This window comes from Oncorhynchus nerka, linkage group LG14 (genome assembly GCF_034236695.1).
Source record: "Oncorhynchus nerka isolate Pitt River linkage group LG14, Oner_Uvic_2.0, whole genome shotgun sequence".
Taxonomy (NCBI): domain Eukaryota; kingdom Metazoa; phylum Chordata; class Actinopteri; order Salmoniformes; family Salmonidae; genus Oncorhynchus; species Oncorhynchus nerka.
The window spans coordinates 64,945,148-65,017,236 of record NC_088409.1 but is presented as its reverse complement, the minus strand read 5'-3'; the positions used below and the strand labels follow the sequence as shown (position 1 = coordinate 65,017,236).

The window sequence follows — 72,089 nt, the reverse complement described above, 5'->3', positions numbered from 1 at the left end:
AATGTTAATTTCTGGAAATTCTTTCCTTGCTACTATGAAGAATCTAAAATATATTTTGATTTGGTTAATACTTGTTTTGTTATTACATGATTCCATATTTATTATTTCACAAACTCAGCAAAAAAAGAAACGTCCTCTCACTGTCAACTGCGTTTATTTTCAGCAAACTTAACGTGTAAATATTTGTATGAACATAACAAGATTCAACAACTGAGACATAAACTGAAATAGAAATAGAATAATATGTCCCTGAACAACGGGGGGATCAAAATCAAAAGTAACAGTCAGTATTTTGTATGGCCACCAGCTGCATTAAGTACTGCAGTGCATCTCCTTCTCATGGACTACACCAGATTTGCCAGTTTTTGCTGTGAGATGTTACCCCACTCTTCCAACCAGGCACCTGCAAGTTTCTGGACATTTCTGGGGGGGAATGGCCCTAGCCCTCACCCTCCGATCCAACAGTTCCCAGATGTGCTCAATGGGATTGAGATCCCGGCTCTTCGCTGGCCATGTCAGAACACTGACATTCCTGTCTTGCAGGAAATCATGCACAGAACGAGCAGTATGGCTGGTGGCATTGTCATGCTGGAGGGTCATGTCAGGATGAGTCTGCAGGAAGGGTACCACATGAGGGAGGAGGATGTCTTCCCTGTAACACACAGCATTGAGATTGCCTCCAATGACAACAAGCTCAGTCCGATTATGCTGTTACACACCGCCTCAGACCATGACGGACCCTCCACCTCCAAATCAATCCCGCTCAAGAGTACAGGCCTCGGTGTAACGCTCATTCCTTCGACAATAAACGCAAATCCGACCTTTCCCCCCTAGTGAGACAAAACCGCGACTCGCCAGTGAAGAGCACTTTTTGCCAGTCCTGTCACCCCTGACGGTGGGTTTGTGCCCATAGGCGACATTGTTGCCGGGGATGTCTGGTGAGGACTATTGCAGACAGTCTGAGCACTGATGGAGGGATTGTGCGTTCCTGGTGTAACTCGGGCAGTTGTTGTTGCCATCCTGTACCTGTCCCGCATGTGTGATGTTCGGATGTACCAATCCTGTGCAGGTGTTGTTACACGTGGTTTGCCACTGCGAGGATGATCAGCTGTCCATCCTGTCTCCCTGTAGCGCTGTCTTAGGCATCTCACAGCACGGACATTGCAATTTATTGCCCTGGCTACATCTGCAGTCCTCATGCCTCCTTGCAGCATGCCTAAGGCACGTTCACGCAGATGAGCAGGGACCCTGTTATGCGGTGGAGCACACGGTGTATCCAGTGTGCGTTCACAGCCCGGTGCGCTACCTTCCAGCTCCCCGAATCGGCCGGGCTAGAGTGGGCATCCAGCCAGGTCGGAGGGTGTCGGCTCAGCGCATCTGGCCGCCAGTACGTCTCTACGGCCCAGGATATCCTGCACCGGCTCTGTGCACTGTGTCTCCAGTGTGTTCTGTGCCTGCGCCCCGCACGTGCCGGGCCAAAGTAACCATCCAGCCAGGACGGGTTGTGCAGGCTCTACACTCGAGACCTCCAGTGCGCCTACACGGCCCAGTGTATCCTGTGCCCGCTCCCAGAACCAGGCCTCCTGTATGTCTTCCTAGCCTGGTGAGTCCTGTGCCTGCTCCCAGAGCCAGGCCTTCTGTGTGTCCCTCCAGTCCGAAGCCTCCAGTGATGATCCATGGCACGAAGCCTCCAGTGAAGATCCATGGCACTAAGCCTCCAGTGATGATCCATGGCACAAAGCCTCCAGTGATGATCCATGGCAAGAAGCCTCCAGTGATAATCCATGGCACGAAGCCTCCAGTGGTGATCCATGGCACGAAGCCTCCAGTGATGATTCATGGCAAGAAGCCTCCAGCGACGGCCTCCAGTCCGGAGCCTCCAGCGACGGCCTCCAGTCCGGAGCCTCCAGCGACGGTCTCCAGTCCGGAGCCTCCAGTGACGGTCTCCAGTCCGGAGCCTGCAGCGACGGTCCCCAGTCCGGAGTCTCCAGCGACGGTCCCCAGTCCGGAGTCTCCAGCGACGGTCCCCAGTCCGGAGTCTCCAGCGACGGTCCCCAGTCCGGAGTCTCCAGCGACGGTCCCCAGTCCGGAGTCTCCAGCGACGGTCCCCAGTCCGGGGCCCGCAACGAGGGTCCCCAGTCCAGGGTCGGCGACGAGGGTCCCCGCACCAGAGGTGCCACCAAAGTGGGGTGAGCCAGAGATGGAGCGGCGTCTGCGTACCACACCTGAGCCGCCACTGCGGCTAGATGCCCACCCAGACCCTCCCCTATAGGTTCAGGTTTTGCGGCCGGAGTCCGCATCTTTGATGGGGGGTGGGGGTACTGTCACGCCCTGACCTTAGAGAGCCTTTTTATGTCTCTATTTGGTTTGGTCCGTGTGTGATTTGGGGTGGGCATTCTACGTTTTGTTTTCTATGTTTCTTGTTGTTTTGGCCGGGTATGGTTCTCAATCAGGGACAGCTGTCTATCGTTGTCTCTGATTGGGAACCATACTTAGGTAGCACTTTCCCTCCTTTCAGTGTGGGAAGTTATCTTTGTTAGTGGCACTATAGCACTGTAAACTTCACGGTTGTTTCTTTAGTTTTTTTTTTTTAAAGGAAAATGTACACTCACCACGCTGCACCTTGGTCTTCTTCCAGCATCGGCCGTGACAGTTCATTAACCTCTTAGTCCGCCCCATCCCGCATGCGGTATCGTTACTACAGCCTCAACTCATTAGCATAACGCAACGTTAGCGATTTTTAAAAATCGCAAATGAAACGAAATAAATATGCCTGTTCTCAAGCTTATCCTTTTCTTAACAATCCTGTCGTCTCAGATTTTCAAAATATGCTTTAGAACCAGAGAAAATCACTAATTTGTGTAAGAGTGGTGATAGCTAGCTTAGCGTTAGCATTAGCATTTAGCACGCAACATATTCACAAAAACCAGCCAAGGAATCAAATAAAATAATTTACCTTTGAAGAACTTCAGATGTTTCAATGAGGAGACTCTCAGTTACATAGCAGATGTCCAGTTTTTCCTGAAAGATTCTTGTGTAGGACACATCGTTCCCTTTTGTTACTATGCATATGGCTACCGAAACTAACCGAAAATTCAGTCACCTACATGTCGAACTTTTTTCCGAATTAACTCCATAATATCGACTGAAACATGGAAAACGTTGTTTGAATCAATCCTGAAGGTGGTTTGTCATATTTCTCTCCATTGAAAGCACCGTCCTTGTAGCCTGGTTTGTTCTGAGATTTGAATGGAAAAATACCGGGACCTGACTTTTGTGCACCAATTGCCACGCAGACACCTAGCGGGACACCTGGTAAATGTAGTCTCTTATGGTCAATCTTCCAATGATATGCCTACAAATACGTCACAATGCTGCAGAGACCTTGGGGAAACAAGAGAAAGAGTCCGTTCATTCCTGTCGCATTCACAGCCATATAAGGCGATCATGAAAAACGTAGCCTCAGAAATCCTGTGCATTTCCTGGTCGGTCATACATCTGGGTTTTGCCCGAAACATTTGTTCTAAGGGACTCACAGTGAAAATCTTTGCATTTCTGGAAACGTAAGACTGTCTTCTTTCCAAAGCTATCAATTCCAAGCATATTCGAGCATCTTTTCGTGACAAAATATTGCGCTTAAAACGGGCACGTCTTTTTATCCAAAAATGAAATACTGCCCCTATAGGACTAACAGGTTAATTGTTTATGGTTCATTGAACAAGCATGGTAAACAGTGTTCAAACCCTTTACAATGAAGATCTGTGAAGTTATTTGGATTTTTACGAATTAGCTTTGAAAGAAAGGGTCCTGAAAAAGGGACAGTTTAGTTTTGATGTCGTCTTCACTACTATTCTACAATGTAGAAGATGTCAAAATAAAGAAACACCCTGGAATGAGTAGGTGTGTCCAAACCTTTGACTGGTACTGTATATATTATTTCAAATTCATTCCATTGCGAGTACTATGTACACTGTTTCAAACTGACGGGTGGTTTTGGTCTCACCCCTGTCAAGTACGTTAAAACATGGTCATCTTTAGTATCAACACAATCCACTATAAGTGAACTCCTTAGCTTTGAAGACGTTTTCACTATTATTGTAATGTAGAAAATTGTAAAATAAAATCAGTAAAAACAAATCCAAACGTTTGACTGGTACTCCACGTCAACAACCTAGACCATCTGTTGTGTAGATCCAGCTAAATGCCTCAATCCCAAATGAATGGAAAAGATAAGCACCATCTAATTCTCTGGTTTTATTCAGTGCCTATCTTTTCCACTCACTTAGGGTGGAGGCATATAGGTGGATCAACACTCAGCCAATGTTGTGGGAAATGGTTTCGTCTTGACATTAGACTACTTTGTCAGACGTTTTCAGACCTCCAAACTTTGATTTGAAAGTGTAATGTCCCTTTAAGAGAATGTAACATAAACAGTGCTTTATCACATGACTTGTTATAGTGTGCATGTGTAAGCCTGACATTTCTAATAGCCCCCACACAGGTATAAATGTCATGCAAAGAGAACGTATGTATCTTCATATGAAATAATGTCTTTATATGAATTTAACAAGTGGAGAAAAAAGAAAAGCATGACAAAGTCCAACATGCATCTAGCGAGGTAATTCAATCAGCAGACAGATTTGATTACAGGGATTCTCCTGATTTATGAGCTTGTTGTGCGTGCAGCACTGGTCTGCAGCTTCCTAGCTTACCCACCCAGAAACAGGAAGAGAAGTGTTGTGGAAAAGAGGAACATGTTCCCGACGCCCCAGTGTTGCTCTGTGGGAGATAAAACACACTGGTTCTGAATTACAACTCGAGCCTCACCTCTAGGAACTTTCTGTAGATCTGAACTCTGAAACAATTGAATAGGTCTGAACATTTCCACCCATCACAACGTTGAAAACAAATTGAAGCTATCCCCATAATCCTGACTATAATGAATAACTATGAATATCTATCGTTTACATTTTAGTCATTTAGCAGACGCTATTATCCAGAGTGACTTACAGTGCATTCATCTTAAGATTGTTAGGTGGGACAACAACAAATCACAGGCATAGAAAGTACTTTTTTTTTTAGCTATCAGTAGAGTTAGAACTAGAAGGGGGAGGGGTGGGGTGAGGAGAATTATTTAAGATACTGTTTGAAGAGGTAGGGTTTCAGATGTTTTTGAAAGATGGGCAGAGACTCTGCTGTCCTAGCTTCAGGGGGAAGCTGGTTCCAACATCGGGGTGACAGGACAGAGAAGAGCTTGGACTGGGCTGAGCGGGATCTGCCCTCCTTTAGGGGTGGGAGGGCCAAGATACCTGAGGTGGCAGAACGGAGTGCTTGGGTTGGAATGAAGGGTTTGAGCATAGCCTGAAGGGAGGGACAGTTTCTCTTTCTGTTCCATAGGTAAGCACCATGGTCTTGTAGTGGATGTGATTCACTGACTTGAATCCAGTGGAGTGTGCAGAGGAGCGGGGTGGCATGAGAGAACTTGGGAAGGTTGTTGCATTGGTTTGATGGCACAAGAGGGGAACCCAGCCAACAGTGAGTTGCAGTAGACCAGACGGGTAGTCCACAGGTGATTGAGTGTCCCTCATGAGCCTACATGGTGGTTGGGTCAACAATGCATTACCGTATCCAACATTGACTACAGCTGTCCTAGTCTTACAAATCTTCTCAATCGCGTACAAATCATTTTTGGATCTCTGTTGAAATGTATCTATAGCAGAACAGCAATGTATGATATTTTACAATATTGCGGACATGCAGAGAATGAAGTTGGGTTACTTCTGCATAACTTTTGGTTACTCCTAGGTTATACTCTCCAACATTGTGACCTTCCATTATTTGAGTGTAGATTGAGGCATATACGTTTCTCCATTGTATTCACCTTAGTGGAGGCTACTGAGGAGAGAACAGCTCATAATAATGGCTGGAACGGTGCAGATGAAATTATATCAAACCATGTGTTTGATGTATTTGACACCACTCCAGCCATGACCACAAGACCGTCCTCCCCAATTAAGGTGCCACCAATCTACTGGGATTCACCTTTCCTATTTCTTTTGTGGATTGTGTTTTTGTGCGCAAATTGAAAGTCTACAAAGCTATGAACAAACCAGGCTATGTACTGAATACATGGAATTGTATTGTGATGATACCAATGAATGAATCCTGCACACAATGTGCTTATTTTTATTAATCAGGAATAATATGAGATTTTTTATTTCAGCTTTATTTAACTAGGCAAGTCAGTTAAGAACAAATTCTGCCTTGTTCAGGGGCAGAACAACAGATTTTTACCTTGTCAGCTCAGGGATTTGATCTTGCAACCTTTCGGTTACTAGTCCTGAAATTGTTTGGTGAAATATGCATAAAAGGAGAGTAACTGCCCATAATTCTGAACTTTTGGATAGTTTAAGTCCCAATTTTTGATCATCACGATTTAGTGACTGCCAAGAAAATATATTGATCTACATGGATCTTTAAAGACAGACTAACTTTCTGTTTTGTCTGCGCCGAGATAAGTATGGTTGCATTAATCTTTTTGCAGGCAGTTGTGTTCTTTTGATGAATGTATTAGCAATTTTGACGGTATAATAATTTCGATTAATGTATTTGTGTTTTGAGAAGGGAACTATGTTTTGAAAACACACTTATTGTTTTGCAAGAGGCAACAGTGTTCCTTTCTTTTGAAAATCGACATCATTGTTCCAAAATAACTTTTGGTTAGAATACAGTTGATTTCCTTTTACCCTTAAAAACAGTAACCACTGAATTGGGTGTGATATTCTTATCCATTGGTCTTCAATCATTCAATAATTCCTGCCATTGTTTATCTAATCGGGATTAAATAGACAGGAAGTCAAAAGGCACTAGAAACTGTAAAATATGTTGTTAAAAAAATGACCAGAGCTGGGAAGCTTGTTAACAGGGAAGCTTGTTACCATCTCCATGTCTTTGCCCATTTGAGTATTTTAAAATTGAAATAGATATAGATATCCATGAGTTGTATTTATTACTTCTACAGCATCTCTGAAAAGCATGTTTTCCATAGTATTATGATCCCAAAGAGTACATGCCAACATTTTGTATTGTTTAGAATATGGCTGGAGTGTTTCCAAGATAGTTCCTCCATTCAACAGGTTTATTTCCATGCAATATTTCAAGAGGGAAATGTCTTATCTTACCGTTGTCACTGTTGACTGTATTTCAGGGTTGTCTTCGATGTTGCTTCAGCAATGGCAATATAAGAGCACAGAAATCTGAGAATCACTGTTGTAGGCTGGGCAGGGCACAAATGAAGAGAGCAGGAGGAAAAATAAGAGGAGTTGGGAGGGGGGAGGGGGGGGTTTAAAGAGCTACTGTCCAATCAAGTGGGCATGAGTTGCATCTTCTCTGAGCAAAAAACAGGATGTATTGTATTGACATCTAAAGTGGAGTGTGATTGAATACTCTTTCTTGATATCAGCTCAGCAGGTACACTTGTTAACCCATAACAAGGACGTTTTTAATTTCCCCATTGTTAGGTCATGAAGAGTCTTGCTGCTCTTCAAAAGTACTGTTTTTCACAGTGTACTCATATGTCCATAATTCTCAGTATAAGTTTTGATATGTTTCGTGAGCTGTGTTGTCAACAACAGGGCTCTATAATATCTGTTTTGTGGGTGTATATGTTTGTGTTCTCGATTGTTCTGTTACTCTTTCTCTAAATGGATTTGTGTTTTCGACTACATCTTTCCATGCCTTGTCCACACCATTAGCTCAATAAATTATTAGGATAAATTCATAATGGAGATTATAGCCAGGACTCATTATGGGTTTGATCAGTACAGGACACATCCCCTTGTTGATGGAATTTAGAGTGAGTGGATTTCCTGGATCCCATTCCCTGATGAGAAATAAAAGAGAACCACGCCTTTATTATTACTACAGGGGTCCACGATGATAACAGATGGAGGAAGAAAAAAGATGAGAACTACAGGGGGCCATGATGATTACAGATGGAGAAAGAAAAAAGATGAGAACTACAGGGGGTCCATGATGATTACAGATGGATGAAGAAAAAAGATGAGAACTACAGGGGGCCATGATGATTACAGATGGAGGAAGAAAAAAGATGAGAACCTGCAAAATTGAGAAAGAGCATTGGCCCACACACCTTTGTATATTTGGCAACACCGATTAACAGCACATTGTATTTGTTAAGATTCAGAGCTGCAATAATTTGTTTCAGAAGGGATAGTTTTTTTACCCTTTGTTGTGGTCTAGCACAGTGGTTCTCAACCTTTTTTGTTTACTGTACCCCCAATCACATATTGCACTGCCCATGAGTTTTCCCAAGTACCCCCTGTGGATAGGCCAGGTACCCCCATGGGTACTAGTACCCCAGGATGAGACCCACTGTCTTACACAATGCCTTTTACTATTCACCTTGTCTCCTGAGCCTGCACTCTTTTGGACAGGAATTCCAGGTGAAGCTGGTTAAGAGAATGCCAAGTGTGTGCAAAACTGTCAAGGCAAAGGGTGGCTACTTTGAAGAATCAAAAAAATATTTTGTTAAACACATTTTTGGTTGCTACATGTTTTCATGTGCTATTTCGTAGTTTTGATGTCAGATGGGATGCCGTATCGCTGCATAATGCTGTGGTAGCCATGCTAGTTAAGTGTGCCTTGAATTCTAAATAAATCAGACAGTGTCACAAGCAAAGTACCCCCTTACCATCACACCTCCTCCTCCATGCTTCACGGTGGGAACCACACATGCAGAGATCATCCATTCACCTACTCTGCGTCTCACAAAGACATGGCGGTTGGAAACAAAAATCTCAAATTTGGACTCATCAGACCAAAGGACAGATTTCCACGGGTCTAATATCCATTGCTGGTGTTTCTTGGCTCAAGCAAGTCTCTTCTTAGTGGTGTCCTTTACTAGTGGTTTCTTTGCAGCAATTCAACCATGAAGGACTGATTCACAGTCTCCTCTGAACTGTTATCAAGGCAAAGGGTGGCTACATTGAAGAATCTCAAATTTGTTTTTTTGGTTACCACATTATTCCATATGTGTTATTTCATAGTTTTGATGTCTTCACTATTATTCTACAATGTAGAAAATGTAAAAATAAAGAAAAACCCTGGAATGAGTAGGTGTGTCCAAACCTTTGACTGGTACTGTATATATTATTTCAAATTAATTCCATTGCGAGTACTATGTACACTGTTTCAAACTGACGGGTGGTTTTGGTCTCACCCCTGTCAAGTATGTTACAACATGGTCATCTTTAGTATCAACACGATCCACTAGAAGTGAACTCCTCAGCTTTGAAGACAAGCCGTTCACTGATTATTCATATTGCATGGACAAAAACGTTCAGTTTCAGAAAGGTTCACAGATGAAAGAGGCAAAAGCTACATGGAAAAGGTCACAGGTAACACCATAAACGTATGTTATCAAAATAAAACTCACAGTCTCTGTGTCTGGAGCAAACCCAGACAGCATTTTCAAATCCACTATAATCATATTGGTTGGTCAGCTCCTTTCCATGATATCTGTGAAAGAAAAGAGGCCCCTGACATCAAGGTTAGATTTTGACAAGAGCTTGTAATAATCAAATGAATGGATACTTTGATAATTTTCGCCATAAAAAGACCAGATCTGTTTTATTACTGATCCAAGCCTAGCTACAAATTAGAAGTGAAATAATCTACAGAGGCATAATGAAGCCAAGTGATTTGGGTCAAGTCCATTCTGTTAGACATGTTCCATAATAACACTTTGTAGTGACATAAATAAACGTATGGAAAGAATGCTTCTGTAAATGTGTCATTCATTCTTACTGAGACTCGAGGTTCAGCGTGACTCTGGGTCTCAAAGAGTTGCTGTTGCAGTCCACCTCTGTCTTCACCTGGATGCTGAGCGTTGTGCTGTCAGTAGGAGTAGGGATGTTGTAGTGGAGCGCCACCTGGGAAAGAGGGAAGAAGTAGTCAGGGGAACAAGGTTGCCTAAAAATAACCATTTTATAAGATAGAAAAACAATAACCATTTCATAAACTAGAAATCAAGCCAGAAAATATCTTTATGTTTGAAATTCACAGTAATATATACACAACTGGATTGGGAGGAGAGATGTGTTTTCATTGATGTGCACTGAGGCACAAGCACTGCCCTTCACTTCCATTCTGTGTCCTGCAGCGCCCTTTCTTGGTAAAGAAGCTTGTTGTTTTGGTTCACATTGAAGAGGTGCTGTCCCCCACTGGGAGACTGTACTGTCACTGTGCTGGTGCCCTCTCTACTGAACACCCTGGTGTAGTAGAGAGCCAGGGCCTGGAGGGCTACACTCCAACAGATCACAGGTAAATCAGTTCAAAATGAAAGAAAATACCCCATTTACAGAAAGGGTAGATGTTTACATTGATCAGTTACTAGAGTGACTAGCCCAGGTCAGTGGCAATAACAGAGGGGAGGCACTGAGGGAAGCTAGCAGAACGTAGGAGCTGATCTCCACTGCCAGGGAGGCTGAGGTCTCTGAGGAGGTCTGAGTCCAGTGCAGGAGACCCCCTGACCCCCCGGAGCACACACAAAGACAGAAATCGGGAACCATGGACAGCCACATCATATTTACCTTAATATTTACCTTACGTTGATTGGACTAAATCGCTTTTTGGTTTATTTGATTGGTCATTGTATGAGATTAAGCAGAGGTGATTTGATGATGTTGAAGTGGTGCTGGAATAGTGGAGGCAGCTCCTGTTTTCTTTGTGACTTGCTGTAACTCTGATTCTAAATCAATAGTTGTTTAGTAGTCCGAAAATGTCAGAAACATTAAGTTGCTTGATCATTCAACTGTTTGTTACATGCAATATGCTTTGTGGACTTCACTGGACAGAGGGTGCTCTCCAGTTTTGTGATCAAACGAAGGTGTGGTTGAATTGATTTCTTATTGTCTCGGCCTATCACAGTGTCAAGGCATACGAACTAACTGCTTATAGAGCTAACAACGCAATTATCACAACATATAAAAGTGGAGGCTTTCTCCTTCAGGAAACCTACGGGAGAAATACAACAAGAGCAAATTTTCCATAACCTGTAGGTCGGTAGGAGCGCCTCCTCTGGGTGAGTAGTTTCCTGTTTGCTTTTTTCCTTATATAGCTGGCTGAGTGCGGTCTTAGTGCCAGCATCTGTCTGTGATGGTAAATAAACAGCCATGAAAAGTGTAGCTGAAAACTCTCTAGGCAGGTAGTGTGGCCTGCAATTTATCACAATATACTCCACTTCAGGCAAGCAAAATCTAGACTTCCTTAGATTTCGTGCACCAGCTGTTGTTTACAAATATGAACAAACCGCCACCCCTCCCATCTTACGGAGTGTGCTGTTCTATCTTGCCGGTGCAGCGTATATCCCGCTACTTGAATATCCATGTCGTCATTCAGCCACGATTCCGTGAAACATAGGATATTACAGTTTATGATGTCCCGTTGGTAGGACATTCGTGATCGTACCTCGTCTAATTTATTGTCCAATGATTGCACTTTGGCGAGTAATATTGACGGTAACTGCAGCTTTCCCACTCGCCTCCTGCGGGTCCTCACGAGGGATCCCGCTCTGTGTCCTCTATACCTGCGTCTCCTCCTCTTGCAAATAACGGGGATGTTGGCCTTGTCAGATGTTTGGAGAATGTCCTGTGCTTCCTGCTTGTTGAAGAAAAAATCTTTGTCTAATCCGAGGTGAGTGATCGCTGTCCTGATATCCAGAAGCTCTTTTTTTGCCGTAAGATACGGTAGCAGGCTAGGAAACCTACGGGAGAAATACAACAAGAGCAAATATTCCATAACCTGTAGGTCGGTAGGACTGGGGTCTGAACAGATAGGTTATAGTGAAGAGCAGAAGCTCTGAACTATAACCTGTAGGGAACACAATTATATGGTAGGTTTCTCACTTAAGGGTGGCAGGGTAAATGCTAATTAAATTCTGTGGTATAAAAACTGTTGTGTTTTTGTGGACATTACTGTAGTATTTACTACATAACACATTTACTACATATAATACTACCCTATTCTACATTAGGACTACGTGCTCAATGAACGAGCGGTAGGGAATTGGTTGGTTCTCCCAGGCTTCTTTTGCTAAATCCAAAATGCCTCTGCATGGTCGCCCGTACAACAACTCGAAGGGGGAGAACCTGGTAGAGGCTTGAGGAACTTGGCGCAGGGCAAACATAAGGTGGGGCAACAGCATGTCCCAATTTTTCCCATCCTTATCCACAACACATCTTAACATGCTCATGGTGTTTTATTCCGCCTCTCGCACAGTCCGTCTGTCTGGGGGTGATAAACACTCATTCTAATCTGCTATACACTGTATAGCTTACATACAGTTGAAGTCAGAAGTTTACAAACACTTAGGTTGGAGTCATTAAAACTCGTTTTTCAACCACTCCACGAATTTCTTGTCAACAAACTATAGTTTTGGCAAGTTGGTTAGGACATCTACTTTGTGCATGACACAAGTAATTTTTCCAACAAATGTTTACAGACAGATTATTTCACTTCTAATTCACTGTATCACAATTCCAGTGGGTCGGAAGTCTACATACACTAAGTTGACAGTGCCTTTAAACAGCTTGGAAAATTCCAGAAAATGATGTCATGGCTTTAGAAGCTTCTGATAGGCTAATTGACAACATTTGTGTCAATTGGAGGTGTACCTGTGGATGTATTTCAAGGCCTACCTTCAATCTCAGTGTCTCTTTGCTTGACATCATGGGGAAATAAAAATAAATCAGCCAAGACCCCCGAAAACAGATTGTAGACCTCCACAAGTCTGGTTCTTCCTTGGGAGCAATTTCCAAACACCTGAAGGTACCAAGTTCATCTGTACAATCAATAGCACGCAAGTATAAACACCATGGGAACACGCAGCCGTCATACTGCTCAGGAAGGAGACTCGTTCTGTCTCCTAGAGATGAACGTACTTTGGTGCGAAAAGTGCAAATCAATCCCAGAACAACAGCAAAGTACCTTGTGAAGATGCTGGAGGAAACGCGTACAAAAGTATCTATATCCACTATCTATATCCACTATTGGTATATCGACATAACCTGAAAGGCCACTCAGCAAGGAAGAAGCCACTGGTCCAAAACAGCCATAATAAAACCAGACTAAGGTTTGCAACTGCACATGGGGACAAAGATTGTACTTTTTGGAGAAATGTCCTCTGGTCTGAATAAATGAAAATATAACTGTTTGGCCATAATGACCATTGTTATGTTTGGAGGAAAAAGGGGGAGGCTTGCAAGCCGAAGAACACCATCCCAACCGTGAAGCACAGGCGTGGCAGCATCATGTTATGGGGGTGCTTTGCTACAGGACGGACTGGTGCACTTCACAAAATAGATGGCAACATGAGGAATATATTGAAGCAACACCTCAAGACATCAGTCAGGAAGTTAAAGCTTGATCGCAAATGGGTCTTCCAAATGGACAATGACCCCAAGCATCCTTCCAAAGTTGTGGCAAAATGGCTTAAGGACTACAAAGTCAAGGTATTGGAGTTGCTATCACAAAGCCCTGACCTCAATATTATAGAAAATTTGTGGGCAGAACTGAAAAAGCATGTGTGCGCAAGGAGGCCTAAAATGTGATGGGAATGTGATGAAAGAAATAAAAGCTGAAATAAATTATTCTCTCTACCATTATTCTGACATTTCACATTCTTAAAATAAAGTGGTGATCCTAACTGACCTAAGACAGGGAATTTTTACGTGGATTAAATGTCAGGAATTGTGAGAAACTGAGTTTAAATGTATTTGGCTCAGTGTATATAAACTTCCGACTTCAACTGTAGGTCATTCATGAGCCGGGACATGAAGGGAGTGCCTTGATCTGTTAAAATAGTTGAGGGTAATCCTACTCGCAAAAACATAACCAGCTCCTTGGCTATGCCTTTTGTCGCCATGGTGCGTAATGGAATAGCCTCGGGATATTTGGTCGCGTAGTCCACTACTACATTTAAGTTAACATTTAACTTTATTACTTATTACATTACTTATTATTATTATTATTTATTACTTTATTACATTACTACGAGGATGTATTGTGTCCTCTGGCTGACCGTGGCAGTGGCCCCACTAGGTCCATGGCAATAGCTTTGAATGGGGTTTCTATAATGGGAAGAGATACCAGGGGATTGCGAAAATGGGCCCTGGGGGCCATACATTGACACCTGTCGCATGACCTGCAATATTTGGCTAAGTCTCTGGTCACCCCCGGCCAGTAGAACAGGGTGAGTACCCGCTCAGCCGTTTTCTCCCATCCTAAATGTCCCCCAAGACATGGGAGAGGGCCAAGTGCAGCACAGTGTCTTGATATGACCTCCGTACTACCAATAGTTCAAACTCCCCCTCCCTTCTCCTACATACCCAATATAATAGGCCGTTATGTATGGCAAAATATGGGAAACGTAACTCACCCTCATCCTGTAGCCTCTTCCGATCAATAACTGCCACTTTGTCCACAAGCCTTTGCACCTCCTGTTGCCCTAGTAGACCGTCTAGTCGCCCCATGTGGTTTACTTTTTCCCCCCGGAGTTTATGGCGGGAAACCAGGTTATGTGCCAGGCCCATGCGGTGCTGTGAGCTCCTCTTCTCTTGTCGCCCCTCTCATGCTTCTCCGTATTGGTCCACAACCCATGGAAGAGTGGGCAGTCATGACCAAGGAGGACGGGAACTGACAAGTTCGGTGACGTTTTCCATGGGTGTGGTCTTCTTTACTCGAAAGCTGCAGAATGATGCCACTGGATTAAGTACTGACCCACTGTCCAATCCTGTTCTGATGCACATTCTGTTTATTCATAGAACAAGAGACACATTGAGCAGGGCACAACCTTGTGGACTGTTCAGATACTGTAACGGCGTTCTTCGTTTGTAGAAAGAGAGGACAGAAATGCAGCGTGGTGGTTACTCATGTTTCTTTAATGAAGACGAAAACAACAAACGGAACATAAAACTTATTACAGCCTATCTGGTGAACACTACACTGAGACAGGAACAATCACCCACAAAATACAAAGTGAAACCCAGGCTACCTAAATACGGTTCCCAATCCGAGACAATGAGAATCACCTGACTCTGATTGAGAACCGCCTCAGGCAGCCAAGCCTAACAAGACACACCCCTAATCATACGCAATCCCAAATCCTATAAAACCCCAATACGAAACACAACACAAAACCCATGTCACACCCTGGCCTGACCAAATATATAACGAAAACACAAAACACTATGACCAAGGCGTGACAGAACCACCCCCCCCCCCCTAAGGTGCGGACTCCCGGACGCACCTCAAAACCATAGGGAGGGTCCGGGTGGGCGTCTGTCCATGGTGGCGGCTCCGGCTCGGGACGTGGACCCCACTTCCTTAATGTCCTAGTTCCTCCCCTTCACGTCCTGGGATAATCCACCCTCGCCGCCGACCATGGCCTAATAGTCCTCACCCAGAATCCCACAGAACTGAGGAGAAGCTCGGGACTGAGGGACAGCTCGGGACTGAGGGGCAGCTCGGGACTGAGGGGCAGCTCGGGACTGAGGGGCAGCTCGGGACTGAAGGGCAGCTCGGGACTGAGGGGCAGCTCGGCACTGAGGGGCAGCTCGGGACTGAGGGGCAGCTCGGGACTGAGGGGAAGCCCAGTACTGAGAGAAAGCCCAGTACTGAGAGGAAGCCCAGTACTGAGATGAAGCTCAGGTAGGTAGTAGGCTCCGGTAGATCCTGGCTGGCTGGCGGATCTGGAAGATTCAGGTTGACTAGCAGATCTGGAAGATTCTGGTTGACTAGCAGATCTGGAAGATTCTGGTTGACTAGCAGATCTGGAAGATTCTGGTTGACTAGCAGATCTGGAAGATTCTGGTTGACTAGCAGATCTGGAAGATTCTGGTTGACTAGCAGATCTGGAAGGTTCTGGTTGACTGGCAGATCTGGAAGAGACTGGTTGACTGGCAGATCTAGAAGATCATGGCTGACTGGCGGATCTAGCTGCTCTATGCAGACTGACAGCTCTGACTGCTCCATGCAGGCTAACAGCTCCTTGCAGACTGGCAGCTCCTTGCAGACTGGCAGCTCTTTGCAGACTGGCAGCTCTGGCTGCTTCATGCAGACTGACAGCTCCTTGCAGACTGACGGCTCCTTTCAGACTGGCAGCTCTTTGCAGACTGACAGCTCTGGCTGCTTCATGCAGACTGACAGCTCCTTGCAGACTGACAGCTCCCTGCAGACTGGCAGCTCTTTGCAGACTGACAGCTCTCTGCAGACTGGCAGCTCTTTGCAGACTGACTGCTCTGGCTGCTTCATGCAGACTGACAGCCCTTTGCAGACTGACAGCTCTCTGCAGACTGGCAGCTCAGGCTGCTCCGAACAGGCAGGAGGCTCCTGCAGCGTTGCAGAGGAGGAAAGCTCTAGAAGCGCTGAACAGGCGGGAGACTCCGGCAGCGCAGGAGAGGAGACAGTCTCCGGCTGCGCTGAACTGGCGGGAGGCTCCGGCAGCGCTGTAGAGGAGGAAGGCTCTGGCTGCGCTAAACAGGCGAGGCGCACTGAAGGCCTGGTGCGTGGTGCTGGAACTGGTGGTACTGGATCGAGGACACGCACAGGAAGCCTGGTGCGGGGAGCTGCCACCGGAGGACTGGTGTGTGAAGGTGGCACAGGATGGACTGGACCGTGAAGGTGTACTGGAGAGCCTGAGAGCAGGACTGGCACAGGACGTGCAAGGCTAGGTAGGTACACAGGAGGCCTAGTGCGTGAGGCTGGCACAATTCTCACCAGCCGACTAACACGCACCTCAGGACGAGTATGGAGCGCTGCCCCAGGTGCCATCAAATCCCCGACTCGCTCCGTCGGACGAATTTTGTACCTATAGCACCAAGCTAGCAACTCCCTCATTACTCTCCACTCCACTTTCCCCATTAACTCCTTCACAGTCTCTGCTTCGCTCACCTCTAACACCGGCTCTGGTTCTGGTCTCCTCCTTGGCTCCTGACGATTAACAAGGTGAGTTGGCTCAGGTCTGACTCCTGACTCAGCCACTCTCCCTCTGAGCCTCCCCCCAATACATTTTTGGGGCTGCTTTTCGGGCTTCCCTCTGCGCCGTCGTGATTGTTTCTCCAACTCCATTCTCCTATAACCCTCTTCGCACTGCTCCAGCGAATCCCAGGCGGGCTCCGGTACTCTCTCTGGGTCGACCGCCCACCTGTCTATTTCTTCCCACGTCGTATAGTCCCGATATTCTCCCGGCTGATCCCAGGGTCCTTCTCCGAATAATTCATCCTCCTTTCGCTGCTCATTCTGTCGCTGCCTGTTACCACGCCACTCGGTCCGTGTGTGGTGGGTGATTCTGTAACGGCGTTCTTCGTTTGTAGAAAGAGAGGACCGAACTGCAGCGTGGTGGTTACTCATGTTTCTTTAATGAAGACGAAAACAACAAACGGAACGTAAAACTTATTACAGCCTATCTGGTGAACACTACACTGAGACAGGAACAATCACCCACAAAATACAAAGTGAAACCCAGGCTACCTAAATACGGTTCCCAATCCGAGACAACGAGAATCACCTGACTCTGATTGAGAACTGCCTCAGGCAGCCAAGCCTAACTAGACACACCCCTAATCATACGCAATCCCAAATCCTATAAAACCCCAATACGAAACACAACACAAAACCCATGTCACACCCTGGCCTGACCAAATATATAACGAAAACACAAAACACTATGACCAAGGCGTGACAGAAACAAACATGTTATGTAGGCCAAACATGCCTGTCTGACATGTAGAATAAGGAGTCACGTCAGTTCAATTCATGACAATTCTATCTGCAATGTTCTGAAGTTTGCTTACTGAAGGTGGCCCAGATGTGTTCACATAAAGCTGATATGGAGGCTTCTGGTAACTGCCATGTGGAAATGAATGATGACCTACCTAGCTGGTGGAGTCATCGTCTTATCGTGTTGTATTATTTAGTGACAATCATCATAAATTGACAGACTAATAAGGGTCTTACATCACGTTACACAATGTTGTACTGTGAAGGGCAAGACAAAAGATTGGCTAATGTTTAATGAATAACTCTCATATTCCCAAAAATCAACAGAAAGGGAAAGGGGGACACCTAGTCAGTTGTACAACTGAATGCCTTCAACTGAAATGTGTATTCCGCATTTAGCAAATGTATACAACTATATGAACTAGGCAGGTGATTGTCTTTGTCTCTTCAACATCACAAGTAGCACTGGGACTTTAATGTCAATTCAGTAGATTAATAACTCAATCTCAGGAAAAACATTCTCATACATTCCAATCTGACCTGTATGAATGAAAAACCCCATGTCCTGTGGTACATTTTTGAGGACCTTCAAATCAGCCCATACAGGTTTACTTACCTCTGCAGACATGCAGAGTATGTTTGCATTGAGTGCTATGTCTCAACTGTTTGTGTAGCCTTATCAAACAGATAACATGAGCTAAAGATGTGGATTTTGTCCAATAGTTGTTCAAAACATTTCCCATTCCCAAAGCCTTATTGGTCATGAAATACAAATGGGATGTATAAGAACCCCCACGCTTCCATTCTCAGGGTGGACACTTTAACCATAAGGGGGCCACTGTAACCATTTGGTTGAACAACACTGTACATAGTTTTACATAATAGCTGATTGCCATGTCTATCGCACAGTATTATGATGTTGTGATCCTCGTGTCTCTCTTTTTGTTCGAAATAGTGGAGATACTGTTGTAAAGGAAGACCAAATAAATCAATGTTTTCAATATTTCACATTTTCAACACCCCACCAGCTGATTGACAGGGCTAAAACTGGAATCCAAGGTGATCACTCTAAACTGCACTGTAAAAACACAAAGACAAGCGCTCAATGAGAGTTTTAGAAACATCATTTTTTTCACCTTTGGTACTAAGACCCCAATTCAGATAAGGGAAAACTGCACTGCGTTTTTTCTGAAAATATTTACACTATCAATATCCAATGATAATGTCCAGGAGAGGAACAGCTTGTAACATGGGGTATGTTGGTACAATCTCCAGTCTACATATTCTGAGTGAACCTGCAGTGGATTTCTTTGTTATCTGCACCTTTACTGTCCTGTTTCAAATGTCTTTTAGGAGCAACATGTGATGACAGAGCAAACCAGTCCAGCAGACTGTGTACTGGCTCTGTGTCAAATTACCTGTTTGTCCTGGGTTGTAGATTGGTTTATCCGTTTGGATGAATGTCATCGGACTGTAGGGTTTGATCATGACCTTTCTCTCTGTCGATAGAAATGTTTCACCTCGAACCTCCACCTTAAAGTTTTGCACTTCGTCACTCTCCACCTGAGGGGCCTGTCAGTGAGACAATGAACCAATAACATATCATCCAGTGTGGCTTAGTTGGTAAGAACGTGCTGCAACAATGTCAAGGTTGTGAAGATTCAATCACTTCTCCTTTCATCAGTGTGTTTTAAAAATGCTTTTTCTTTAGTAGTTAATAATGTAGTAGTTCATCTTTTTTATGTCAAATTTCAGCTTGAATCCCAGAAAAGTTTTGGTAGGCCACCACATTGATATTTCCCATCAAATAAGATAGCATTGCACTAATATGAAGAGATGCATCACAAAGCTAAGAAGTACTGTATACTCTTATTGGAATGGTTCTGGATGTCGACCAGTGCTGGCTGACCTGAAACTGGAAGCAGCGGTGAAACTCTTGGTCAGAACTCTCTTGGAGAAGAATTTTGCTCTGCTCATCAACAATCAGAGATATGGTCATGACCAGGGTCTCGTTGGGCTGCAGAAGACTGGCACAAAGCTTGGCCTCTGAGCCTGCCTGGATCACTGCAGGAATGGCTACCATGTAAACCCTAGAGAGACCGTACACACACAGGAAAATCTGTACAAAATGATAGGGCACCTCTAAACAAGAAACTACAGATGTATTGTAGGATCCAGTATTGTCATAGAAAAATGATCCTGTAGCAACAGGATTTGACCGTTTAGTCCATAATGTTGGTTGATCTGTGGTTCCGTTACGAGAAAAAAAAACATGAAATTCACGTGATCACATCAATGAGAATACTTTACTTTAAAATGCATAATTTACATTAATTCAATTTAAACAGTCATGGTCCACTGCAACTTTTTTGCTGTTCCAGGTTTGTTCCAGGGACGTTCCCAAGAATGTTTTTAGGACGTTCTTAGAACGTTATGTCATGGTCCTCTTGATGTTTTTGTCTAGTTCAAATCAAATCAAATGCTATTAGTCACATGCACCAAATACAACAGGTGTAGACCTTACAGTGAAATGCTGAATACAACAGGTGTAGACCTTACAGTGAAATGCTGAATACAACAGGTGTAGACCCCGAACCGAGAGTGCAGTTTAAAAAAATACAGATAAGAATAAGAGATAAAAGTAACAAGTAATTAAAGAGCAGCAGTGAAATAACAATAGCGAGACTATGTACAGGGGGTACTGATACAGAGTCAATGTGCGGGGGCATAGGTTATTTGAGGTAGTATGTACATGCAGGTAGAGTTATTAAAGTGACTATGCATAGAAGACAACAGAGAGTAGCAGTGGTGTAAAGAGGGTGTGTGTGAGGGGGGGGGGGACACTGCAAATAGTCTGGATGGCCATTTGACTAGATGTTCAGGAGTCTTATGGCTTGGGGGTAGAAGCTGTTTAGAAGCCTCTTGGACCTAGACTTTGCACTCCGGTACCGTTTGCCGTGCGGTAGCAGAGAGTACAATCTATGACTAGGGTGGCTGGAGTCTTTGAGAATTTTTAGGGCCTTCCTCTGACACCGCCTGCTATAGAGGTCCTGGATGGCAGGAAACTTGACCCCAGTGATGTACTGGGCCGTTCACACTACCCCCTGTAGTGCCTTGAGGTCAGAGACCGAGCAGTTGCCATACCAGGCAGTGATTCAACCAGTCAGGATGCTCTCGATGGTGCAGCTGAAGAACCTTTTGAGGATCTGAGGACCCATGCCAAATATTTTCAGTCTCCTGAGGGGGAATAGGTTTTGTCGTGCCCTCTTCACAACTGTCTTGGTGTGCTTGGATCATGTTAGTTTGTTGGTGGTTTGAACACCAAGGAACCTGAAGCTCTCAACCTGCTCCACTGCAGCCCCGTCGATGAGAATGGGGGCGTGCTTGGTCCTCTTTTTCCTGTAGTCCACAATCATCTCCTTTGTCGTGATCACGTTGAGGGAAAGGTTGTTGTCCTGGCACCACACGGCCAGGTCTCTGACCTCCTCCCTATAGGCTGTCTCGTCGTTGATCAGGCCTACATCTGATCAATGACGTGTTCCTTTTGTCCAGGTGGGAAAGGGCAGTGTGGAGTGCAATCAAGATTGCATCATCTGTGGATCTGTTTGGGCAGGATCTGTTTGGGCAGTATGCAACTTGGAGTGGGTCTATGGTTTCTGGGATAATGATGTTGATGTGAGCCATTACCAGCCTTTCAAAGCACTTCATGGCTACGGACGTGAGTGCTACGGGTCTGTAGTCATTTAGGCAGGTTGCTTTTGTGTTCTTGGGCACAGGGACTATGGTGGTCTGCTTGAAACATGTTGGTTTTACAGACTCAATCAGGGACATGTTGAAAATGTCAGTGAAGACACCTGCCAGTCAGCACATGCCCGGAACACACATCCTGGTAATCCGTCTGGCCTCACAGCCTTGTGTAAATTGACCTGTTTAAAGGTCTTAATCATGTCGGCTACAGAGAGCGTGATCACACAGTCGTCCAGAACAGCTGATGCTCTCATGCATGCCTCAGTGTTGCTTGCCTCGAAGCGAGTATAGAAGTGATTTAGCTGTTCTGGTAGGGTCGTGTCACTGGGCAGTTCATGGCTGTGCTTCCCTTTATAGTCTGTAATAGTTTGCAAGCCCTGCCACATAAGACGAGCGTCGGAGCTGGTGTAGTATGATTCGATCTTAATCCTGTTGTGATGCTTTGCATGTTTGATGGTTTGTCGCAGGGCATAGCAGGATTTCTTTTAAGCTTCCAGGTTAGAGTCCCATACCTTGAAAGCGGCAACTCTACCCTTTAGCTCAGTGTGAATGTTGCCTGTAATCCATGGCTTCTGGTCGGGGTATGCACTTACATAGCAGATGTTCTGAAAGAGCTGCAAAACCTGGACCCGTACAAATCAGCTGGTCTTGACAATCTGGACCCTCTATTTCTGAAACCATCCGCTGCCATTGTCGCAACCCCTATTACCAGCCTGTTCAACCTATCTTTCATATCGTCTGAGATCTCCAAGGATTGGAAAGCTGCCGCAGTCATCCCCCTCTTAAAAGGGAGAGACACCCTGGACCCAAACTGTTACAGACCTATATCCATCCTACCCTGCCTATCTATGGTCTTTGAAAGCCAAGTCAACAAACAGGTCACTGACCATCTCGAATCCCACCGTACCTTCTCCGCTGTGCAATCTGGTTTCCGAGCCGGTCACGGGTGCACCTCAGCCACGCTCAAGGTACTAAACTATATCATAACCGCCATCGATAAAAGACAGTACTGTGCAGCCATCTTCATCGATATTGCCAAGGCTTTCGACTCTGTCAATCACCATATTCTTATCGGCAGACTCAGTAGCCTCGGTTTTTCTGATGACTGCCTTGCCTGGTTCACCAACTACTTTGCAGACAGAGTTCAGTGTGTCAAATCGGAGGGCATGCTGTCCGGTCCTCTGGCAGTCTCTATGGGGGTGCCACAGGGTTCAATTCTCGGGCCGACTCTTTTCTCTATATATATCAATGATGTTGCTCTTGCTGTGGGCGATTCCCTGATCCACCTCTACGCAGACGACACCATTCTGTATACTTCCGGCCCGTCCTTGGACACTGTGCTATCTAACCTCCAAATGAGCTTCAATGCCATACAACACTCCTTCCGTGGCCTCCAACTGCTCTTAAACGCTAGTAAAACCAAATGCATGCTTTTCAACCGTTCGCTGCCTGCACCCGCACGCCCGACTAGCATCCCCACCCTGGATGCTTCCGACCTAGAATATGTGGACATCTATAAGTACCTAGGTGTCTGGCTAGACTGTAAACTCTCCTTCCAGACTCATATCAAACATCTCCAATCTCCAATAGCTTCCAACACTCTACTCGGCAAACTGGATGCAGTTTATCACAGTGCCATCCGTTTTGTTGGTAAAGCACCTTATACCACCCACCACTGCGACCTGTATGCTCTAGTCGGCTGGCCCTTGCTGCATATTCGTCGCCAGACCCACTGGCTCCAGGTCATCTACAAGTCCATGCTAGGTAAAGCTCCGCCTTATCTCAGTTCACTGGTCACGATGGCAACACCCACCCTTGGCACGCGCTCCAGCAGGTGTATCTCACTGATCATCCCTTAAGCCAACACCTCATTTGGCCGTCTTTCGTTCCAGTTCTCTGCCGCCTGTGACTGGAACGAATTGCAAAAATCGCTGAAGTTGGAGACTTTTTATCTCCCTCACCAATTTCAAACATCTGCTATCTGAGCAGCTAACCGATCGCTGCAGCTGTACATAGTCTATCGGCAAATAGCCCACCTAATTTTACCTACCTCATCCCCATACAGTTTTTATTTATTTACTTTTCTGCTCTTTTGCACACATATCTCGACCTGTACATGACCATCTGATCATTTATCACTCCAGTGTTAATCTGCTAAATTTTAATTATTCGCCTACCTCCTCGTGCCTTTTGCACACAATGTATATAGACTCTCTTTTTTTCTACTGTGTTATTGACTTGTTAATTGTTTACTCCATGTGTAACTCTGTGTTGTCTGTTCACACTGCTTTGCTTTATCTTGGCCAGGTCGCAGTTGCAAATGAGAACTTGTTCTCAACTAGCCTACCTGGTTAAATAAAGGTTAAATAAAATAAATAAATAAATAAATTACAGTCACTGTGGGGACAACGTCCTCGATGCACTTATTCATAAAGCCAGTGACTGATGTGGTGTACTCCTCAATGCCATCGGAATAATCCCGGAACATGTTCCAGTCTGTGAAAGCAAAACAGTATTGACCGAGTCACTGGTGCTTCCTGCTTTAAGTTTTGCTTGTAAGCAGGAATCAGGAGGATATATTTTTGGTCGGATTTACCAAATGGAGGGCGAGGGAGAGCTTTGTACATGCCTCTGTGTGTGGAGTACAGGTGATCTAGAATTGTTTTCCCTCTGGTTGTACATTTAACATGTTGATAGAAATTTGGTAGAACTGATTTAACCTGTTGCGTCGAGCAATCCCGTATCCGGGAGCGTAATTATAGCCTCAAGCTCATTACCATAATGCAACGTTAACTATTCATGAAAATCGCAAATGAAATGAAATAAATATATTGGCTCACAAGCTTAGCCTTTTGTTAACAACACTGTCATCTCAGATTTTCAAAATATGCTTTTCAACCATAGCTACACAAGCATTTGTGTAAGAGTATTGATAGATAGCATAGCATTAAGCCTAGCATTCAGCAGGCAACATTTTCACAAAAACAAGAAAAGCATTCAAATAAAATCATTTACCTTTGAAGAACTTCGGATGTTTTCAATGAGGAGACTCTCAGTTAGATAGCAAATGTTCAGTTTTTCCAAAAAGATTATTTGTGTAGGAGAAATCGCTCCGTTTTGTTCATCACGTTTGGCCAAGAAAAAAACCCGAAAATTCAGTCATTACAACGCCGAACTTTTTTCCAAATTAACTCCATAATATCATAACATGGCAAACGTTGTTTAGAATCAATCCTCAAGGTGTTTTTCACATATCTATTCGATGATAAGTCATTCGTGGCAGTTTGGTTTCTCCTCTGAAGCAAATGGTAAAATACACGCAGCTGGAGATTACGCAATAATTGCAACAGAGGACACCAACCGGAGCACCTGGTAAATGTAGTCTCTTATGGTCAATCTTCCAATGATATGCCTACAAATACGTCACAATGCTGCAGACACCTTGGGGAAACGACAGAAAGTGTAGGCTCATTCCTTGCGCATTCACAGCCATATAAGGAGACATTGGAACAAAGCGTATTCAAAATCTGGGGCATTTCCTGTTTGAAATTTCATCTTGGTTTCGCCTGGAGCATCAGTTCTGTGGCACTCACAGATCATATCTTTGCAGATTTGGAAACGTCAGAGTGTTTTCTTTCCAAAACTGTCAATTATATGCATAGTCGAGCATCTTTTCGTGACAAAATATCTTGTTTAAACGGGAACGTTTTTCTATCCATAAATTAAAAGAGCGCCCCCTATATCCAAGTTTGCCTGCATTAAAGTCTCTGGCTACTAGGAACGCCTCCTCTGGGTGAGTGGTTTCCTGTTTGCTTATTTCCTTATACAGCTGGCTGAGTGCGGTCTTAGTGCCAGCATCTGTCTGTGGTGGTAAATAAACAGCCACGAAAAGTGCAGCTGAAAACTCTCTAGGCAGGTAGTGTGGCCTGCAATTTATCACAATATACTCTACTTCAGGCAAGCAAAATCTAGAGACTTCCTTAGATTTCGTGCACCAGCTGTTGTTTACAAATATGCACAAACCGCCACCCCTCCCATCTTACGGAGTGTGCTGTTCTATCTTGCCGGTGCAGCGTATATCCCGCTACTTGAATATCCATGTCGTCATTCAGCCACGATTCCGTGAAACATAGGATATTACAGTTTATGATGTCCCGTTGGTAGGACATTCGTGATCGTACCTCGTCTAATTTATTGTCCAATGATTGCACGTTGGCGAGTAATATTGACGGTAACGGCAGCTTTTCTACTCGCCTCCTGTGGGTCGTCACGAGGGATGATGTCAGATGTTTGGAGAATGTCCTGTGCTTCCTGCTTGTTGAAGAAAGAATCTTTGTTTAATCCGAGGTGAGTGATCGCTGTCCTGATATCCAGAAGCTCTTTTTTTGCCGTAAGATACGGTTGCAGGCCAGGGGAAGCTCGGGCGGGTAGCAGGGAACCAGGAACTGAGGCTGGGGCAAGGGGAGTAGGTCTGGAGCAGAATTCAAGGAAGCAGTAGAGTGGGGGCAGGCAAGCTGGACTGACGAGACGAGGGACTGGAGACAGAGACCAGAGTCAGAGCAGACGGAACTGTAGTGGAGAGAAAAGCAGCGTCAGGCTAGGGAAACAGGCACAAGAGGATAACATGATCTATGCAGGAACAAACGGCTTCAACCGCAGACTGTCTGAGCAGAGGCTACGGTCTGGCAGCGTGGAAGTGGCAATCGCATACACCCACACAGAGAGAGAGAGGGAGAGAGCACAAGGGGGGACACGGGATGAAAATAGTGCCCCCTACCCTACAGAAGTTAGGGAGACACCGGATGAGAAGTAGAGGGCGTGGCAGGAGCAGATGTAACAAAGTCCAACAGGTCATCAGGAGCACTGTAATTCATATAACATTTGTTATGTTTATGGGGAAACAAAACTGGGAAGGCACAAATTCTATCTGGGGGGTCCATGCCCGGCTATGCCACCTTGTAGAGTCGGCTCTGGGTACAGTGTTGTTCCCTGAGGTAAAAAAAAAAGGTCAAAAGGTACACTTCACTGGTACACATATGAACTCATATGGTGAATCAAGTGAATCTTCCAGCAAGACAATATCCATAAGTACAAATCAAAATCCCCCAAAAAGGGTTAATTTGACCACAAAATCTACATTTTGCAATGGCAATCTCAGTCTCCAGAAATCTGTGGTTTCAATTGATAAGGAAAGTCCATAAGCGCAGATGAAGGATATCAAGAATCGGGAAACATTCTGTATGGAGGAATGCTCTAAAATACCTCCCAATGTGTTCTCCAATCTCATAAGGGGAGGGTGCTGGATGATTGAAAACAGGGAATCCAATCCTTTTTACCCTTATCTTTTTGAGATTATTGGTATTACTTGTTAAACAAAATATATTTCTCTGAACAATTGTATTAGTATAAAATAATATAATTGTTCAAAAAAAATGCTTACCATATACAGTTGCAAGAAAAAGTATGGGAACCCTTTGGAATGACCTGGATTTCTGCATAAATTAGTCATACAATTTGATCTGATCTTCATCTTAGTCACAACAGTAGACAAACACAGTGTGCTTAAACTAATAACACACAAATTATTGTATTTTTCTTGTCTATATTGAGTACATAATTTAAACATTCACAGTCTAGGTTGGAAAAAGTATGTGAGTCCTATCAATGAGAAGAGATTGGAGATGTTTGTTAGAGCTGCCCTGTGCTATAAAAAAATACTCACAAAATTTGAGTTTTCTATTCACAAGAAGCATTGCCTGATGTGAACCATGCCTCGAACAAAAGAGATCCCAGAAGAATTGTTGACTTGCATAAAGCTGGAAAGGGTTACAAAATTATCTCTAAAAGCCTTGATGTTCATCAGTCCACGGTAAGACAAATTGTCTATAAATGGAGAAAGTTCAGCACTGTTGCTACTCTCCCTAGGAGTGGCTGTCCTGCAAAGATGACTGCAAGAGCAAAGGGCAGAATGCTCAATGAGGTTAAGAAGAATCCTAGAATGTCAGCTAAAAACATACAGAAATCTCTGGAACGTGCTAACATCTCTGTTGACGAGTCTACGATACGTAAAACACTATACAAGAATGGTGTTCATGGGAGGACACCACGGAAGAAGCCACTGCTGTCCAAAAAACCCCATTGCTGCACGTCTGAATTTTGCAAAAGAGCACCTGGATGTTCAACTGTGCTTCTGGCAAAATATTCTGTGGACAGATGAACCTACAGTTGTGTTGCTTGGAAGGAACACACAACACTATGTGTGGAGAAAAAAGACACTGCACTCCAACATCAAAACCTCATCCCAACTGTAAAGTATGGTGGAGGGAGCATCATGGTTTGGGGCTGCTTTGCTGCCTCAGGGCCTGGACACCTTGCTATCATCGACGGAAAAATCAATTCCCAAGTTTATCAAGACATTTTGCAGGAGAATGTAAGGCTATATGTCCGCCAATTGAAGCTCAACAGAAGTTGGGTGATGCAACAGGACAACGACCCAGAACACAGAAGTAAATCATCAACAGAATGGTTTCAACAGAAGAAAATACACCTTCAGGAGTAGCCCAGTCAGAGTCCTGACCTCAACCCGATTTAAAATGCTGTGGCATGACCTCAAGAGCAGTTCACACCAGACATCCTAAGAATGCTGCTGAACTGAAACAGTTTTGTAAAGATGGATCGTCCAACATTTCTCCTGACCGTTGTGCAGTTCTGATCCGCAACTACAGAAAACGTCTGGTTGAGTTTATTGCTGCGAAAGGAGGGTCAACCAGTTTTTAAATCCAAGGATTCACATACTTTTCCCACCCTAAACTGTGAATGTTTACACGGTGTGTTCAATAAAGACATGAAAACGTATAGTTGTTTGTGTGTTGTTAGTTTAAAAAGACTGTCTGTCTAGTGTTGTGACTTAGATGAAGATCAGATCAAATTGTATGACCGATTTATGCAGAAATACAGGTAATTCCAAAGGGTTCACATACTTGTTCTTGCCACTGTAGCACAATTTTTGTAATATTTATTTATATTATTTTTATTTATAGTTTTTTTTGCTCATCTTTAACAAGGGATCCAATACTTTTTGAACCCACTGTATATTATAAAGGGGCGGCAGGTAGCCTAGTAGATAGAGCGTTGGGTCAGTAACCGAAAGGTAGCAGGATTGAATCCCCGAGCTGATAAGGTACAAATCTGTCATTCTTCCCCTGAACAAGGCAGTTAAACCACTGTTCCCTGGTAGGCCATCATTGTAAATAAGATGTTCTCAACTGACTTGCCAAGTTAAATATATATATATTTTTAATATGGACAAAGTAAAAAACAGGCATTGCATGCAAACTATTGAGATGTAATCAGGTCATAGTGCAAGCCAATGTCCTGCACTGTACTGTATGTATATTGATGTGTAGTCTCCATACCAGAGAATCTGCCAATCACTGAAAATCACTGTTGTTGACACAAATTGGTCAAACATTCACAAGGCTTTAACTTCAATCATTCAACCTGGCTACACCAGTTCCCCTGCTTGTACTCTACACAGTGCAGTAGGGAAGTCTTGCCAGGAGGAATACTGGGACATAGGCTGACTTGGTGTTTTTTATTTCTCTCATTGAGTCATGGTTCCTTCTGGGCTTCACGTTTGTAGATGGATATTCTTTGCCTGCTTTCACTGGCTTTGTTTCTGTCAAGAAACTCCAAGACCGTAAGTAAATCTGCACAGTCAGTTAGAATTTAGTCATCAGATGTGGCGTCTCGTCCTGAGCAAATTTAGAACTGTTTTTCATCTACACTTTCTGCAGATATTTGTTCTGTGTATTTCACCTATAAGTATAGGCTTTTTAAAAAGGAATCTTTATTTTTTTATCTTAATTATTATTATTATTATTATTATTTGTCCCACCCCTCCTCTTTGGAGGACAAAATAAACGTTTTTATTTTGTTGTTACATGGAACATTGCAGGAAATGCAGACGAGCATTGTGTTTGACATAAATTAATTCAAAACCTGCACTAACACAGTATTGCACTTTTCATGCAACCTGTAGCCTACTTTTGTCCAGATAATTGCGGAATCACATATCAAGCAACATTATGGACATACCATTCAAATCGTGTTGCTGCAGGATTATTTTGCTATAACAATACTTGTTTTAGAGGTGCACTCTCATTTTGTACTGATTTTCCTGTATGTTTGCTGTTGTGCATGCATATGTTCTCTCTAGGGTTTACATGGTAGCCATTCCTGCAGTGATCCAGGCAGGCTCAGAGGCCAAGCTTTGTGCCAGTCTTCTGCAGCCCAACGAGACCCTGGTCATGACCATATCTCTGATTGTTGATGAGCAGAGCAAAATTCTTCTCCAAGAGAGTTCTGACCAAGAGTTTCACCGCTGCTTCCAGTTTCAGGTCAGCCAGCACTGGTCGACATCCAGAACCATTCCAATAAGAGTATATAGTACTTCTTAGCTTTGTGATGCATCTCTTCATTTTAGTGCAATGCTCTCTTATTTGATGGGAAATGTCAATGTGGTGGCTTTTCTGGAATTCTGGCTGAAATTTGACATTAAAAAGATGACATTAAGTACTAAAGAAAAATAATTTTTAAAACACACTGATGAAAGGAGAAGTGATTGAATCTTCACAACCTTGACATTGTTGCAGCACGTTCTTACCAACTAAGCCACACTGGATGATATGTTATTGTTTCATTGTCTCACTGACAGGCCCCTCAGGTGGAGAGTGACGAAGTGCAAAACTTTAAGGTGGAGGTTCGAGGTGAAACGTTTCTATCGACAGAGGAGAGAAAGGTCATGATCAAACCCTACAGTCCGATGACATTCATCCAAACGGATAAACCAATCTACAACCCAGGACAAACAGGTAATTTTACACAGAGCCAGTGACCTACACAATTAGTCTCCTCGCTAAGAAACAGGACAATTAAGTGGGAGCATGTTTCTATGATGGTTTGCTCTGTCATCCCAGAGACACTTGAAACAGCACCATCAGGTGCAGATAAAGAACAAATCCACTGTGGGTTCACTCAGAATATGTACACTGGCATTTGAGCCAACATATCACATGTTACAAAACTGTTCTTCTCCTGGACATTATCCGTTGATTCCAATTGACTCATTCATCACTCCTACTCTCCCCTGTAACTATTCCCCAGGTCGTTGCGGTAAATGAGAATGTGTTCTCAGTCAACTTATATTGATAGTGTAAATATTTTCAGCGAACTCAGTGCAGTTTTACTTTAACTGCAATTGATTGAATTGGGGCCTTAGTACCAACAGTGTAAAATACTATCCAGAGTAGCTGTCAAAGTTTGTCTTGCAAAATTCTGGTAACTTTCCCAAAAATCCCAGGTTTTACAGAAATCATGGTTGAAAGATTCCTGGAATCTGGGAATCCTTCAACAGGGATTTCTGGAGAATCTGGGAAATTTAGCTAAATTATGCTTCTAAATTTCTCATTGAGTGCTTGTCTTTGTCTTTTCATTGTCTTTTTACAGTGCAGTTTAGAGTGATCACCTTGGATACCAATTTTAGCCCTGTCAATCAGCTGGTGAGTCTTGAAAATGATTGAATATTGAAAACAATGACATCTATTTCATCTTCATTTAGATCAGTATCTCAACCACTTAAAAAAAAGACAAATACAGAAGAATCTCAAGGATTGCTTCACATTACTGTCTGATAGATGTAGCAATCAGGTATTATGTAACACTATTTACATTTACATTTAAGTCATTTAGCAGACGCTCTTATCCAGAGCGACTTACAAATTGGTGCATTCACCTTATGACATCCAGTGGAACAGCCACTTTACAATAGTGCATCTAAATCTTTTAAGGGGGGTGAGAAGGATTACTTTATCCTATCCTAGGTATTCCTTAAAGAGGTGGGGTTTCAGGTGTCTCCGGAAGGTGGTGATTGACTCCGCTGTCCTGGCGTCGTGAGGGAGTTTGTTCCACCATTGGGGGGCCAGAGCAGCGAACAGTTTTCACTGGGCTGAGCGGGAACTGTACTTCCTCAGTGGTAGGGAGGCGAGCAGGCCAGAGGTGGATGAACGCAGTGCCCTTGTTTGGGTGTAGGGCCTGATCAGAGCCTGGAGGTACTGAGGTGCCGTTCCCCTCACAGCTCCGTAGGCAAGCACCATGGTCTTGTAGCGGATGCGAGCTTCAACTGGAAGCCAGTGGAGAGAGCGGAGGAGCGGGGTGACGTGAGAGAACTTGGGAAGGTTGAACACCAGACGGGCTGCGGCGTTCTGGATGAGTTGTAGGGGTTTAATGGCACAGGCAGGGAGCCCTATGTACGACATTGTCCAACCAACTCAACTCTGCGGCCTTGTGGTTAGTGTCCTCCTTGAGAATGGAAGATTTAGGGTGTCGAGCCTTACCAAAGAACGGGATCAGATGCCTCTCTACTTGGCACTGAACATTAAGGAGATGGATTGAGGTTAATGCCCAGCAATAGACTAGCATCCTGTCCAGGCTCCTTCACTCTACAGAAACAGGACATAGGCTCCTGCCTTATGGACAGGGACAAGGCTTATGATGGACAATATACTGTAAATGGTTATTTTAATTCAGTAATCAACTAGCCACAACATGTTATACACATCTCATTAGTACTCCATGAACAATAAGACTTTGGAAATGGGAAATGTTTTGAACAACTATGGGGCAAATTCCAAATCTTTAGGCCATGTCTGTTTGATAAGGCTACACAAACATTTGAGACCCATAGCACTCAGTGCAAAGGTTCTGCAGAAGTTCTCTAAATAAACCTGTGTGTGTGTATTTTAGGTTCCTCAAACATTCACCACAGGACATGTGATTTTCAATTAATTTACTGTAGGTCAGATTGGAATGTATGGGATTTTTTTCCTGAGATTGAATTAATCTACTGAATTTATTTTAAAGTCCCAGTGCAAATACTACTTGTGATATTTAGTTGAGGAGACAAACCCAAGCACCTGCCTAATTCCTATAGTTGCACACAGCTTTGCTCCTAAGTTCATTTTGGGGGAATTTTAGTTATTCATAAAACATTAACCAACCTTTTGTCTTTGCCCTTCACAGTACAATGTTGTGGAACTTGAGGTAAGACCCTTATTAGTCTGTCAAAAATACTACAACATGATAAGACGATGACTCCACCAGCTAGGTAGGTCATCATTCATTTCCACATGGCAGTTACCAGAAGACTCCATATCAGCTTTATGTGAACACATCTGGGCCACCTTCAGTAAGCAAACTTCAGAACATTGCAGATAGAAATGTCATGAATAGAACTGACGTGACTCCTTATTCTACATGTCAGACAGGCATGTTTGGCTTACATAACATGTTTGTATCTGAACGTTCCACAGTCTTGTGCCCTGCTAAATGTGTCCTTTGTTCTATGAATAAACAGGATATTCATCAGAACAGGATTGGACAGTGGGTCAATACATCATCTAGCGGCAACATTCTGCAGCTTTCTCACCCCCTGAACTCTGAAGCACCCGTAGGATCCTATGCTATTGTAGTGTGGATTGGTGATAAGAAAATATACCATCACTTCAAGGTAGAAAAATATGGTAAGTTGAGCTTCTTTATTTACCTTTCATGCTCGGTAATATTATGGATCTGGCAGATGAATCATTAAATCACAATCCAGGAACATTCATGAGTTAACTGCTGTTCTATTATATCTAGTTTTGCCAAAGTTTGAGATCAAAATGAACCTCACCGATGAGATCAGCATTGTTCAAGAGGAGTATAAAGTAGAAGTGTGTGCAACGTGAGTCTACACTATCGCCGTTTTGCAATGCACTGTTGTTATGTGTAACTCCACTAATGTCACTGTCTAATTAATCGCATTGCGCAAATGCAGACTTTGAGTCAAATACTAATTTAACTATTTTAATTACTTTTGCATACATCTTAAACTAAGTATTTACTGAGTGGCGCAGTGGTCTAAGCCACTGCATGTCAGTGCAAGAGGTGTCACTGCTGTACCTGGTTCAAATCCAGATTGCATCACATCTGGTCCCATAACATGGTGCACATTTGGTCAGGGTAGGCAGTCATTGTAAATAACAATTTGTTCTTAACTGACTTGCCTAGTTGAATAAATAAATACTTTTTAAAAATACAAGTAATTCAGTATTGGAATGTATTTGGAAATCCAAATATTTTAATACTCCATACATTTCAACCCATGTCTGTTTGGTCCTAGGGGTATTTGAAATAATGTATTTGGAAACAAATACTTAAATATGCATGTATTTGGGCCTCTTGGTGGTCTAGAGCACTGCACTGCAGCGCTAGCTGTGCCACCAGAGACTCTGGGTTCGCGCCCAGGCTCTGTCGCAACCGGCAGCGACCGGGAGGTCCGTGGGGCGACGCACAATTGGCATAGCGTCGTCCGGGTTAGGGAGGGTTTGGCCGGTAGGGATATCCTTGTTTTGTCGCGCTCCAGCGACTCCTGTGGCTGGCGGGCCGGGCGCAGTGCACGCTAACCAAGGCTGCCAGGTGCACGGTGTTTCCTCCGACACATTGGTGCGGCTGGCTTCCTGGTTGGATGAGCGCTGTGTTAAGAAGCAGTGCGGCTTGGTTGGGTTGTGTTTCAGAGGACGCATGACTTTCGGCCTTCATCTCTCCCGAGCCCTTACGGGAGTTGTAGCGATGAGACAAGATAGTAACTACTAACAATTGGATACCACGAAATTGGGGAGAAAAAGGGATAATATTTTAAAAATAAACTATAAATATGCACGTATTTGAACCCAGATCTGTGCTAATGACAAAAACTAAATGAAGACCTACAATGCTACTACTGCTCAAAGTTATAAATTGCTTCTAATAATTTAAAAGTTTGAGACAGTGGCATTTACATGAACAGCTGGGCCTTTAGTCATAAAGCATCTCAGAGTAGGATTGCTGATCTAGGATCAGGTCTCCCCCTATACATGTGACACAAACGATTACACTTATCCTAGATCAACACTCATACACTGAGGCTTTATCAATACAGGTCTAGATGCATTGACAATGTTGAAAACACTTGACTTAAAGAAAACCTGCAGGTATAATGCATTTGAACTTGTTGTAAGCAGCATGTATGAGCCTTTGTTATGTCTCATATGAGGTTTATAATATACTATGTCTCTCTAAGTAGGAAATCTATGATGTTTTTGATGCTTTTCATTATGAAATCAAATCAGATACACGTATGGACAGCCTGTACCTGGAAAAGCAGAGATAGAGTTGTGCCGACCTTTAAGGAACGATGTATTGATATCAATGAGATTTGATGTGGAAACTCAACAAGGAGTTCCTGATTATACAGCCCCCTGCCACAAAGAGTCAATAGAGGTCTGTATGCTTTCCTGAAGAAACTATCATCAGTATAATTGTCTTTACCAACATATTACATTTGAATGTGATGTGGTTAAATCAGTTCTTAATGTCTGTGGTTTTGCTTGCTTTTCCCAGATGGACCAAACTGGCTGTGCTTCTCATGTCTTCAACATGTCCATTTTCACAAAGAATGCTGGAGAGAAAATTCTCATAGACAGGTTTAGTTTTAATGCAAAAGTAGAGGAGGAGGGGACAGGCAAGTCATTTATCACAAGAATTTGGAGTTGGGAAAAGTGATGACAACATTTGCCTGCAATCAAATGAAAACACATTTTTTAAATTGAGAGTGAAAGGCATGATGTCAATATGTGTAATTAGATTGTGGAGACCTGTGTTTGACCTTCGGTGCTACACCATAATGTTATTTACAGTGGGGCAAAAAAGTATTTAGTCAGCCACCAATTGTGCAAGAGATGAGAGAGGCCTGTAATTTTCATCATAGGTACACTTCAACTATGACAGACAAAATGAGAAAAAAAAATCCAGAAGTTTTTAATGAATTTATTTGCAAATTACGGTGAAAAATAAGTATTTGGTCACCTACAAACAAGCAAGATTTCTGGCTCTCACAGACCTGTGTACCTCTTCTTTAAGAGGCTCCTCTGTCCTCCACTCGTTACCTGTATTAATGGCACCTGTTTGAACTTGTTATCAGTATAAAAGACACCTGTCCACAACCTCAAACAGTCACACTCCAAACTCCACTATGACCAAGACCAAAGAGCTGTCAAAGGACACCAGAAACAAAATTGTAGAACTGCACCAGGCTGGGAAGACTGAATCTGCAATAGGTAAGCAGCTTGGTTTGAATAAATCAACTGTGGGAGCAATTATTAGGAAATGGAAGACATACAAGACCACTGATAATCTCCCTCGATCTGGGGCTTGACGCAAGATCTCACCCCGTGGGGTCAAAATGATCACAAGAACGGTGAGCAAAAATCTCAGAACCACACGGGGGGACCTAGTGAATGACCTGCAGAGAGCTGGGACCAAAGTAACAAAGCCTACCATCAGTAACATACTACGCCGCAAGGGACTCAAATCCTGCAGTGCCAGACGTGTCCCCCTGCTTAAGCCAGTACATGTCCAGGCCCGTCTGAAGTTTGCTAGAGAGCATTTGGATGATCCAGAAGAAGATTGGGAGAATGTCATATGGTCAGATGAAACCAAAATATATATTTTTGGTAAAAACTCAACTCGTCGTGTTTGGAGGACAAAGTATGCTGAGTTGCATCCAAAGAACACCATACCTACTGTGAAGCATGGGGGTGGAAACATCATGCTTTGGGGCTGTTTTTCTGCAAAGGGACCAGGACGACTGATCCGTGTAAAGGAAAGAATGAATGGGGCCATGTATCGTGAGATTTTGAGTGAAAACCTCCTTCCATCAGCAAGGGCATTGAAGATGAAACGTGGCTGGGTCTTTCAGCATGACAATGATCCCAAACACACCGCCCGGGCAACGAATGAGTGGCTTCGTAAGAAGCATTTCAAGGTCCTGGAGTGGCCTAGCCACCAACCCCATAGAAAATCTTTGGAGGGAGTTGAAAGTCCGTGTTGCCCAGCAACAGCCCCAAAACATCACTGCTCTAGAGGAGATCTGCATGGAGGAGTGGGCCAAAAACCAGCAACAGTGTGTGAAAACCTTGTGAAGACTTACAGAAAACGTTTGACCTCTGTCATTGCCAACGAAGGGTATATAACAAAGTATTGAGAAACTTTTGTTATTGACAATACTTATTTTCCACCATAATTTGCAAATTCATTAAAAATCCTACAATGTGATTTTCTGGATTATTTTCTTCTCATTTTGTCTGACATAGTTGAAGTCTACCTATGATAAATTACAGGCCTCTCATCTTGTGGGAGAACTTACACAATTGGTGGCTCACTAAATATTTTTTTGCCCCACTGTATATATGTTTTTAATCATGTTTTAAAATATTGTGTAAACTGCACTGCAATTGACTTCTTCATTGTGAACGGTCATTGTGCATCATGGTGGCATGTATTCTTGTTAAATAAACCATCCTATTCTCATTTGTTTTCCTTTGACAGGTATTACACGGTCAGAGGAAAAACACATAGCGCTCTCCTATGTGATTGGAAAACTCACGTTTGTCGACACGCCCAAAATCTATGAGCATGGATCAATTATCGAGGGCAAGGTAAGTCCAGATCCAGTGTTATTGTTCCTTGTACTTTGTTGAATTGTGGATGCCATTTGTTCTTTGACATTCCTGTTTACTTAACTACTAATGGTAGGTAACAGTGACAAACAGATGTAGCATGACATTACTCCTTTTTTCCTCAGATAAACGTTGTTCACTTCAACAACACACCTATCTCTGACATGTTAGTCTACCTGTTGGAGAAGAAAGGCTGGTCCTCACATCTTCTCCAGAACCTAACCACGGACAGTCATGGTATTGCCAGTTACTCCCTCAACACAACCACTATGCCCAAAGAGGATATTAACCTCATAGTAAGTATGATTCCTTCTAAGGTTTTGAAAGATTCTGAGACTCTTTATGCTCAATCCCAAATCACCCCATTGACCCTACACCCTGAGGTCTATCATGCTCTTGTGGAGATCTGAGAAGATTCCATTGGTATAATAAGCAATATGGTGAAACTTCCACCTATCCTATCAGAGGGTGAGGTGGAGCTCTAAGGGTCGATTTGGGATTGGGCCTTTCGTTATACTCTCTCTTCCCTCTGTTGCTTTCCAGGTTAGCAACACACCAGAAGCAGAGAACACTAGATACAGGGTCCCCTATTTCAACAGGGGGCACCACGTACTCTCACTGATCCAGCCCACTGCCCCTCACAGTAAAACATCCAGCTCTCTGGCTATTCAGAAGACGGAGAAACCACTGGCATGTGGGGAGGAAGTGTCAATCACCATCCAGTATGCTATCGTAGGGGAGACCGTCCCAAAGGGCTCCGTGGATGTCATCTACCTGGTGAGTAGAACCAGAAACAAGTTGTGACAAGCTGCAAACCCAGGGTGCATCTGAAATGGCACCCTATTCCATAGTGCACTATTTTGAACAGGGTCATTTCAGACATAGTCCCAGCCTCTCACCTTTAAAGGAAGGATGTCCCTATACAACACCAATACTCCTCATCATCTCCTTATTCCTGACTTGATGGGAAAACTGTTTTTCCCTCCTCCAGGCCTTATCCAGAGGGGCGATACTTCAGCATGGACATATGAAGGTTACTGTACAGCAGGGGAGTCCTGGTGAGGATGATTTATTCAGTAATTATGGACCTACTGAGAGGTGCTTGATGACAATGACAGTGTGTAAGGTTACATGCGCACAATAATGCGATTATTGTGGCTAGGCAGATTAATATAACACTTCGATTAAAACGTTTACATGCTTCGCAAGAAGAACACTTTCCCTAATAATCATGTTAACATGGAAGTCTGAAATCAGGCTACTGATAAATAAACGTTCAGCCAAGTTCAAAATAAACTTTTTACCACAGCCACCATGCTATTTTTGGGAAGCATATTTGATTCTGAGTTCGGACATTTAAAGTTTGTATGTGAAAACGACTTATAAAACACATACATTCAAACTCACTTCCCTTGCGCTAAAGAAGGCAGATCGCTCGGCTGGTGCTAGCAAATGAGCAGATCAAATACACTGCTTGAAGGCCATTCATGTGTTTACATGTTTGCATCACCGAATAAGGTATTTATAAATACTAATAATTTGAATGATTGTACAGAAAACCAGGGGCCTCATTCATAACCGTTGCGTAAATTTAACACTAAATATCTGCGTGCACCATTTCTGAAAAGACTGCACATACACACAAATATTGAGATACATAAACTTGGTCCATGCCATACATAAGCATGTTTCTGATTATACATCAGACCTGTTCTGAAACTGTGCGCGCATCAACGAGCATTATAACTCCTCCTAGGAAACACTCATCGTTCATCTTTTATGGTATTGGAATTAGGCCAAGACAGTAGCTACAGGAAATAGTCATGTTGACAGAATTATTTATTTTGCAGTGACATTTTCTGTAATCTACCAGGCCATTTCTGAAAGACAAAACCAATTGAAAATTGTTGTGGACCTCTAAACAGATCACAGGTCGCAGTTGTAAATGAGAACTTGTTCTCAACTGGCATACATGGTTAAATAAAGGTTAAATTAAAAAATATCGTTTGAATGCAATAATGTTTTGCATAATTTTTTCCTTAAACATAAATATGCTGCACTGCCCACGAATTCTGAAACATTGTCTAAAATTAGTAGTATTATTATATTTAGCTACCTGTTTTTTGTTATGAATAAGAGTGTCATATATTCCTGCACGAGGCTACTTTTGCCATCTTGCAATGCAGTACTTCGACCACTAGAAACTGCGTACGCATGGTCTGAAGTTTACAGGAGGACAGGCACATTCCCACTTCAAGTTCAGTTTTTATAAATACCAACTTTTGAGTGAAAACTGGGCATGCATGTTTAGGGGCATATTTTGTGCATACCCAACGTTTTATATGCCCCTGGTGTTTTAATCGGTGTATGCTTTCTTTGAGTTTGGTTTTACACCGATTAAGATAAAGAGTAAGGTGACTATTGCATAATCTGTTTTCAGCCATAATCCGTTTAATATAGAATTATTACGGTGCATGTAAACGTACTCAGTGTGATATGCTCTTGCTTTGCAGTAACTGAGGGTGAAGTCACCTTGAAGTTGGCTGTGGTTCCAGAGATGACGCCGTTGGTACAGGTCCTGGTGTACAGTATGCTACCCAGCGAGGCTATAATCGCCCACAGCATGAACTTCCCCACTGAGAAATGCTTCAGACACAAGGTGTGTGTGTGTGTGTGTATGTATGTGAAAAATATGGGTTGTTTATGAATTCGAAGAACCAATAAAAAAACGTAGGTGCTGGATTTTAGGCTGGAAGCAACCACCACAGGTGTCCGTTCAGAACACGAGCAGGAAGCAGTAGTTCTAGGGTTTAATGAAGATCCACACACAGAAATACAACACCACCCTCTCTGATACTAACGTTAATTGTGGTTTTGTAAAAGAAAATATAGGAGAACTTAGGCTATAGCACTGTATGGGAAAAATATGCCTATTTGCATGTCAACAAACTAAACTGGACCCAAACACATGCTAGATGCACAAATAAACAATGGAGCAATGTAGAAAGATCAACACATTATAAAACATAATAAGCATGAGCGACCTCTAAGCTCGTTAGTGTTGCAGGCTGTTCTTTGTAGTTACAGGGGAGTATTTGCGTGATGGCAGAAGTGTGTCCTTCGGATAATCATGTTATTGCACGTAGGCTCTAAACTTGACTGAGGACACTGGGCCCAGAGTTATCTGAGGGCATCCGGTTTAACCAGAGCTTTGGTCTGCTAGTAATGCTTGATATTAGATTATTTATATAACAGTACGCGAGCTAGCTAGCGACCACTTTAACACAAATGGTACATATTTACAACACACTAAAGGTGTATCATGTACACCTATGTATGTCCTGTGTGCCAGGTGTTTGTGGAGTTCTCACCCTCAAAAGCAGTCCCAGGGGAGGAGACCACCCTGCAGCTCTCGGCCCAGCCCGGCTCCCTCTGTGGCCTCAGTGCTGTGGACAAGAGTGTTCACATCATGGAACCAGGGAAGAGGCTGGATGCTGACAAGGTAACAGAGCTCACTGAAGTGAATGTCAACTGTCATACCAACCATATAAACAGCTTTCGTGGTGCTGGCCACAACAACCAGCTTCAGGGGAATAAGAAGTGACTACAGCAGATATGGAGTGGGTCTGTTCACAGTGGGCCATTTGGTGTGCTGGAAAGCATATCCATATTGGTACTTAAAGTGGAAATGTGAGTTATAGATCTACATGAATGCAAGTCTAAGAAGCAGTATATCTGTTCTGTGTGCTATTTCTATTTTACTTTTGGTTTTGTACACCATCTTCAAACAGCTGAAACACCAAATATTTCACAGTGGTTTAGATGGTACAATGATTCTCTACACTATACTCACATGAGTCAGCAGCATACACTACCATTCAAAAGTTTGGGGTAACTTAGAAATGTCCTTGTTTTGACAGAATCACTTTTTTTGTCCATTAAAATAACATCAAATTGATCAGAAATAGAATGTAGACATTGTTAATGTTGTAAATGACTATTGTAGCTGGAAATGGCAGATTTTTTTATGGAATATCTACATAGGCGTACAGAGGCCCATTATCAGCAACCATCACTCCTGTGTTCCAATGACACGTTGTGTTAGCTAATCCAAGTTTATCATTTTAAAAGGCTAATTGATCATTAGAAAACCCTTTTGCAATTATATTTGCACAGCTGAAATCTGTTGTGCTGATTTTTTAAATTTATTTTTATTTCACCTTTATTTAACCAGGTAGGCTAGTTGAGAACAAGTTCTCATTTACAAATGCGACCTGGCCAAGTTAAAGCATAGCAGTGTGAACAGACAACAACACAGAGTTACACATGGAGTAAACAATAAACAAGTCAATAACACTAGTTGAGATTGAGAATCTGGAGCATCAGCATTTGTGGGTTTGATTACAGGCTCAAAATGGCCAGAAACAAAGGACTTTCTTCTGAAACTCATCAGTCTATTCTTGTTCTGAGTAATGAAGGCTATTTCATGCGAGAAATTGCCAAGGAACTGAAGATCTCGTACAACGCTGTGTACTACTCCCTTCACAGAACAGCGCAAACTGGCCCTAACCAAAATAGAAAGGAGTGGGAGGCCCCGGTGCACAGCAAGAGGACAAGTACATTAGTGTCTAGTTTGAGAAACAGACGCATCACAAGTCCTCAACTGGCAGCTTCATTAAATATTACCCGCAAAACACCAGTCTCAACGTCAACAGTGAAGCGGTGACTCCGGGATGCTGGTCTTCTAGGCAGAGTTCCTCTGTCCAGTGTCTGTATTCTTTTGCCCATCTTAATATTTTATTTTTATTGGCCAGTCTGAAATATGGCTTTTTCTTTGCAACTCTGCCTAGAAGGCCAGCATCCCGGGGTTGCCTTTTCACTGTTGACATTGAGCATTTCTTATTAGACAAGTTCAAGTAGTCACTGCCTTCTGTTTGGTGCCCAATGAACAAGGTCATTTCACATCTCCTTATTATCTCATTTCAGATATTTGATCTGTTACCAGTCAAGGAGACAACACACATTCCCTACGAGCTTGAAGATCCAGTGTCATGTTTACGTGTAAGACCAAGGAGATATGTAATACCATACCCAGGTGGAACAACGGACAGAAAAAATGAACCTTTTGAAGTTTTTCAGGTAACTTCTGCCTTGTTTTCTTTTAACTTGAAGCCTGTTTTCACCTCTCATAAGAATCAGTTAGCATTCCGTTACCATGCATTCATCTTCTTAAATTATACATTTCAAAAATAGCCTTTTTGAGGCAAAAAATACATATATAGAATAGAAAAATTAAACGGAGACATTCATTAATATTGAACTCTCTTGTTTGTGATTCTGATATTTCTAGAACCTAGGACTGAAGCTGGCAACTAACTTGGTTATAAGAGTACCTTCCTGCCTAAGTTACAAGGGGAATGAGTACCATCACTCCTATGGTGAGATGTCCTCCTTACCACATCTTTGGTGAATCTTGGGAAATGTATGGTTTTTGTTATTCTAACATAGCTTGTGTTAGGTTCTAAACAACAGAGTAAAAACGGACAACTATGAAAAGCTCAAGCCAAGTTTATTCAGCCATAGGGTCAGACAGCTGAACAGACAAAGACATAGTCACACAAATCAAATCAAACTTTATTTATCACATGCGCCGAATACAACAAGTGTAGACATTACCGTGAAATGCTTACTTGCAAGCCGTTCAAGAAGAGTTAAGAAAATATTTACCAAATAAACTAAAATAAAAAATGTTAAAGTAACACAATAACATAACGTTGATGAGCTATACACACAGGGTACCGGTACCGAGTTAGTGTGTGCGGGTACAGGTTAGAGGTAATTTGTACATGTAGGTAGGGGTGAAGTGACTATGCATAGATAATACGCAGCGAGTAGCAGCAGTGTACCAATCAGATGGGGGGGGTCAATTGATTAATTGTTCAGCAGTATTATGTCTTGGGGGTAGAAGCTGTTAAGGAGCCTTTTGGTCCTAGACTTGGCACTCCGGTACCGCTTTCTGTGCCGTAGCAGAGAAAAGTCTATGACTTGGGTGACTGGAGTCTCTGACAATTTTATGGGCTTTCCTCTGACACCGCCTATTATATAGGTCCTGGATTGCAGGAAGCTTGGCCCCAGTGGGATAATCGTAATCATAGGTCATCCATTTTTTATTTTCCAAAGATTACATGTTAGCAAGAAGAATTGATGGAATTGGGAGTTTACTCGCTCGCCTACGGATTCTCAGAAGGCAACCTGATCTGCGTCCTCTTTTCCTCCGTCTTTTCTTCATGCAAATGGCGGGGATCTGGGTCTGCTCCCAGGAGAGCAGTATATCTTTCTCGTTCGACTCTTTAAAGGAAAAAGCTTCTTCCAGTCCGTGGAGAGTAATCCCAGTTCTGATGTCTAGAAGTTATTTTTGGTCATAAGAGACGGTAGCAGCAACAATATGTACAAAATAATTTAAAGCATAAGTTACAAATGCGAAAAAACTAACGAAATCGCACAATCAAATCAAAGTTTATTTGTCACGTTCGCCGAACAGTGAAATGCTTACTTACAGGCTCTAACCAATAGTGCAAAAAAGGTATTGGGTGAACAATAGGCAAGTAAAGAAATAAAAACAACAGTAAAAAGACAGTGAAAAATAATAGTAGCGAGACTATATACTGTAGCGAGGCAATAAAAGTAGCGAGGCTACATACAGACACCGGTTAGTCGGGCTGATTGAGGGCATGTAAAACGTCAAACATCCTCTTCGGCACCACAAGCATTGGTATTTAACCCTTCCTCCTATGCTGGGTCTCTCCTTACACTTCGGAACAGCCAGTTGCTAGACAGAACTTTAGTGATATCTGTTCTTACTCAATTCATCTGACCTGATCTCAGCCCAAATACCTCACTCCTCCCCAGCTCACGGCTGTCCTGTTGACTTGTACCAGACTGTGGCCCTTCTCCTTCCCATGGGATTCCTGATGTCTAACAATAACATATTCTCACAGAATGGAAATGTTCTACATTCCCCTCTCTCCCTCAGTGATATGGATATTTCATTTTTTCAAGTTTAGAAGTCAGAACCCATCACCTGATTAAACCAGTCTGAACACTGCACGCATCACCGTTGAAAGCGGCATTCAGTCTGGTTTGACCAGGCTGATTCTAACACGAGAATGACTGTTTTGTTTTAGAAGTATCCTACAGACACTACTCCGATCCTATACCCATATACAGCCTTATGGGTGAAGCTGGACTAGGTGCAGTACCCGGTGCCGGATTTAATGCCGCTCCAGCTCCACCACCCATACAGACAGTCCGTACGTTCTTCCCCGAGACATGGATATGGGATCTTGTGGAAGTTGGGTAAGAGCACTGCACAGTGAGGCTGTTGCCTTATAGATTGGATGGCAGGACATCACAAAAATAATGCTCATGCATCGTTGAGGCAGAAGGCTGTGTGATGTTATCATTCTGAACGGTCAGATAGTTAGCAACAATGACAAGATGCTGCCATGTGGGGAATAGTCGATGGCTCGTTTTAGCTCGTTGTATCTTGTTATTGATACCATGTTTTGAGTCATGTCTATGCTAACATGGCAAAAATTCTTTAGCTAGCTAACCAACAACTGTAACGATGCATTTGAGATACAACACGTTCTCATTGTACAAATGTATTTACGTTTTCAATAAACATTTGGAGGCAAAATATATTTTACTTGTTGTCAACAATCTAAGCCAACCCCGTCTGCTTTGCCCCATAGTTGCGTACGTGTCGGTTTTGTTGCAAAACAACCAACCCTCCTATATCAAAACATACATTAGTGGTCCAGATTAGGAACCTGTACCTCATTAAACTGCAGTACAGAGTAGGGGTGCGTGGTGTAAATGTATACATTTTTTACATTCAACATCACTCCGTAAAGGGAAATCTAGTATTCTTTCTACCAAAGATATCTTCATATATTTCAGGATGTTGTCTATCCCTGGAAATAATCAGAATTAATGTAAACATTAGAGAATGTTTCTATTTTCACTTAGTGGCTTTCTGTTTGACCTTTGACTTCTTTATTACAGGGAATCTGGAACACTAGACATTCCCCTTACAGTCCCAGACACCATCACCACCTGGGAGACAGAGGCATTCTGCCTGGCCCCTGGCGGCTTCGGTCTGGCTCCTCCTGTGGAGATCACTGTCTTCCAGCCTTTCTTCCTAGAGCTCACCCTGCCCTACTCCATCATCCGTGGAGAGCATTTTGAGCTGAAGGCCACTGTGTTCAACTACCTGTCCAAATGCATCATGGTACGGCACTGCATCATGATCGCTTCTTGAGTTGTTTCATGAGTTTCTCGAGTTGTATAAAATGTTGTGTTTTGTTGCAGTTTGCCTAGTCAGTGTTTATTTATTTTTTATTACACCCAGTGTATCAGTCTTGGGTTTTCCATGTTCTCTTACAAGTGTTCCTCTTGGGCAGGTTTCTGTGACTCCGGCTCATTCCTTAGACTACACTCTCACACCCCTGAATGATGTCCAGTATTCATCATGCTTGTGTGCCAATGGACGAAAGACCTTCAGTTGGACAATGGCACCCTCTGTCCTGGGTAAGTCACCAGTCTCCATTCAACTGTTCAAACAGCAGAATGGATGTTAATCTGAGTTGTGTACTCTCAGTCACCGTATTGGATGTTTTGTAACCTCTGTTGTGCTCTGTTTGTCAATGTGTGTGTAGGGGATTTGAACGTGTCCGTTAGTGCAGAGGCTGTCCAGTCCCACACTGCATGTGACAATGAGATTGTGAACGTACCAGAGAGAGGACGAATCGACACAGTTACAAAGAGCCTGCTAGTGAAGGTATGTAGTCTACTGCTGTTATGGAACTTACTGATGTACAGATACCATCTAGTGCCTTTGACTGAAAACAATCTCCTCTCCTCTCAGGCAGAGGGAACAGAGAAGACCGACACCTACAACTGGTTGCTGTGTCCAACTGGTCAGTAATGCATGAATGTTGAATGTTCACTTTGATTGAACTGATCATCTCCATTCATCTTATCATCTGTGTCCACAGGAGAAACTCTGACAGAGGAGGTGGAACTGCAACTCCCCAAGAATGTGGTAGATGGGTCTGATCGAATTTCTCTCTCAGTCCTGGGTAAAATACCATTGTATCATTTAGAGGTGTAGTGAGTTTTTTGAGGTATAGTGGTGGGAAAAGCAACCCTTCTCCAGCGATAATGCTGCTGTTTGCTAAAGAGGTCAGTCTTACAGAAGTCCCATGTTTCTCTGTAGGGGACATCCTGGGTCGGGCCCTCAAGAACCTGGATGGACTGCTGCAGATGCCGTATGGGTGTGGAGAGCAGAATATGGCCCTCCTCGCCCCCAATATCTACATACTCGAGTACCTGAGGAACACAGAGCAGCTCACTCCAGCAATTCGAGACAAGGCTAACAAGTTCCTCACTAGCGGTAAGAGTTCCTCAACATATAGATCGTATTGATTAGACACCAAACGGAAGAAAACTGACCGAAACAGGGCTTGATTTGTCCAATCAGAACCTTTTTTTTTCATTGAATAACATTTTTTTACGTTTCACCACAGTGTGCCCTAATGACTATGACCCTGCTATCATGTAAATGATAGAGCTCCAGCAGAGATGACATCACAGTGTCTTATCGACAGTGCATCACTGACCCAGCACATGTAGGGACTTCGGGATGTTTTCCCACTGAAATAATTTGATCAGAGAATATTGAGGATGCATCCCAAATGGCACACCCAGGGTTGGGGAGTAACTGATTACATCTATAATCTGTTCCATGTAATCTGATGACCAAAAAAAAGAGTCACTGTAATCAGCTACCAGCTAAAATATTGTAATCAGATTACGGATACTTTTCAAAAATCTAGATTATTGCCAATTTAAATTCAGAAAGAATGTTTGCTGAAAAACACATTGACACCTTTCTGTTTCCTCAATGACATTCAATTCAGCATTGAAAAGGCTGTTTAAGTTTGAGTTTGTTCCACCTGAGCATGTCTGACCACAAGTCACCAAATGTGTTTGATGGATACTTTATCTTCTATGCTTCTTAAGGAGAAAGTCATCCAAAAGTAACAAAGTAATCAGATTACGTTACTGAGTTTGGGTAATCCACAATTTACGTTACTGATGACAATTATGGACAGGTAACTAGTAACTGAAACGGATTACCATTTAGAATATAATCTACCCTACCCTGCCTATTCCCTACATAGTGCACTTATTTTTTCCTGGAAAAGTAGTGTACTATATACGGAATAGAGTGCTACTTAGGGCATACACTCAGTGACTATAAAAAACATTTGGTCACTTTATTGTTCACTCTAAAAACACACCGACAGGTTACCAAAGGCAGCTGAACTACAAGCATTTTGATGGTGCATACAGCACATTTGGACAAGGCTCGGGGAATACTTGGTGAGTATAGTGTTTTTCAACTACTGGTAAACGCATTATAACTGTTTGTTTCAATTAAGTATTGACCAATCAAATAGCATTGTCTCTGACAGACCATGAATGTGACATAAGTTAAAATAAGCTGTCATTGCATGTAATGTCAAGCTCTAAGTCATGTTATTGACAACCTTATGTGGGTATTATGACGGGACATTCAAATCAAGTTCTCTTTCCTCAGGCTGACTGCTTTTGTTTGCGATCCTTTGGCAAAGCACAGTCTTTCATTTATATTGACCCGGAGCAAATGAAAGAGTCCACGAGTTGGTTGGAAAGTCAGCAAGGCAAACATGGGTGTTTTGTCAAATTGGGGAAACTCTTTAATAACAGAATGAAGGTACTTATTGATATCAAATGTATAATAATAAACTGAAGGAAGATGGAAGAAGATGTAGTTGTGTGTCTCATCAGACCAGCCATGAAGTTGTGAATGATGCTTTCAACAGAATTGTAGTTTAATACACATTGTAGTATTTTGACATTGTTTTATAGGGTGGGGTGACAGATGAAGTCACACTGACGGCCTACATCACTGCTTCAATGCTGGAGCGCAACATGTCAGTGTCGGTAAGTAGCATCTCCACAAAATAGCCAAAGAAATAAGCATAAGAATAGGTGTTACCGTTAGCAGATCTGAGACCAGGCTAACATGTCTCTTAATGTGCTGCTCTGCTATTTTGTGCTCCAGGATCCTGTTTTGTACGGCAGTTTGTCTTGCCTGAAGAACTCCACCAGTGATTTGTCCAACACCTACACTACTGCTCTGCTGGCCTACACCTTTACCCTGGCAGGGGACATGGAGACCCGGGCCCAGCTTCTGCAGCACCTGGACACGGTCGCAATACGAGAGAGTGAGCCAATCCTTTTTTTGGGGGGGGTAGATCAGCTTACAGATAGATTGTAGCTTCCATCAATGTAATTGTCTGCATTATTTCCAATCCCCTATATATTGTTTTGTAAATATATAATGTACCAGTCAAAAGTTTGGACACACCTACTCATTCAAGGGGTTTTCTTTTTTGTTGTTATTTTCTACATTGTACAATAATAGTGAAGACGCCTTCAAAGCTGAGGAGTTCACTTCTAGTGGATCGTGTTGGTAGAATGTAGAATAATAGTGAAGACATCAAAACTATGAAATAACACGTATGGAATCATGTAGTAACCAAAAAAGTGTTAAACAAATCTAAATCTATTTTATATTTGAGATTCTTCAAAGTAGCCACCCTTTGCCTTCATGACAGCTTTGCACACTTGGCATTCTCTCAACCAGCTTCATGAGGTAATCACCTGGAATGCATTTCAATTAACAGATCTGCCTTGTTAAAGTACATTTGTGGAATTTCTTTCCTTCATGTGTAGTTTTTTTAATCAATTAGTATATTTGAGTTTAACCACAGTATTTGTTGTATTATATGTTCTGTCTATTCTGGTGGTTTAAACTGAAATTGCAAACAACTTTCTATGGCTTGTTTTAAAAATTGTGATATTTTGGAGATTATTTAATTTTCAAATAACCGAAAGTGAGAGGTTGTAATCTGAATAAAGGGAATAGGTCATTATTCAACATGGGATGAGACATCCTTACTAATCTGATAGAGAACCAGTTCGGAACTAAGTATAACTTTTGTATGACTGACGCCTTTAGTGAGAGGTTTGATGCTTTGATATTTAATCATTTCTGCCCTCCGAATTCATACTCATTATATACAGTGCCTTCGGGAAGTATTCAGACCCCTTGACTTTCTCCACAGTTTGTTAGGTTACAGCCTTATTCTAAAATTGATTCAATCATTCCCACCCACATCAATCTACACACAATAGCCCAAAATGAAAAAGCAAAAATACATTTTTTTTATATTTTTGCTGAAATTAGAAATAGAAATGAATTAAATATCACATTTACATAAGTAGTCAAACCCTTTAATCAGTACTTTGTTGAAGCATGTTTGGCAGCGAGTACAGGCAAGAGTATTCTTGGGTATGACGTTACAATCTTGGCACACCTGTATTTGGGGAGTTTCTAACATTCTTCTCTGCAGATCCTCTCGAGCTTTGTCTGGGTGGATGGGGAGCGTCGCTGCATGGCTATTTTCAGGTCTCTCCAGAGATGTTAGATCGGGTTCAAGTCCGGGCTCTGGCTGGGTCAGTCAAGGACATTCAGAGACTTGTCCAGATGCCACTCCTGCGTGCTTAGGGTCATTGTCCTGTTGGAAGGGGAAACTTCACCCCAGTCTGAGGTCGTGAGCACTCTGGAGAAGGTTTTCATTAAGGATCTCTCTGTACTTTGTTCCATTCATCTTTGCCTCGATCCTGACTAGTCTCACAATCCCTGCCGCTGAAAAACATCCCCAAAGCATGATGCTGCCACTACCATGCTTCACCGTATGGATGGTGCCAGGTTTCCTCCAGATGTGACGCTTGGCATTCAGGCCAAAGAGTTCAATCCTGGTTTCATCAGACCAGAGAATCTTGTTTCTCATGGTCTGGGAGTCTTTAGGTGCCTTTTGGCAAACTCCATGCGGGCTATCATGTGACTTTTACTGAGGAGTGGCTTCCGTCTGGCCACTCTACCATAAAAGCCTGATTGGTGGAGTGCTGCAGAGATGGTTGTCCTTCTGGAAGGTGGCCAGCTCTAGGAAGAGTCTTGGTGGTTCCAAACTTATTCCATTTAATATTGATGGAGACCACTGTGTTCTTGGGGACATTCAATGCTGCACAGATGGTTGTCCTTCTAGAAGGTTCTCCCATCTCCACAGAGGATCTCTGGCGTTCTTTCAGTGACCATCGGTTTCTTGGTCACCTCCCTGTCCAAGGCCCTTCTTCCCCGATTGCTCAGTTTGGCCAGGCAGCTAGCTCTAGGAAGGGTCTTGGTGGTTCCAAGCTTCTTCCATTTAAGAATGATGGAGGCGTGTGGGATGATGGTGTTCTTGGGGACCTTCAATGCTGCAGACATTTTTTTGGTACGCTTCCCCAGATCGGTGCCTCAACACAATCATGTCTTGGAGCTCTACAGACAATTCCTTCGACATCATGGCTTGGTTTTTGCTCTGACATGCACTGTCAACTGCGGAACCTATTATAGACAAGTGTGTGTGCCTTTCCAAATCATGTCCAATCAATTGAATTTACCACTGGTGGAATACAATCAAGTTGTAGAAACATCTCAAGGACGGTCAATGGAAACAGGATGCATCTGTGCTCAATTTCGAGTCTCATAGAAAAGGGTCTGAATACATACATAAGGTATTTCTGTTTATTTTTAATAGATTTGCAAAAATGTCTAAACCTGTTTTCGCTTTGTCATTATGGGGTATTTTGTGTAGATTGCTGTAGTGTAAGAACATTTGGAAAAAGTCAAGGGGTCTGAATACTTTCCGAAGCCAAAGTCTGGCTTGCCATTTCAAATAATATTGAATTTATTTTGCTAATAATTTTAAAGACAGGTCACTAGGTATAGGCAAGACCATAAGCAAATAGGTTTTAACTGGGATATGACTGAAGAGTTAATCAGGGTTATTTTTCCACAAATAGACAGGTATTTTCCTTTCCATGGTAGCAAGATCTTATCTATTTTTGCAAACATTCTATAAACATTTTATTGGAGTGAGAATTTCTTTCTTTCTGGATATGTATACCGAGTATATGTTTTTTAGTGGTTACTGGAGGTTGATCTGAAGAATGAGTTCCACATCATCGTCAGACCATTTTATTGGTAAATCAAATCAAACAAATGTATTTATATAGCCCTTCGTACATCAGCTGATATCTCAAAATGCTGTACAGAAACCCAGCCTAAAACCCCAAACAGCAAGCAATGCAGGTGTAGAAGCACGGTGGCTAGGAAAAACTCCCTAGAAAGGCCAAAACCTAGGAAGAAACCTAGAGAGGAACCAGGCTATGTGGGGTGGCCAGTCCTCTTCTGGCTGTGCCGGGTGGAGATTATAACAGAACATGGCCAAGATGTTCAAATGTTCATAAATGACCAGCATGGTCGTATAATAATAAGGCAGAACAGTTTAAACTGGAGCAGCAGCACGGTCAGGTGGACTGGGGACAGCAAGGAGTCATTATGTCAGGCAGTCCTGGGGCATGCTCCTAGGGCTCAGGTCCTCCGTTTACCTGTCAAGCCAGGTAAACTACCCAGTAATGTAAAAGTTGTATTTTTTTAGGGATGAAATATGTAATATAGTACACATAATTTGGTTGTAATCCAGAGAGGTTTGTGCTGTCTTGCCTTGATTGATCTTACCTGGGCAATGGAGTAATTACAAAAGTGCAAACCATACGCAAATCTGGCACATTAGTCTCAATTAAATTAGTATTTCAAAGAACTCAGGTGTCTGTCATATTATGTATAATGATGAATAAGCTAGGCTCTGTGTCTCTCTCTGTCTCTGTGTGTTCCTCATCCCTCAGGTGGTCTCCTGCACTGGACTCAGACCTCCTCAGAGACCTCAGCCTCCCTGGCAGTGGAGATCAGCTCCTACGTTCTGCTGGCTTCCCTCAGTGCCTCCCCTCTGTCTACCACTGACCTGGGCTATGCCTCCCACATCGTCAGGTGGCTGGTGAGACAGCAGAACGCCTACGGAGGCTTCTCTTCCACACAGGTATACTTCCAAAACACATTTGGTCCAAAATGGCAATCTGTGCTGTGCACTAGTAGTGAGGCATTATTACCTTGATTTCACCACAGGCATGTATGTGCTTCTTGTCATGTCAAGCCAGGTGAAACTAACTTCCGCTGAAATGGAGGCAATAAATGATCATGAATGGATATGAGAAATAGCCACTCTTGAACTGAACTGATGTTAAATGAACCTTTCTGTAAAATGGGATAGCTCCATTCATTTTGAACACATTTGTCTGTTGTTTGTATTTAGGACACAGTGGTGGCCCTCCAGGCCCTGGCTCTCTACTCCACCAGGGTGTTCAGTAGAGAGGGCACCAGCACAGTGACAGTACAGTCTCCCAGTGGGGGACAGCACCTCTTCAATGTGAACCAAAACAACAAGCTTCTCTACCAGGAGAGGGCGCTGCAGGACACAGAAGGGAAGTACATGGTGGAAGTGAAGGGCAGTGCTTGTGCCTCAGTGCAGGTCAGTGAAGACACTCCTCCCAATCCTATGTTGCAAGATCTGATTTATATATTACTGTGAAGTCCAAACATTTAAGAAGCTTTGTCTGGCTTGATATCTAGTTTATGAAAAGTTTTTAAAAATCAAGCTTGTAAAATGTATATTTTTAGACAACCTTGTTCCCCTGACCACTTCTTCCCTCTTTCCCAGGTGGCGCTCCACTACAACATCCCTACCCCTACTGACAGCACAACGCTCAGCATCCAGGTGAAGACAGAGGTGGACTGCAACAGCAACTCTTTGAGACCCAGAGTCACGCTGAACCTCGAGTCTCAGTAAGAATGAATGACACATTTGCGTTTACTGAAGCATTATTTCAATCAGGTCATTTATGACACTCCAAAGTGTTATTATAGAGCATGTCTAAAAATGTTTTTGACCCAATTCTATTGGTGTTTTTATACCTACAGTGCCCTTCATAATTATTGCGACTAAGAAACATGTTTCAGATTATTTTGTGCCCAATGGAAATGAATGGTAAATAATGTATTGTCATTTTGGAGTCACTTTTATTGTAAATAAGAATATAATATGTTTCTAAAAACGTGTATGTTAATGTGGATGCTACCATGGATGCTACCATGATTGCAGATAATCCTGAATGAATTGTGAATGATGATGAGTGAGACCGTTACAGACGCACAAATATCATACCCCCAAGACATGCTAACCTCTCACCATTACAATAACGGGGGACGTTGGGGGGGGGGGGGGGGTGATATATTTAGCATCTGTAACTTTTGTGTCTGTAATATGGATGTGTTTAGAAAAATATTTGCAATTAAAGTTACTCCAAAATGACACACTACATTTCTATTGGGCACAAAATAATCTGGAACACAACCAAAACAAACAGCAAATGAATCCAACACATTTGTTGTGACAAGGTTGATGTAGTCATTATATGCTCTGAATATGGGACCAAATACTTAACTTTATACTACTTTAATACACATATGTAAATGTTTCCTAATAGCCGACATTTGGTCCCCAAAAATGGGGGGACTATGTAGAAAAAGTGGTGTAATTTCCAAACGGTTCACCCGGTATGGATGCAAATACACTGAAATTAAAGATGACAGTCTGCACTTTAACCTTATAGTCATTGTTTGTTAAAAAAATGCTTCACTGTCCCAATAATTAGAGGGCACTATATGTATAGGTTATTTAATTTCTAGTTTGTACCTAACAGTAAGAAAACATATCAGGAAACCTGGTATTTTTATTGGTAAAATAATCAAAGTATCCATTCATTTGATTTTTACAAGCACTTGTCAAAATCAAACTTTGATGTCAGGGACTTCTTTTCTTTCACAGATATTCTGGAAAGGAGCTGACCACCAATATGATTATTGTGGATTTGAAAATGCTGTCTGGATTCGCTCCAGACCCAGCCTCTTTGGAGAGGGTAAGTTTTTTTTGTCATAACCTACTTTTATGGTGTTACCTGTGGCCTTTTTCCATGTATTGTAGCTCTTGCCTCTTTCACATGAAAATGAACTTTGTTGTCAATGCAAGATGAATAACATGTATGGCTTGTCTTCACAGCTGAGGGGGTCAATTCAAGTGGATCGTGTTGATACCGAAGATGACCATGTGTTAATGTACTTGACAGAGGTGAGACCAAAACCAAAATATCTGTTCTATCAACTTTGCACAAATCTTAGGGCAACATAAAATAATTGCTTCTTTAGAAAATAGCAGATTCTCAAGGAAGAAAATACAGAGCAAGAAAGAGGTTAAACCTGCACAAAAAAGTTTAATGTTTTCGTTTTTGTTTTAGTGTATGTGTTCTCTCTCTTGGAACATTTGGCAAGGATATGAAAAAATCTAATTTAAGGCAGCAAAATGTGCAACGAGTGAGTAGACCTTCACTAGTGACTGTATATATATTTTGATGTACTTGTGGTGACATACAGTGCATTTGGAAAGTATTGACTTTTTCCACAGTTTATTACAGCCTTTTTTTCCTACCCTATAATGACAAAGTGAAAAAAAGTTTAGAAAATGTTGCTAAATTTATTAAAAACTGAAACTGAAATACCTTATTAACATAAGTATTCAGACCCTTTGCTCAGACTCGAAATTGAGCTCAGGTGCATCCTGTTTCTATTGATTATCCTTGATGTTTCTACAACTTGATTGGAGTCCACTTGTGGTAAATTCAATTGATTGGACATGATTTGGAAAGGCACACACTTGTCTATAGTAGGTTCCGCAGTTGACAGTGCATGTCAGAGCAAAAACCAAGCCATGAGGTCAAAGGACTTGTCCATAGAGATCCGAGACAGGATTGTGTTGACGCACCGATCTGGGGAAGGGTACCAAAGAATGTCTGCAGCATTGAAGGTCCCCAAGAACACAGTGACCTCCATCATTCTTAATTGGCCGCCTGGCCAAACTGAGCAATCGGGGGAGTAGGGCATTGGTTAGGGAGGTGACCAAGAAACCGATGGTCACTCTGAAAGAACACAGAGTTCCTCTGTGTAGATGGGAGAACATTCTAGCTATCTCTGCACCACTCCACCAATCAGGCTTTATGGTAGTAGCCAGACAGAAGCCACTCCTCAGTAAAAGGCACATTTCAGCCCTCTTGGAGTTTGCCAAAAGGCATCTAAAGATGAAACCAAGATTGAACTGTTTGGCATGAATGCCAAGCATCACGTCTGGGGGAAACCTGGCACAATCCCTACAGTGGAGCATGGTGGTGACAGCATCATGCTGTGGGGATGTTTTTAAGCGCCAGGAACTGGGAGACTAGTCAGGATCGAGGGAAAGATGAACGGAGCAAAGATGAAAACCTGCTCAGGACCTCAGACCGGGTTGAAGGTTCACCTTCCAACAGGACAATGACACTAAGCACACAGCCAAGACAATGCAAGAGTGTGTCGTGTCTTTACCATCATTAACTGAAGACTGATAGTTTTTATCAAAGATTCTCTGTAATTTGTTACTACGTGATCAACTGATTAATCACGTAACTAATTAACTAGGAGGTCGGTGCACCAAGGAAAAATATTCAGATTACAGAGTTATCATTTCCTAAAATAACTTTTCAGATATTTTATCTGATCAATTAGTCTTCGAATTAATGAATTATTTACTTTACCTCACGTTAGTCTCATTCCAAACGTCGTAAATTGTTGGTTATCTGCACGACCCCAGTCTTCACTATGAGTCATCCATACATCAATTGTCTTAAATCATTTATTTATTACTAACTAAGTAATTCACAGAAATGCATAAACAAACAAGGTAAAAAATAATGATAGGAGAATGTGCCCTAGTGGGCCAAACCGGCATGGCGGCTTGTTAGACTAAAGGGGAAGTGGGGGTCAACTAAGAAGTCACTACAAAGTGATAAATATAACAATTGAAATGTTAATCCTTTGCACATGAATGCTCACTCATTCGGGAACAATTGCAATCAATATATATATTTACGCTACGTGTGTCGTCTTGATCGCTGGTGAAAAGTTAATTTCTTTTGTAGAATTGTCCATCTCTCTCCCTCTCTCTCTTGTTTGTGGTTAGAGGGTATTGTTCAGAGTGACATTCGTTATAGAATGTATGTTTCGGCGGTTGTCGTTCTTCACGTTCAATGATACCGAATTCCTAGCTGCAGACTAGTAATTCATATCAAAGACTTGTTCTTATTCTGTCGGTATCGATAGTCTAAGAGTTTAACCACGTGGGATGGTTAAAATATTCAGCAATGGTCTACAAACTTTGTCCTCCTAATGGAGAAAAACATGGTCTGCAAACTTTAGCCATCTCGTAATTGAGGTAAGCTCGGTCTGCTGATCGAAAACCCGAGTGGGGTTTTTATTGGGAATGGCTGTCCCAGGCTGTCCCAGGCTGTCTGACCCTAACTGTGCTCAGGGGCGGTCCTCTGATTTAGTTCAAATCAAAAGGGAATTGTATTTTTCTTCATTTAAACAGTCCAAAATCATACAACGCAATTATACAAACAGTATCATACTCACTCATTCATCTTATACAACAATTAGATGTAAACCTCATATCTGAGGCTATTATATAAACAGCGTTATGGTAATGTGGCCACACCGTCTCCCATGAGCTTTCCCAAGTTGTGACAAACAGACCAGTTCGTAGCTGGATTCTTCACCGATCTTTTACACTTTCTCCAGAACATGACATTTGTTCGTACCTCAAGTTCTGTGAGGTGGAAGGATTTCCTTTGTCCTCTATGAAAGTTTACTCTCTCTCGACTATGTGTCCATGTGGAGATCCTCTCAGGAATTTATGACCTCTGACCACAGCAGCCTAGTTGAAGGAGGCAGGGAGAGGGGGATGGGGTTGCTATACCCAAAGAGGCCAATGTCATGACAAGTGGCTTTGGGACAAGTCTCTGAATGTCCTTGAGTTGCCCAGCCAGAGCCCGGACTTGAATCCAATCAAACATATCTGGAGAGACTTGGTAATAGCTGTGCAGCCACACTCTCCATCCAACCTGACATAGCTTGAGAGGATCTGCAGAGAGGAACGGGAGAAACTCCCCAAATACAGGTGCGCCAAGCTTGTAGCGCCATACCCAAGAAGACTCAAGGCAGTAGTCGCTGTCAAAGGTGCTTCAACAAGTAAAGGGTCTGAATACACTTACACATTTATTCACATTAGTGTTTTCCCTGCCAAGATGTTTCCTTTCGTTTTAAAGTTTGTTGTTGTAATGAATTCTTTACAGCCACTTTCATCATATTTTACATAACTTGCTCTTGAAACCTACTCCTGCATTCGTCCCAGTTATCAGCAACAGAGCAATTACAACTACAATAATACTGTCAATTAAAAAGTATATAACATATACATGCAGTTGACATGGAGGCTATAGTGTAATGGAATGTTTTGCCATATATGGTAGGTTTTGTGGGTAATACTATTAACACGCTGGGTGTCAAGTAGAGTGTTACTGAAACGGAAACTTCTGCTTCGAGCATTTCAATAATTGTGACCAATATGTTTTTTTCGTGTTTAAAAAATAAATCATTTAATCTCTCGACAGTTACCATCACTATTGCCTTTCAAACACACCCTGGACATCATACAGGAGCTCCCAGTACAAAATTTAAAACCAGCGGTGGTCAAGATCTACGACTACTACCAGCCGAGTAAGTTTACATCTAACCTTCCCCAATATGGCTTTTTCCTTTTTAGTAACATTTGGTTACTTGTATTCATTTTCTGAGACGTATCTGTCTTATGGTTTCATTCAGGTGACCAGGCAGAAACAGAATATGTCTTCCCTTGCATGTAGGGGTTACAAACTGGTGAGCTATTTTAATTGTGAAAATATTGATGTTGAATTATTTAGATTTAAAATAACTGATCCATATACTATACATGCATACTGTATACATGTACTATACATTATTTAGTTTAACTATGTTGATATTCCTTCTACCAAAGAGTTGGTCAGTTTGTTAAAGCATTCATTCCTTACATGTACAGTATATATTCACTCCTCTGCAGATGTAAGAAGAACATGACATTCACAGAGGTCACACCTGCAAACCTTGACATATCGTTCAAGATCTAAAGTAAAATATGTAACTGGAATTAAAGTTTTCCATTATAACCCTATTCTTGAGCATTTTTTCCAGACAGTTTTGTGACACTATGGCAAGCAATGAGTTCCAAAGTGCAGGCTCAGGAGACAAGGTGAATAGTGAAAGGCGTTTTGTGTAAGACAGTGGGTCTCATCCTGGGGTACCTGGCCTATCCACAGGGGGTACTTGGGAAGACTCATGGGCAGTGCAATATGTGATTGGTGATACAGTAAACAAAAAAGTTTAGAACCACTGTAGTAGTAACAGAATCTACACACGAACGGTTTATGACCATGATTTACGACCTAAAAGGTCACGTACACCAGTGGAGAATCCCCAGAGGAGGAAGGGGAATTTCATACAAATAAAAATGGTAAAACATTACAAAAGTTATCCTGTTTAGATAAAACGTTACGAAATATATTCACGTCACCAAATAAGGTATTAAAACACACTGTTCCGCAATGAAGGTCCACAGTAGCCTCAACAGGACAGCTTGCTTCCGTCCTCCTCTGGGTACACTGACTTCAATACAAAACCTTGGAGGCTCATTGTTCTCACCCCCTTCCATAGACTTACACCGTAATTATGACAACTTCCAGAGGACGTCCTCCAACCTATCAGAGCTCTTGCAGCAGGAACTGACATGTTGTCGACCCAACCAAAGGATCAGAGACTTAAAGAGAGAGAGAGACAATAGTTGAACAGTTTTGAAGAAATTAACTTCATCAAATGAAGGAGAAGCAAGTAGGTTTCACTTACTTAGCAAGCAAATGCAGCTAGCTAGTATAGCCTACTCAAAACACCCTCAGAGGGATGCTATGGTGGCTAGCTGGCTATGACTATCCAACACAACACTGGAACTCTTCCAAGTCGAGGTAAGCTTTTGGTTTTACTAATTTATTGCCACCTGGGCGCACAGGTGTAACTGCTGAACTGATAACTGACTATACACTGTAAAGTTACTGCATGATTGTAGCGGGTTTACGAACACATTAGTTCTATTAGCTATGTTGACTATGACGTTACTTTAGCTAATATGGGAACAACGATGTAGGCTGTGTGTAGCAGTTAAGACATGGTTTGGCTTGGAAAGGTTTTTCACCTGGTCACATACAGCTGATGTGTTGTGCATTGAAATCCACAAACTAAGGGAAAAGGTGAGAGGAGAGCGCATACATGCAAGAAGGAATATAACATGGCTGCTATGAATGTGAACTGTGTTCACGCGTGACCAGGGGTGTATTCATTCCTCTGATTCTGTTGTAAAACGTTTTTTAAACGAAAGCAAATGGAATGGAACGAAACTGGGATCAACATACCAAAACAGGGATAAACATACCTGAATTTGTCCAATAGAAACTGTTTGCAGCTATTGGCCTAATGACTGTGTCCATGTGTCACTATATGTAAAATTCTGACCCAGTGGGAATGTGATGAAAGAAATAAAAGCTGAAATAAATCATCCTCTCTACTATTATTCTGACATTTCACATTCTTAAAATAAAGTGGTCCTAACTGACCTAAGACAGGGAATTTCTACTAAGATTAAATGTCAGGAGTTGTGAAAAACTGAGTTTACATACACCTTAGCCAAATACATTTAAACTTCCGACTTCAACTGTACGTACATATACGTTATAGATATATATGTACACGTGTACGGTGGAGGTAGAGGAGCAGGCGAATGTGTTTGGTGAAAAGTATATTTCTTTACTCAAGAATGTGAGTGTTGATTGATGTACTGCATATGTATATTCTAAACAAATGTGTGTGTGATTATTTGTCTAGTACACACTCAGTTTAAATATGTATGTATGTATTGGTTTGTGTAAGACCATTTGTATGTGTGGGCTTAAATATTAAAGTGTAGATGGGTCTGGGTGGGATAGCTCAGGGCTATGTGAGATAAGAGTGAGTAAAGTAAACAGACTTTTTAATTCACCTTTATTTAACCAAGTAGGCCAGTGCAACATGGCCAAGATAAAGCAAAGCAGTGCGACACAAACAACAGAGTTACACATGGGATAAACTAACGTAGAGTCAAAAACACAATAGAAAAATCTGTATTCAGTGTGTGCAAATGTAGTAAGATTAGGGAGGTAAGGCAATAAATAGGCCATACTGGTGAACTAATTTCAATTCAATTTAACACTAACACTGGAGTGATAGATGTGCAGAAGATGATGAGCAAGTAGAGATACTGGGTTGCAAAGGGCAAAAAATAACAATATGGGGATGGGTTGGGTGGGCTATTTACAGATGGGCTGTGTACCGGTAAAATGATCGGTAAGCTGCTCTGACAGCTCATGCTTAAAGTTAGTGAGAGAGATGTGTCACGTCCTGACCTTAGTATTCTTTGTTTTCTTTATTATTTTGGTTAGGTCAGGGTGTGACATGGGTGATGTATGTGTTTTTGCACTGTCTAGGGGTTTTGTATGTTTATGGGGTTGTTTACTATCTAGGTGTTTTGTATGTCTATGTTGCCTGGATTGGTTCTCAATCAGAGGCAGCTGTTTATCGTTGTCTCTGATTGGGAACCATATTTAGGCAGCCATATTCTTTGGGTAATTGGTGGGTTATTGTCTGTCTAGTTGCCTGTGTCTGCACTTTTGTATGATAGCTTCACGTTCGTTTTTTTATTTTGTATAGTTTGTTTAGTGTCCGTCTTTATTAAAAGTAACATCACGCTGCGCCTTGGTCACCTCCATTCAACGAACGTGACAGAATAACCCACCGTAAAAGGACCAAGCAGCGTGATAAGGAGGAATCGTGGACTCGGGATGAAATACTGGACGGTATAACATCCTGGACCTGGGAGGAGGTAATGGCAGGGGACAAGACACTGCCATGGAAGCAGGTGGAGAGAGCACTGGAGGAACGGCGACGATATATGGGTACACGGCTAGCACGGAAGCCCGAGAGGCAGCCCCAATAAAAAAAGAATTGGGGGGGGAACACGAGGAGATTGGCTAAGTCAGGTAGGAGACCTGAGCCAACTCATTGTGCTTACCGTGGAGAGCGTGTAACTGGTCAGGCACCATGTTATGCAGAGATGTGCAAGGTGTCTCCAGTGCACATTTCTAGCCGGGTGCGCTAGAAGGAGGGTGCCAGCTCAGCGCTCTTGGTCTCCAGTATACCTCCATGGACCAGGATATCCTGCGCCGGCTCTGTGTACTGTGAGTCTGCACAGCCCTGTGCGTCCTGTGCCAGCGCCCTGCATTTGCAGGGCAGGTATAGCCATCCAGCCAGGAAGGGTTGTGTCAGCTCTACACTCCAGACCTCCAGTATGCCTCCACAGCCCAGCCCACATCAGGAAAACACAATTAGACACAAGTGCAACTAATAAGACAAAACAAACAGGAAAAGGGATCGGTGGCGGCTAGTAGGCCGGTGACGACCGCCGAGCCAACTTTGGCGGGAGTCGTGACAGAACCCCCGGCTCCCGCAGCGCGCCGCCACCGGCCTCGAGGGCGACCCGGAGGGCGAGGCGCCGGGCGATCCGGGTGGTGGCGGTGGAAGTCTCTCAGGAGTGAAGGGTCCAGAATGTCCCCCACCGGTACCCAGCACCTCTCCTCCGGACAGCTGTGGTCAGAGAGACGTCGTAAATTCCTGAGGATCTCCTCATGGCCACACAGTATAGCGAGAGCTAATTTTCTAATTTTCATAGAGAACAAAGGAATTCCTTCCACCTCACAGAACTTGAGGTACGAACAAATGTCATGTTCCGAAGAAAGTATAAAAGATCGGTGAAGAATCTAGCTACGAACTGGTGCGTTTGTTACAACTTGGGGAAGCTCATGGGAGACGGTGTGGCCACATTACCATAACGCTGTTTATATAATAGCCTCAGATATGAGGTTTACATCTAATTGTTGTATAAGATGAATGAGTGAGTATGATACTGTTTGTAAAATTGTGTAATATGATTTTGGACTGTTTAATGAAGGAAAATACAATTCCCTTTTGATTTGAACTAAATCAGAGGACCGCCCCTGAGCCCAGTTAGGGTCTGGTGTAACAGTATAACTTTAGACCGTCCCTTCGCCCATACCCGGGCGCGAACCAGGAACCCTCTGCGCAAATCAACAGTCACCCTCGAAGCATCGTTGCCCATCGCTCCACAAAAGCCGCGGCCCTTGTAGAGCACGCGGAACTACTACTTCAAGGTCTCAGAGCAAGTGACGTCACCGATTGAAACGCTATTTAGCGCGAACCACCGCTAACTAAGCTAGCGTTTCACATCCGTTACACTCACCCCCCTTTTGACGACCTCCTTTTCCGCAGCAACCAGTGATCCGGGTCAACAGCATCAATGTAACAGTATAACTTCAGACCGTCCCCTCGCCCGAACCAGGGACCCTCTGCAGACATCAACAACAGTCACCCACGAAGCATCGTTACCCATCGCTCCACAAAAGCCGCGGCCCATGCAGAGCAAGGGGAACCAGTACTTCAAGGTCTCAGAGCAAGTGATGTCACCGATTGAAACGCTATTTAGCGCGAACCACCGCTAACTAGGCTAGTGTTTCACATCCGTTACACTGGCATCCTGGGTCAGCCCTTTTCTGCAATTCCGAATAAAACCCAACCTTGAGAAATTATCAACCACACCATGTTTTTCTCCATTAGGAGAGGGCAAAGGTTGTAGACCATTGCTGAATATTTTAACCACACCACGTGGTTAAACTCTTAGACTATCGATACCGACAGAATAAGAACAATTAGTCTGCAGCTCGGAATTCGGTATTATTGAATGCGAAGAACGACAACCGCCGAAACATGCATTCTATAACAAATGAATGAATGTCACTGAACTATCCCCTCTAACCAAGAGAGAGAGAGAGGACGAAACTCTCCAACAGAAACAAACTTTTCACCAGCGATCAAGACGACAAACTGAGCGTAAATATATATATTGATTGCAATTGTTCCCGAATAAGAGAGCCTTCATGTGCAAAGGATTAGCATTTCAATTGTTATAATTATCACTCTGTAGTGACTTCTTAGTCGACCCCCACTTCCCCTTTTGTCTAACATTCTTCTATCATTTCTTGTAACCATATTTACTGTTTGTTTATGCATTTCTGTGAATTACTTAGTTAAATTATTTATTTATCACTAAGACAATTGATGTATGGATGACTCATAGTGAAGACTGGGTTCGTGCAGATAACCAACAATTACGACGTTTGTAATGAGACTAACGTGAGGTAAAGTAAATAATTTATTAATTCGAAGACTAATTGATCAGATAAAATATCTGAAAAGTTATTTTAAGAAATGATAACTTTGTAATCTGAATATTTTTCCTTGGTGCCCCGACTTCCTAGTTAATTACAGTTACATGATTAATAAGTTGATCGCGTAATACTAATTACAGAGAATCTTTGATAAATATAAAACTTCAATTAAATGATAGTAAAGACACGACACTTGATTTGGCCCATGAGCACGTGCGTACATAGGAGGTCCCGTAATGGGAAGACATTTAATCTACTTTCATTCGTGAGTATACAGTGCATTCGAAAAGTATTCAGACCCCTTGACATTTGTCATTTTGTTATGTTATAGCCTTATTCAAAAATGGATTAAATGTTTTTTTTTCCCATCATCAATCGACACAGAATGGCCTTTAATAACAAAGCAATAACAGGTTTAGAATTTTTTTGCAAATGTTTTTAAAATGAAAAACATTTAACATAAGTATTCAGATCCTTTACTCAGAACTTTGTTGAAGCACCTTTGGCAGCGATTACAACCTCAAATCTTCTGGGGTATGATGCTACAAGCTTGGCACACCTGTATTTGGTGACTTTCTCCCATTCTCCTCTGCAGATCCCCTCAAGCTCTGCCAGGTTGGAAGGAGACTCAGAGACTTGTCCCGAAGCCACTCCTGCGTTGTTTTGGCTGTGTGCTTAGGGGCATTGTCCTGTTGGAAGGTGAACCTTCCCCCTAGTCGGAGGTCTGAGCGCACTGGAGCAGGTTTTCATCAAGGATCTCTCTCCATTCATCTTTCCCTCAATCCTGACTAGGCTCCCAGTCCCTGCCGCTGAAAAACTTCCCCACAGTATGATGCTGCCACCACCATGCTTCACTGTAAGGATGGTGCCAGGTTTCCTCCAGACGTGACGCTTGGCATTCAGGCCAAGGAGTGCTGCAGAGATGGTTGTCCTTCTCCACAGACAAACTCCGGAGCTCTGTCAGAGTGACCATCGGGTTCTTGGTCACCTCCCTGACCAAAGCCTTCTGCCCCAATTGCTCAGTTTGGCCGGGCAGCTAGCTCTAGGAAGAGTCTTAGTGGTTCTAAACTTCTTCCATGTATTAAGAATGATGGGGACCTTCAATAATGCAGACATTTTTTGGTACCCTTCCCCAGATCTTTGCCTCGACACAATCCTGTCTCGGAGCTGAACGTACAATTCCTTTGACCTCATGGCTTATCTCACCACTACGCCTCTCTAAACTCACTATGTCTCTCTAAACAATACAAGGGTTTATTTTACCCAGGACCGAGAGAGAAATTCAATCAGATCCATCCACCACATTCTTGGCGAGTTGCAGTTCCACCTCCTCTGTCAGAGTTTCTCCAGTGGACAAAGATGATAAGATGAATGGAGATGATCAGTTCAATAAAAGTGAACATTCAACGTTCATGCATTTACACAGCAACCAGTTGTAGGTGTCGGTCTTCTCTGTTCCCTCCGCCCGAGAGAGAGTGATAGAGCACAGAGAGAGGAGAGAAAGGAGAGAATTGGAGGAGATGAATAGAGAGGGAGATACTTTTCAGTTAGAGACAGTTACACAAAATGGTATATGTGCTACCTAACACTAAGTTCCACCACAACAATAGGCTACATACCTTCACCAGCAGGCTCTGTGTGACTTTGTAGATGCGTCCTCTCTCCTTTACTTTCACAATCTCATTGTCACACACAGCGTGGGACTGGACAGGCTCTGGATGTTAAAATCCCCTACACACACATTGACAGACCGAGTGCAGCACAGGTTACACACCATCCAATACGGTGACTGAGAGTACACAACTCAGGTTAACATCCATTCTGCTGTTTGAACAGTTGAATGGAGACTGGTGACTTACCCAGGACAGAGGGTGCCATTGTCCAACTGAAGGTCTTTCTGATCATCATTCAGGGGTGTGAGAGTGTAGTCTAAGGAAGGAGCCGGAGTCACAGAAACCTGCCCAAGAGGAACACTTGTAAGAGAACATGGAAAACCCAAGACTGATACACTGGGTGTAATAAAAAATAAATAAACACTGACTAGGCAAACTGCAACAAAACACAACATTTTATACAACTCGAGAAACTCATGAAACAACTCAAGAAGCGATCATGATGCAGTGCCGTACCATGATGCATTTGGACAGGTAGTTGAACACAGTGGCCTTCAGCTCAAAATGCTCTCCACGGATGATGGAGTAGGGCAGGGTGAGCTCTAGGAAGAAAGGCTGGAAGACAGTGATCTCCACAGGAGGAGCCAGACCGAAGCCGCCAGGGGCCAGGCAGAATGCCTCTGTCTCCCAGGTGGTGATGGTGTCTGGGACTGTAAGGGGAATGTCTAGTGTTCCAGATTCCCTGTAATAAAGAAGTCAGAGTTCAAACAGAATGCATCTAAGTGTCCCATAGAGAACAATGGAGTATGACTTTACATATTCTTTGAACACTATTTATTTGTATTTTTATGTATTTAAGCTTAAATCTAAACAGCTCTGAGGACCTTTTCCCTACGAAGGCATAGGGGAGACTGGGGCAAGTTGAGCCAAATGGAGTAATTTTAGACACCTTTGTTTCTAGGAAACCACACACAAAATGATTAATTTGACCAATTATTTAGGAAGAGGTCATGATTTGATGGGAGTCTGTAAAGGAAGAAACCACATGGAAAAAGTGGTAAGCAACTTAGTTCCAAAAAATTGATTTTCACCAAGTCAAATTAATTTATTGTGTTAAGAGGTTTCATGATGCTTGTATCTGAAGATCGTTCATAACATCAGTTGGGGTCTCTATAAGCTTCAACTTGACGTCCTAAACCGATCATTACCTTGCTTCCTTTTAGCTGTGTGGGATAATGTACTCAAAACATTTGCCTTGTGGTAAGTTTAGCCAGTTAAGGAAATGTATTGCAGGGAATGAGTGCCAATTACCTATGAAAGTACACCAAATGGCCCACTGAGAACAGACCCACTCCAAGTCTGTTGTAGTCACTTCTAATTCCCCTGAAGCTGGTTGTTGTGGCCAGCACCACAAAAGCTTGTTTATATGGTGGTATGACTGTTGACATTCACTTCAGTGAGCTCTGTTACCTTGTCAGCATCCAGCCTCTTCCCTGGTTCCATGATGTGAACACTCTTGTCCACAGCACTGAGGCCACAGAGGGAGCCGGGCTGGGCCGAGACCTGCAGGGTGGTCTCCTCCCCTGGGACTGCTTTTGAGGGTGAGAACTCCACAAACACCTGGCACACAGGACATACATACAGTGGGGCAAAAAAGTATTTAGTCAGCCACCAATTGTGCAAGTTCTCCCACTTAAAAAGATGAGAGGCCTGTAATTTTCATCATAGTTACACTTCAACTATGACAGACAAAATGAGAAGAAAAAAATCCAGAAAATCACATTGTAGGATTTTTTATGAATTTATTTGCCCCACTGTAAGTGTACATGATACACCTTTACTTTAAAAAAATGTAAAATCCTTTTTCTCTCCAATTTCGTGGTATCCAATTGGTAGTTACAGAATCGAGTCAGTACGGGGGCTGCAACTCCGGTACGGACTCAGAGAGGTGAAGGTCTAGAGCCGTGCATTCTCCGAAACACAATCCAACCAAGCCATACTGCTCCTTGACACAATGCCCACTTAACCCGGAAGCCAGCCGCACCAATGTATCGGAGGAAACACTGTATACCTGGCGACCCGTGTCAGCATGCACTGCGCCCAGCCCGCCACAGGAGTCGCTAGTACGCGATGGGACAAGGACATCCCTGCCGGTCAAACCCTCCCTAACCCGGAAGACGCTGGGCCAATTGTGCACCGCCCCATGGGTCTCCCGGTCGCGACAGAGCCTGGTCTCGAACCCAGAATCTCTAGTGGCACAGCTAACACTGCGATGCAGTGTCTTAGACCACTGCACCACTCGGGAGGCATTATACACCTTATTATACACCTTATACACATTATACCATTATACACCTTATTATACACGGCGCAATCTCTGGAACCACTGCCAACTTCAAGGTGACTTCACCCTCAGTTACTGCAACGTAAGAGCATTTCACACTGTCATTGTCATCAAGCACCTCCCAGGTCCATAATTACTTAATAAATCATCCTCACCAGGACTCCCCTGCTGTACAGTAACCTTCATATGTCCATGCTGAAGTATCGCCCCTCTGGATAAGGCCTGGAGGAGGGAAAAACAGTTTTCCCATCAAGTCAGGAATAAGGAGATGATGAGGAGTATTGGTGTTGTATAGGGACATCCTTCCTTTAAAGGTGAGAGGCTGGGACTATGTCTGAAATGACCCTGTTCAAAACAGTGCACTATGGAATAGGGTGCCATTTCGGATGCACCCTGGGTTTGCAGCTTGTCACAACTTGTTTCTGGATCTACTCACCAGGTAGATGACATCCACGGAGCGCTTTGGGACGGTCTCCCCTACGATAGCATACTGGATGGTGATTGACACTTCCTCCCCACATGCCAGTGGTTTCTCCGTCTTCTGAATAGCCAGAGAGCTGGATGTTTTACTGTGAGGGGCAGTGGGCTGGATCAGTGAGAGTACGTGGTGCCCCCTGTTGAAATAGGGGACCATGTATCTAGTGTTCTCCACTTCTGGTGTGTTGCTAACCTGGAAATCAACAGAGGGAAGAAAAAGTCTAACGAATCCCAAATCGACCCTTAGACCCTATGCCATTACACTTGTGGAGATCTAAGAGGATTAGTTTATTTTTTATTTTATATAATATTTTATTTGACAGGTATAAGCAATATGCCAACATCGCCACCTTCCCCATGATAGGATAGGTGGAAGTGTCACCATATTGTTTGTTATACAAATGGAATCTTCTCTGATCTCCACAAGAGCATTTTTGACCCTGGAGTGTAGGGTCAAGGGGGATCTTCTGAGTTGGGATCTTCTGAGTCTCAGAGTCTTTCAAACCTAGAAGGAATCATACTTACTATGAGGTTAATATCCTCTATGGGCATAGTGGTTGTGTTGAGGGAGAAACTGGCAATACCATGACTGTCCGTGGTTAGGTTCTGGAGATGATGTGAGGACCAGCCTTTCTTCTCCAACAGGTAGACTAACATGTCAGAGATAGGTGTGTTGTTGAAGTGAACAACGTTTATCTGAGGAAAAAAGGAGTAATGTCATGCTACATCTGTTTGTCACTGTTACCTACCATTAGTAGTTAAGTAAACAGGAATGTCAAAGAACAAATGGCATCCACAATTCAACAAAGTACAAGGAACAGTAACACTGGATCTGGACTTACCTTGCCCTCGATAATTGATCCATGCTCATAGATTTTGGGCGTGTCGACAAACGTGAGTTTTCCAATCACATAGGAGAGCGCTATGTGTTTTTCCTCTGACCGTGTAATACCTGTCAAAGGAAAACAAATGAGAATAGGATGGTCTATTTAACAAGAATACATGCCACCATGATGCACAATGACAGTTCACAATGCAGCAACTGAATTCCATTGCAGTTTATTCAAAATATTAAAAACATGATTACAAACCGAAGAAATGGATAAAAACAGCTTAATTTCACATGATGTAGCACAGAAGGTCAAACACACAGGTCTTCATGATCTAATTAAACATGCAATATTGATATTATGTCATTCACACTAAAGACAAAAAAAAACAGCTTTCATTTGACTTCAGACAAATGTTGTCACATCTCCAAATGTTTGTGATAAATGACTTGCCTGTCCCCTCCTCCTCTACTTTTGCATTAAAACTAAACCTGTCTATGAGAATTTTCTCTCCAGCATTCTTTGTGAAAATGGACATGTTGAAGACATGAGTGTTACGATCAACTAGGAGTGGTGGGTGGAATCAGGCGCAGAGAGCAGGGTTCAGTCTTTCTTTCACATTTATTCCCCAGCGCAACAAAAACAGTCACGCCAACACACAGGGCGTATATAAGTTGCCAGTCCTAACAGGACAAAATAGTCCGGAGAATAAATACATGAATAACTCACACCATCAAACCCAGAGTAACACAAACAAGCCCGCACAAATACCCAGCGGGCCTAGTGCCCTTAAATACCCTACAAACAAACCTTAATACAAAACAGGTGTACCCAATTACCCAAAACAAACGGAAAGGGAATCGATGGCAGCTAATAGGCCGGCGACGACGACCGCCGAGCACCGCCCGAACAGGAAGAGGCACCATCTTCGGCAAGGTTCGTGACAATGAGAAGCACAGCCAGTTTGGTCCATCTGGGAAAAGCAAGCAAAACCACAGACATTAAGAACTGATTTAATTAACCACATCACATTCAAATGTAATATGTTGGTTAAAACAATTATACTGATGATAGTTTCTTCAGGAAAGCATACAGACCTCTATTGACTCTTTGTGACAGGGGTGTGTATAATCAGGATCTCCTTGTTGATTTTTCTCATCAATTATTATTGGTATCATTATATTGTACAGTAAATGTCGGCACAACTCTCCCTCTGCTTTTCCAGGTACAGGGTGTCCATACGTGTATTTAAATGCATAATAACACACAAACATACATCAAACACATTAAGTATCATACATTTCCCACATAGAGAGACATACCATAGTATAAGCCTCAAATGAGACATTATAAAGGCTTATATATGTGTACTTATAACACATTATAATGCTTTAAACCTGCTTGCTTTTAAGTCGTGTTTTCAACATTGTCAATGGATCTGAACCTGTATTCATAAAGTCTATCAGAATTTTAACTTCTGTATCTAATGAACAAGATCTCATGTACAGGGGGAGACCTGATTCTAGGTCAGCAATCCTACTCTGAGATGCTTTGTGACTACGGGCACAGCTTTTCATGTACATGCCACTGTCCCAAACCTTTGAAGTCTCAGGGACTCATAAGAGCAGTTTATAACATTGAGCATTGGAATCGTAGATCTTCAACTAGAAAAGTACATTTCTTAAAGAAATCGTGCGTGTTATCGAGCTTGCCTTGAGTGTTTATGGTTGTGAAATAAGTTATAATAGTGGTAGTGACTGCAGTAGTAATTGTAGTAGTCATATTTGTGACTGTGTTAGTAGTAGTAGTAGAAGTAGTAGTAGAAGTGACTGCAGTATTAGTGGTATTAGTAGTGACTGTGTTAGTAGTAGTAGTAGAAGTGACTGCAGTATTAGTGGTATTAGTAGTGACTGGTAAATGGTAGAATTAAGCTGTATTGAAGCGATCTAAGTCTGAAATCCAAAATGTACTATTCTAGTCTATGGAGCTCTGTGCAAGCTTTGAGCTTTGAGTAAGCACAATAATTAGTCATTAGCTGTCATTACCTAGACCTAGGTTCAAATACTTATTTTCTGTGCATGAGTATTTTCAAATATTGTGGACAAATCAACTACTTCTATTTGAAGTATTTGAAAGTATTTCCATGTAATTTTCTATAAATAGCCTACTTTTTGAAACTATTTTAAAAATGACTAATTTCCAAATACCTTATTTTAAATACCCCTAGGACCAAGCAGACCTGGGTCAACTGCATAGGGTATTTAAATATTTGTATTTGAAAATGCAATATTTGTATTTGAGTATTTTGTAACAGTGCATTGCGAAACGGCAATAGTGTAGACTCACGTTGCACACACTTCTACTTTATACTCCTCTTGAACAATGCTGATCTCATCGGTGAGGTTCATTTGGATCTCAAACTTTGGCAAAACTAGATATAATAGAACAGCAGTTACCTCATGAATGTTCCTGGATTGTGATTTAATGATTCAACTGCCAGATCCATAATATTACCGAGCATGAAAGGTAAATAAAGAAGCTCAACTTATCTTTTTTTTTTTTTACCTTGAAGTGATGGTATATTTTGTTATCACCAATCCACACTACAATAGCATAGGATCCTACGGGTGCTTCAGAGTTCAGGGGGTGAGAAAGCTGCAGAATGTTGCCGCTAGTGTCATGTTATGTCTTGTCCCTGTGCTTTCTCTTCTCTTCGTTTCCCCCTGCTGGTCGTATTAGGTTACTATCTCTCTCTCTCTCTATCGTTCCGTTCCTGCTCCCAGCTGTTCCCCATTCTCCTAACGACCTCGTTTACTCTCTCACACCTGTCTCCTCTTTTGCCCTCTGATTAAGTCTCTATTTCTCTCTCTGTTTCTGCTTCTGTCCTTGTCGGATTCTTGTTTGCTTTGCCCTTGTCCCGTCCTGTCGTAATCTGCCTCTTCATCAGATGCTGCGTGTGAGCAGGTGTCTCTGTCCTCTACGGCCCGCGCCTACCCAGAGGGACCTGCAGTCTGTTGCCGCTAGCCCTGCAATTCTCCTCTACTACTAGAAGGAGGACTCTCCTGCAAAGATAGAGGATTTATGTTTTCCCTGTTTGGACATCTCCTGTAAAGATTGAGGATTTATGTTTTCCTGTTTGGACATTAAAAGACTCTGTTTCTGTTGAATCGCTGTTGGGTCCTCACTCACCTGCATAACAGAAGAATCCGACCAAGAATGGACCCAGCGACTTCGGATCCTCTCTACTCAG

At 42.8% G+C, this 72,089-nt stretch overlaps 2 protein-coding genes, 2 long non-coding RNA genes and 1 pseudogene across 4 annotated transcripts in view; 1 reads left to right on the top strand and 4 right to left on the bottom strand.

Moving 5' to 3' along the window:
• LOC115141720 (uncharacterized) overlaps positions 1 to 7,313 on the bottom strand; it is a 9,270-nt gene extending 1,957 nt beyond the window's left edge. Inside the window, exons 1-2 of the long non-coding RNA XR_003865397.2 lie at positions 7,182 to 7,313; positions 4,717 to 4,779 (exon numbers count right to left, since the gene is read on the bottom strand). This is a non-coding gene — a long non-coding RNA (uncharacterized LOC115141720). The remainder of the gene's footprint in view (positions 1 to 4,716; positions 4,780 to 7,181) is intronic.
• A 9,068-nt stretch (positions 7,314 to 16,381) lies between these two features.
• LOC115141259 (alpha-2-macroglobulin) lies at positions 16,382 to 19,908 on the bottom strand. Its single transcript, XM_029680011.2, has 4 exons — positions 19,709 to 19,908; positions 19,218 to 19,371; positions 18,825 to 18,877; positions 16,382 to 16,579 (listed from the first exon to the last, which is right to left on the bottom strand). The coding sequence occupies exons 1-4, from the start codon at positions 19,880 to 19,882 to the stop codon at positions 16,382 to 16,384; spliced, it is 579 nt and encodes a 192-aa protein (XP_029535871.2). The 5' UTR covers positions 19,883 to 19,908.
• Positions 19,909 to 29,038: 9,130 nt separating this feature from the next.
• Positions 29,039 to 58,366, top strand: LOC115141700 (alpha-2-macroglobulin-like; annotated as a pseudogene).
• A 9,187-nt stretch (positions 58,367 to 67,553) lies between these two features.
• LOC135559675 (uncharacterized) lies at positions 67,554 to 68,188 on the bottom strand. Its single transcript, XR_010458512.1, has 3 exons — positions 67,969 to 68,188; positions 67,688 to 67,754; positions 67,554 to 67,607 (listed from the first exon to the last, which is right to left on the bottom strand). It is a non-coding gene; the product is annotated as an uncharacterized LOC135559675 (long non-coding RNA).
• Positions 68,189 to 68,498: 310 nt separating this feature from the next.
• LOC115141256 (alpha-2-macroglobulin-like) lies at positions 68,499 to 69,385 on the bottom strand. Its single transcript, XM_029680009.2, has 3 exons — positions 69,293 to 69,385; positions 68,852 to 68,961; positions 68,499 to 68,705 (listed from the first exon to the last, which is right to left on the bottom strand). The coding sequence occupies exons 1-3, from the start codon at positions 69,375 to 69,377 to the stop codon at positions 68,499 to 68,501; spliced, it is 402 nt and encodes a 133-aa protein (XP_029535869.2). The 5' UTR covers positions 69,378 to 69,385.
• Between the last annotated feature and the right edge of the window lie 2,704 nt (positions 69,386 to 72,089).

Coding starts and splice junctions, on each gene's coding strand:
- LOC115141256 (XM_029680009.2), bottom strand. CDS start 69,377: ATGTCCATTTTCACAAAGAATGCTGGAGAGAAAATTCTCATAGACAGG. Junction 68,962..69,292: donor AGTAGAGGAGGAGGGGACAG/GCAAGTCATTTA, acceptor TTCCTTTGACAG/GTATTACACGGTCAGAGGAA. Junction 68,706..68,851: donor GATCAATTATCGAGGGCAAG/GTAAGTCCAGAT, acceptor TTTTTTCCTCAG/ATAAACGTTGTTCACTTCAA.
- LOC115141259 (XM_029680011.2), bottom strand. CDS start 19,882: ATGGTAGCCATTCCTGCAGTGATCCAGGCAGGCTCAGAGGCCAAGCTT. Junction 19,372..19,708: donor ACCGCTGCTTCCAGTTTCAG/GTCAGCCAGCAC, acceptor TCTCACTGACAG/GCCCCTCAGGTGGAGAGTGA. Junction 16,580..18,824: donor TTAGCCCTGTCAATCAGCTG/GTGGGGTGTTGA, acceptor ACCACGCACCAG/GCCTTCAGTGCGCCTCGCCT.